The 72,089-nt window shown below is 36.3% G+C and overlaps 4 protein-coding genes and 1 pseudogene across 4 annotated transcripts; 3 read left to right on the top strand and 2 right to left on the bottom strand.

Annotated features, from left to right (window-relative positions):
- Positions 1–1,070: 1,070 nt before the first annotated feature.
- Positions 1,071–1,595, bottom strand: LOC139823906 (uncharacterized). Its single transcript, XM_071796379.1, has one exon. The coding sequence runs from the start codon at positions 1,593–1,595 to the stop codon at positions 1,071–1,073; it is 525 nt and encodes a 174-aa protein (XP_071652480.1).
- A 29,800-nt stretch (positions 1,596–31,395) lies between these two features.
- LOC139823905 (sodium-dependent nutrient amino acid transporter 1-like) lies at positions 31,396–68,627 on the top strand (annotated as a pseudogene).
- LOC139823908 (uncharacterized) lies at positions 37,893–42,402 on the bottom strand. Its single transcript, XM_071796381.1, has 6 exons — positions 41,959–42,402; positions 41,239–41,387; positions 40,992–41,063; positions 38,683–39,537; positions 38,299–38,581; positions 37,893–38,095 (listed from the first exon to the last, which is right to left on the bottom strand). Exons 1-6 carry the CDS (start codon positions 42,230–42,232, stop codon positions 37,908–37,910), a joined length of 1,821 nt encoding a protein of 606 aa, XP_071652482.1. The 5' UTR covers positions 42,233–42,402; the 3' UTR covers positions 37,893–37,907.
- Positions 42,501–46,680, top strand: LOC139823907 (uncharacterized). The gene is made up of 4 exons (XM_071796380.1): positions 42,501–42,836; positions 42,975–43,120; positions 43,243–43,411; positions 44,075–46,680. Exons 2-4 carry the CDS (start codon positions 42,997–42,999, stop codon positions 46,353–46,355), a joined length of 2,574 nt encoding a protein of 857 aa, XP_071652481.1. The 5' UTR covers positions 42,501–42,836; positions 42,975–42,996; the 3' UTR covers positions 46,356–46,680.
- LOC139823911 (uncharacterized) lies at positions 47,008–52,627 on the top strand. Its single transcript, XM_071796386.1, has 2 exons — positions 47,008–47,123; positions 51,716–52,627. The coding sequence occupies exon 2, from the start codon at positions 51,741–51,743 to the stop codon at positions 52,449–52,451; it is 711 nt and encodes a 236-aa protein (XP_071652487.1). The 5' UTR covers positions 47,008–47,123; positions 51,716–51,740; the 3' UTR covers positions 52,452–52,627.
- Positions 68,628–72,089: the final 3,462 nt, after the last annotated feature.

The raw sequence follows: 72,089 nt of genomic DNA, 5'->3' as shown, positions 1-72,089 counted from the left end.
AGAACTTGCCGAAGGAGAAGGAAATATACGCAATATTAAACAATTAAGAGGTATGAAGCATCAACAAATTCAACAACAAGGTAAGCTGCTGAACTGATAAAATTTCTCTTACATTGAGAAATTGTAGTGTATTATATTGCAAAATCGTTAACAAACTAAATCAATTTCTGTTTTAAACCTTTAAGAAAATGAAAAAACTACGCCTAACAGGTGAAGACATCACATAAATACGACAAAATAACAAAGCCAGCCTGCGTTCACAAATTGTGGAAGAATATATACGATTAAGAGGACGATAAGTATAGACATATATCCACGCGGTAAAAATTTTTATATAAAAGCAAAAACACATAAATATATATAATTATGTATAATTATGTATACCAAATGTTCGCGAAATCGCTGATTAATCCCAGCGATGGAAGCGGGATGAGAAGGACGCGCGTGGAAAATGTTAATTAATTATTCTGTAACATAAAATGTAACTCAGAACACAGTCTGAGCCGTCTTTAATACGAGAATAGATATATACAGTCTGACCTGAGAGTGGTGGGCAGTCTTTCGGAGTTCACTAAACATAAGAAGTCTTTGTATAAGAAGTCTTTGTATATCGTTCGTGAGTGGGCGAAGCAGTTATATTAATTGCCCTCCTCGTGATGATTAGCCCGTGAGCCAGTAAGACACGTGGCGGTCGGCACTCGCGCACATGTGAGCCTGAGTCGTCGTGTTGATGTACCCGAGTAGAGCTGGATGAGCGGTCGCTTTACATGTTAATGCAGTATCTCGGCAGCTGTAATCACTGCGGTGGGCACTTCAATGTGTAGTCACAATCAAAAATGCACAGAGCACACGTCGTGCGTCTGATCACTGCGCGGCCATTTGTACGACTCTGAATATTGCGAGGAAGACGTTGGCGATGAGCGCGCCCGTGCGTGCGCCAGCTGTCGCGGTGATCGGGCGTCGATTCCCGATCGATGCTGCCATCTGATCGGACGGCGCAACGTTAACGGAATCTCGAACATTCCGCCCGCCATCAGCAACCTTGTTGATGATTCCTTACTCTTGATCCTTTATTCTGAGATTGGCCGAGTGAGTTTCGTGGTGGCCGTCTTAAGGGTAACCACCCTAGTGAGCCCATCCTTGCCGGGGTGCAGGTCCGTTACTCTGGCGAGTGGCCACTTGCACGGTGGAGAGCGTTCGTCGGTAAGCAGCACGATGGAACCCACCTTGATGCTGTTGTTAGGATGATGCCATTTAGATATCGCCTGCTGGCGTTGCAGATAATGAGCCGACCATTGTGCCCAAACATGTTGAACATGCTGCTGAATGAGCTGCCACCGAGATAGTTGTGAGGTTGCTAGGTCAATCAGAGATGGCTCGAGCATGGTAATGATTGGACCTCCAATGAGGAAACCTGGTGTGAGCGCTGAGACGTCTTCAGGGTCGTCACTCAGCGGTTCTAAGTGTCGCGAGTTGAGAATGTCCTTGATTTGCGTAAGCAACGTTGTGAGTTCTTCCGTCGTGAGTAGAGTCTCCCCGATAGTCCGTCTCAGATGAAACTCAGACTTTACTACCGCCTCCCACTTGCCCCCCATGTGTGGAGCGCCTGGTGGGTTGAACTCCCATCTTGTGCCATTAAGTTGCAAAACTTTAGCAATCCGTGATGCTCTTGAGAGCCCTGGATGAACATTTTTTTTGAGCGCGGCGTCTGCTCCAATGAATGTTGTCCCGCAGTCCGAATACATGGTCTGAGCAATTCCCCTTCTAGCTGAGAATCTTCGGAAGGCTGCTATGAATCCTTCTGATGGGTAGTCACTGACTACTTCGAGGTGAATTGCGGAGGTGGAGAAGCAGACGAACACAGATCCCTTCCTTGTATATTTTCACACCTCGTCCCTTCCATGTTTTGATGGTGAGCGGTCCGGCATGTCGACTCCTGTATGAGCAACGGGCGTGACGGCGTAACCCGAGAGAGAAATAGTTGGCCCATCAGTTGATGAGCACGGATCCCCCCCCTGCCGAGCACACACGACACACCGTGAGGTATGAGACTTCACCGGAGCCCGTCCGCCGATGATCCATTATTGTTGTTTGACATGAGCCAATGTCAGCTGTGTTCCTCCATTCAAGGTGCGCAAATGGGCGTGGGCGATGATTGCGGTTGAGAACCGTGAGTGGCGAGGTAAAATCGCCTGATGTTTGTTGTCTTGATCCAATGTTGGTTGATTGAGACGGCCGCCAACTCGGATGATTCCTTGAGCGTCTATGTATGCAGTCAATCGACTGAATGCGTGAGCAGTTGGTAGTCTCGAGTTGGCCGTGAGTATCTTGATCTCGTACGTGAAGTATGCCGCTTGAGTAGCCTTGATCCAGAAAAATCTGGCCTTCTCCAAAGCAGAGTGCGAGTCCAACGTCCCAGAACCCTCTCAAGAAAGCGATAAATATAGTATATTCTTTTCCTTTCTAATTTTACTTTTTTATTTTACGATGCGTTTCTCTAAGCCGTCACGATCGTTTCAGACGCCACAGCAGAAGAAATAAAAGAACATCGAGAATTTGTTATACAATTATTATTTATTTATTCTAACATTTCTTTTGTTGTGGCGTCTGAAACGATCGTGACGGCTTAGAGAAACGCATCGTAAAATAAAAAAAGTAAAATTAGAAAGGAAAAGAATATACTATAATAATACTATATACTATAATATACTATATAATATACTTTTCTTATTAGAATAAGAAAAGTAAAATTAATTGAAGAACAAAATGCCTGGTCCCATAAACCAATTTAAGAGAGAACAGATAATAGCGTTGAGGGATGGTGGCATGGGTCCGACAGACATATCAGCCCATTTGAATATAAGTGTAAGTATTGCTCGAGCTAAAAATAAATCACCGAAAAAACGTTGTTTAGACACTTTCATGCTTAAAGTCATCGATTCAAAAATTGCACACAAGCGTGCGTGTATCTTTCTTTGTAATTAAAAAATATATAAAATAAAAGAAATGTATATACACACACAGAGTTCGTTCTGAATGCATACATAGCATCTTCAGGAACATGCGCTTTTATTACAGGAACGTTCAGTTCATCGTATTGTGAGAAGATACGACACGTTGGGACATGTCAACCCGTCTCCGATACCTGGACGACCGAGAGGAACAAATGCTGAGGAAGACCAAGAAATATTGAATGTTATTCAACAATCTGGCTTCCATTCGTCGCGACAAATCCGACTAAATGTCGATCTAACATGCTCAGATCGTACTGTGCGGCGCCGTTTGCACAATGCCGGTTATCATCACCGGATTCCCGCACAAAGAGAAGTTTTCTCTCATCGGCACAAGGAGCAACGGCTGGCTTTTGCAAGGGAACACTTGGGATGGGAGGAAGAATGGATGTATACCATCTTTTCAGATGAGAAGGTATTTTCGACTGACGAGTCTGGTAGAGTGACATTGTGGAGAACGAGAGGAACGAGGTATGCGGAGGAAAATGTTCGTTTTCGCGCACGAAGTGGACGCATCACATTAAGTTTTTGGGGATGTATGACTTCGCAAAGCCCTGGGCCGCTTGTTCGCACAACACCACACATGAACGGCGAAGAATACCTCCACATATTATCTGATGTGATGATGCCATACGTCAGGCTTTTCCTGGCAGACCATACGTGAATTTCGTTCAAGACAATTCAGGAGTGCATCGAGCGAGAATTGTCCAGAATTGGCTGGCTGAACAACCCAACCTCAGGACGTTGAACTGGTCAGCCAAATCCCCTGATTTGAATGTTATCGAACATGTTTGGGGCATTATGGTGCAAGAGTGGGACCCTCAAATTCCACGAACACGAGAGGCTCTTGCACAATATGTTGTGGAAAAATGGGAGGGTCTCCGCGCAAGACCATAATTTTTTAACAATTTAGTGCGGTCAATGCCCCGAAGAATGAATTGTGTAATTGACAGTAATGGAAGCGTCACGCGATATTGAGTGACGCCTCCATTACTCTCTATGAATGCATGGTGATGTATAAATGTTGCATGACTGCAAAGTGGACAATTCTCGATGAGTGATTGAATTAATTATATTACAGTAACAGTTATATGATTTGTAAATATAATTGTTATTGCGATATAATTAAAAGTGTATGTGTGTGTGTGAATGAGGAAAGTGAATGCTGAATGAATGTTGCGCATAGTGAACAAAGCGAAAGCCATCCATTGCTCCTTTGAAGGATCCCCGATAGGAAAATTACGCAAATATTGTCATTTAATTGAACAATTATTGCGCTAAGATGGTTCTTCATAACGCTGCTGTCTTGCTAAAATACTATTTATAATAAATTGTGCAAATATTTATCAATATTTGCACAAAGGTCTCAATTTCTACTAGCATTGTTGCAAATTAATATCGAGACATATAATTGCAGCATGGCATTCCCAATTTCATTCAGATTTTGTCATATCATCTTATGAATCTTTTCCTATCGGGGGAAGTCACTTATACTCTTGCGGCGTATAAAGGAACACATCGTGCAATCGGCGTAACAATTATAAGTAGATACCTTATACACTCACATATATCAGAATTTCTTGTGATGAACCAATGTATATCCATCCTGTGTCCCAACGTAATTCATCCTTTGTCAAAGTTATTTATCTGCAAGTAAAGTATTGGATAAATATGTAAATGCACATTATTTGAATGGATAATCGCACAGATACTTTTACTTAATATGTATACTTTCAATAATAAATGATCTTTAAATTGCATACTGGATTCGAAATCGGAAATTGTATCCCACTTCTTTTCTCCAACGTTGAGCGATCGCCGGTTTTTATCTTCAATACTTCGTTGATATTGCATCACCACAACCTATTAGTATAATTTATCCAAGTAACTCTGCAAATATTGGACAAATCTGTTATTGCACATTATTCCAATGGATAATCATATACGTATATTTTTAATGCCCGGTAAAAAAAATTATATATATATATATATATATATATATTTATATAATTATATTTATAATTAAACATATCAAGTATGTCTATACATGTTTTTGTCTCTTCTATAATATATATTACAGAAAAAAAATAAAAAGAAAAATCTAAAAATGATTAAAAAGATTATTTTTGCATTGCATTTTTTATAATATGTGAAGTTTGAGGTAATGAAAAAAAAATTGCCCATATATAATCATATATGTATAAATGTAACAGTTGTTATGTATAATTAACATAAAAAAATGTAAAAAAACATATAAATATATATAATTATATATAATTATACATAATTATATATTGTATATTTATGTGTTTTTGTTTTTATATAAAAAATTTTTACCGCGTGGATATATGTCTATACTTATCGTCCTCTTAATCGTATATATTCTTCCACAATTTGTGAACGCAGGCTGGCTTTGTTATTTTGTCGTATTTATGTGATGTCTTCACCTGTTAGGCGTAGTTTTTTCATTTTCCTAAAGGTTTAAAACAGAAATTGATTTAGTTTGTTAACGATTTTGCAATATAATACATTACAATTTCTCAATGTAAGAGAAATTTTATGAGTTCAGCAGCTTACCTTGTTGTTGAATTTGTTGATGCTTCATACCTCTTAATTGTTTAATATTGCGTATATTTCCTTCTCCTTCGGCAAGTTCTTCGAATCCCTCACTTTTTCTCTCATCTCCAAGTGCATATTTTCAGTTTTATGAAAATTCTTACATTTTTTCACAGCAAGCTCCAACTTTCCCACAGATCCCATTAAGTATACTTCTTTCGCCTCTGTTCAACGCTGCCTCCCCTTTACCTGCAAGCAGACATATGACAATTTAATTGAAATTATTTTAATTTAATTTAATCTCTCAATTCTTAATTATGCTGACAAATTATTCATTAGTGTTGTGTAAAAAATGTTGTTTTAAACATTAATTATCATCATACTTGCGTCCATCGTTGACTAAAAGCTTTCTTCCACGTCTCGAACCACTGTTTCTTCTGTAATATTCATGCATATTATTTCAATTGTAATAAAATATACTGTTTGACATAACAGATAGAACATGACAGGATTACATTACATTTAAGTTAATTAAATTAATGTCAACAAGACTTTTATTAATTTACATTGAAATCTAATGTGACTTTATCATATTCTATCTATTAGTTTAAACAAATTATACTTTAATAAATTTTTTTTTACAGGTGTATTAAAATATCTATTTATACTTTCTTATGGGTATATTATTAATATATCCCTGTTTAAAATAATAGATACAATATGATCAGATTACATTATATTACATTCAATTTCAATGTAAATGAATAAAAACATTATTAATTTACATTGAAATTGAATGTAATATAATGTAATCTGATCATATTGTATCTATTATTTTAAACAGGGATCTTACATTTCTTTTCTAATATTGGTCACTGGTCATTTTACTTACCATTCTCTGCTCATATTTCTCTTCTCTTTTTTCCTCTTTATGACGGGCTTTGTTCCTTACGTCAAATACACGTGCATACTTTAACTGGTATTTTAAACTTTGCCGACACCTTGTATAGACTGTCCGTCTGCTCCGATAATGTGTCACTGCGAAACTTTAGGTTATGGCCGTGAGCAGGGACCATCAACTCTCACATGACAGAGTGCGTTCCAAAACTTATAAAAAAAAGTCGGACAACCTTTTGGCCACACCACTAAAAAAAGAATTTTCTACGATTTTTCCAATTATCCATCCCCCCCTCCTTTTCCTAGTGGCACCAGGGCCCTAGTGAAAATAGAAAGCTTCTCGGAGCGTTAAAGAAGGGTAAATGAAGAGTTTTAATAAATCTCGTTAAATCTCGTTTATTAGTTTAATTAATTTAAATAGAAAATCGGCGTTAACGTTACTGGTGTTTAGGAGTATGAGAGATTCCATTTTTATCATAATAATTAAGTGTCAAAATTTTTGTTCAGAAACGAAATTTTTCGGTCTTAAAATGTATAAAAGACTAAAATATTAATATAAAAGTGATTTGGTCTTTGTAAGTCCAAAGGGTAGGAAATTCAAAATGGCGGACGTGAAACTTTAATAATTTATAACTAGAGAACGGTAAGAGATAAAAAGATGGGGTTTCTTTTGTTGTGTTCGGACAATTAAGGACATTATTTTAGGTTGTTTAAAATTTCTGTGTTTTATGGATTTCCGTAATTTTTAGTTATATCTCGGAATTAAGAAGAGATATGATGTGGGGGTTTTTGTGAGGTTACTTGACATGCTCTGCTGAGTGTCTGCAGTGATTTTATTCATCATTTTTAATAATAATTTTATGGTAAATTGTATTGTTAATTAGTTTATTTTAAGAGATACAATAATGGTTTATAACCAAAAGTTGTTTGACTTTTTGTGATAGTTCCGGTAGTCACACTAACTAGGTCTGTTAATTATATAATTTAATTGTTTATAACAATCATGGTTGAGAAATGCTAGTAAGATAATTATTATTTTAGCGTGATAATATTCTTTAGGCACAAAAGGTTATGTTCTTATAAATAATCTGCTTTTAATTTATTTATTTATATTTTACTTTAATTTTCTGAGTTTATTCTTATGGATTATGCATTTATTTATGTGTTAAATTAAATTTATATTGCATAAAGGGTCTCATAAAGCTTGTAATATTCATTGACGATCAATTTTAGTGATTCTGGGGAGTTTTAACAAGCAATTGTCCAAAAGTTTATAGTGTGATTCATAAAAATGGGGCTTAAACTTGAAAGGGTGCCTTTAGGCAGCCATGTTCTCTAGGCTTGGGCCAGTTACTTTAAGAACGCGTGCTCGCATCAGCTGAGTGATTGTTATGACAGTTAAGTTAAGGTGTGATTATTTATTCTTATATTGTTTTCAGGTGCTGTGCAATATGGATGGTGTTAGGATTTTTACACAGGATGAAACTGATATTTCTCGGATAGTAATATATTTCTCAGAACAAGAACTCGTTACAACGGTATAATTAACGGAAGACAAGTTTGGCGGGAAGCGCCACACCACTCAGAGAGCAAGAACTAAAAATTAACATAGAACGCATTCTCACACCAATAACGTACTACAGTCATAGATTATAAAATATATAACAGAACATTGAATATATGCAACACTTCCCCTTAATCTATGACAATTGACCTTTGTCTACATTCAGCCCTAGAGCTCTTACGCAATTTAAGTGCTTTACATTTGATAGACTCTTGGTCAATACATCTGCTGGCATCCGCTCAGATGGTACATATCGCACTTCAATACGGCCGTTTTCGATACATTCTCTAATGAAGTGGTACTTAACATCTATATGTTTTGTACGGCTATGATGAACCGGATTCCCTGACAACTTAATGGCGCTTTGATTATCATTAAAGATGATAATCCTCTTTCCCTTTTCTTTTTCTAGTAGATCGGAGATAAGGTTTTCTAAATATAACGCTTCTTTACTCGCTTCTGTTAATCCTACATATTCAGCCTCAGTAGAGGACTGGGCAACTAAATTTTGTTTTTTACTTTCCCATGAGATAAGACATTCACCCAATTTAAACACATATCCTGTATAGGATTTTCTATCGATTCTGTCGCCTGTCCAATCAGCATCAACCCAGCCTACGAGATTAAAATCTTTATCCTTACATTTCTTAAACTCCAGACTATAGTGAACAGTTCCTTTTAAATAACGCAGTACTCGTTTCGCACAGTTCCAAAGCTGTTCAGTGGGGCAGTCATTGAAACGACTTAATGCACTAACTACATAAGATATGTCCGGTCTAGTGTTTATCGCGAGATACATCAAACAACCTATTAGATTCTTATAAGGTATATCTTTAGTCTTCTCTTTAGCTTCAGATATAATTTCTAAAAAAGTCGTTTCCGTCGGACTTCGAACAGGATTACATTCTAACATCCCGAATTTCTTAAGTACAAAAACGATATACTGTTCCTGATCAAGATGCAAAGTCCCGGCAACTTTATTTCTACTGATTTTCATTCCCAGGCATTGGCGTGCTTCTCCCAAGTCTTTAATTTTAAATTTAGTACTAAGTTGAGCAACTAAATCTTTCATTCCTTTTTTATCATTATAGAGTATATAAAAATCATCCACATATAGGCATATGATAAGAATAAGGTTACCTATTTTCTTAAAATAAACGCAAATCTCTATTTCTAAACGTTTGAAATCAAGTTCTATCAACGCCTTATTTACCTTTTTATTCCATGATCTAGATGCCTGTTTTAAGCCATAGATGGATTTTTTAAGCAAACACACCCTGTTCAAAAACTCAGCGTTTTCAATTCCTTCTGGGAGTGACATATATACTACTTCCTCAAGCTCACCATGCAAAAAAGCAGTAGTTACATCGAGATGATTAATTTCTAAATCAAATTGTACAGCTAATGTAAATAAAATTCTTATTGTAGATCGCCTGACTACGGGTGAGAAAGTTTCGAAATAGTCAATACCATAGCACTGATTATAGCCTTTGGCTACGAGTCTAGCTTTATAACGCACACTTCCGTCACATGCACGCTTGACTTTAAATATCCATTTGCACCCAATTACTTTTACATTCACTGGTGGCTTTACTAATTCCCAGACCCCATTATCTTGCATCGACGACAGTTCTTCTTTCATGGCCATTTTCCATTGTTCTTTGTCTGTCCTCTGCATTGCTTCCTCTACACTGCATGGATCATCCACGTTGCTTATGGCCGCATACATCACATAATCAGGGTACTGCTTAGCTGTTCGATTTCGCTTTGGGTATCTTCTTTCAGACTCAGGTTCCGGAATAATTTCTTCCTCGCCAGTACTATATGTTTCTTCCTCACTGGTATTATTAGTTTCTATCTGGATGTTGTCTGGTGCCTGGACATCTTCCAACTGTTCTATTAATTGTAGATGTTCCTCTTCATCGTCATTCATTTCCACTCCCACGGAGTTCGAATCGATTACTTTTCTTACAGCTGGTTCTTTCATGTCTTCCATATCAGACTCTTCCTTGATGCTAGTATCAAGATCTCTTTCATTCTTCTTGTAGTTTTCCAGAAAAATCACGTCTCTTGCTCTGATGATTCTTCTTGGCTTCTCCGGATCAATAAACCTATAGCCTTCTTCGCAGTATCCAACAAATATGGCCTTTTTGCTCTTAGAATCCCACTTCGTACGTAGCTGATCGGGAACATGTATATAAGCAGGACAGCCAAAAACCTTTAAGTGACCAAGGTTTATCTTCTTACCGGACCATTTTTCTTCAGGTACCATCTGAGTCACTGCTCTGTGCGGTGCTCTATTTTTAAGGTACACTGCTGTTTCACACGCTTCAGCCCACATCTTCTTTCCTAGACCAGAATCCATGAGCATGCTTCTTGCCATTTCGCAGATTGATCTATTTGTTCGTTCTGCAACCCCGTTTTGTTCAGGGGTATATGGTACCGTCAACTGATGAGCAATACCATTTTTTTGTAGAAAAGATTGAAACTTCTTATTAGTATATTCAGTTCCATTATCCGAACGAATTGCCTTAATTTTCAAGTCAGTTTCATTTTCTACCTTTGCTTTAAATAATTTGAACTTTTCAAATACCTGCTCTTTGGATTCTAAGAAATAGGCAAAAATTTTTCTTGTATAGTCATCTACAAAGATGAGCATATACTTTGCTCCTCCTGCTGATACTTCCGACATAGGGCCGCAGACATCTGTGTGAATGAGTTCCAGCTTTTGCGACGTTCTTTCTTCACCAGCACAGATAAACGGGAATCTATGCTGCTTCCCCTGAATACAGGATACACATGGTTCATACGATTCATTTCCAAAAAAGATACCTTCCACCATGCCATTCTTTAGCAGATCCATCCCTTTCTGACTCAGGTGTCCAAGTCTTCTGTGCCATAGCTCTCTCAAGTTTTCTCCAGCAGAAGACATTAACGCAGCATTCTTGGGTACTGGTTGAGCATGGTCCAGTTTGTATATACCACCTTCTTCTGATCCAGTCAGTACAGCCTCCCCTTTTACGCTGCATTCCGCCTCTACAAAGAACTGACAACCTGCAGAACTAAATAATACACATAAACCATTGTTCACAGCTTTAGAAACAGATAATAAGTTTGCAGCTAGTTTCGGTACATAAGTAACATCTGAAATTACTCTAAGATCCCTAGCATTTACATTTATCACTGCGTTTCCTTTTCCGGCACTTGACAGTTTTTTATCATTGGCACAGGTAACCTCTAAGTCCTTACTTCCAACTTCTTTCATGTCATGCAGCCAGTCTTTTCTTAAAGTCATGTGAGATGACGCACTAGAGTCTATGTACCAAACATTCGGATTGAAGTCTGACGATGAACCTAAAGCTGTCAAGAGAGTCCACTCTTTATTCTTCTTTTCGTCGCTTTCTTTGGCACTGGGCTTCTCTTTGGATTTATTTTGCTGTTTCTTCAATTCAGGACATTCATTCTTGAAGTGTCCTTTGCCACCACACCCATAACACTTGAATCTCTCTTTAGGATTCTTCTTGGTTGCTTTCTTGCCTTTGGTGTAAAGAACAGATTCCCCCGGAGATACTTCTTGCAAACTATTTCTCAAATCTTCTTGTAGCAGCTTTCTCCGCACCATTTCTGTCGTTATTTCTGTTCCAGAATTTTCCAAAGCCATTTTCATCGGCTTATATTCTGCTGGGAGACCACGTAACATTACCACTGCGATTAAATCATCATCCAAGCCTTTGTTAATGTCTGTCAACTTCTGTGCCGTTGACATAATCGCAGTAATATAGCTTTGCATGCTACTATGTTTTTCAAGTTTCTGGTCCAGCAAATAGTCGATCAGGCTTATTCTTCGGTTGACACCTTTGTCTTCAAATACCTTTGCGAGTTCATCCCAGGCATCCTTCGCCTTGCTGGCATTCATAACAAAAGGATAGAGGTTAGTTTCGACACTTAGACAGATTGTGGTTAGAGCTTTGGCATCCTTTTCCGGATCAGGAGTCGCGCCCGCACGATATGCCTCCCCAGTCACATATCCCCAAACCTTCTCCCGCATCAATGTCATCTTCATGGCGAATTTCCAGGTATTATAGTCTTCTGACCCTTTTAATTTATTGATGCTCGGCAAGATTATGCTTCTAGCCGATGCCGACGCTTGAGGCGTTTCGTTAGGCATGTTTCTTTAGTCCACGCGGTCAGATAACCTCACTTTATATATATACCACGGCTTAATCTTATTCAAACTGTTTTCTGTCCAAAAACAACTTCCGCAGTGACCACAGATATTCTAGCGTCTCTGGGCCCATAACCTGTTAGGATTTTGACACAGGATGAAACTGATATTTCTCGGATAGTAATATATTTCTCAGAACAAGAACTCGTTACAACGGTATAATTAACGGAAGACAAGTTTGGCGGGAAGCGCCACACCACTCAGAGAGCAAGAACTAAAAATTAACATAGAACGCATTCTCACACCAATAACGTACTACAGTCATAGATTATAAAATATATAACAGAACATTGAATATATGCAACAGATGGAAATCGAAAAATTTATGCGGCTGGAATATAGCGGTGATTATACCGTCAGACGTGACATCTCCCTCCTTAGGGAAGTTCGGTCCCCGAACTTTTATTAGTAAGTATAATTTATGGTTATGTCGTATAGAGTATGATTATATTTATAGATAATTAATTATTTATGTGATTCTTATTACAGGATTCTAAAGTGTGCCTGGCAGTGTAAGAGCTGTGTTGCTGCAGCTAGATTTACCTAAATCGAGGTATTAGTTCCGTTGACAATGTGTTAAAGCAGTGTTATTATAGTCCATGATATACATATTTTTCATATAAATGATTCCAGTAAAGTATTTAAGTCGCTTTATAATTAGAGTTATTCTAGCAAAATATTCAAGTAGTTTTAGAGTTTCATAGATTTTATTAGTAAGAATGAAAATATTATTATTTTTTTTTTTATTGGGCATATACACGTGTATATTTGTATTTGTATACATATATAGACGCACATATTTGTTTTTAATGTTCATTCCTTATTAAAGTAATTTAAATCGACCGTGACTGGCAATATATAACGTCTTTTCGATATGAACATTGAAAAACTGTGAGCCAACTTGGTTTGTCGGATTCACACAGCACTTTTTCGGATCAATCATCGAGACATTATTAATTTTGACCATGGTTTTGGTCAGTTGATGTAATTTCTAAATTAAATAGTTTTTAAATTTTATTGCGAAAAATATTACCCCAGCCAGGGTTTGAACCTGGAACCTCCCGTATACCGTGCGGGTGTCTTGCCAATTCGACCACTGAGGCTGTAGTAATATTTATCGCAATAACAACTATAAGATGGAGCACCGATTTCTAGGTCGACGGTGTATAATAAACAGAATAATAAATTTCTTTCGCCAGTATATAGAATAACAATTAAAGTAATTTAAATCGACCGTGACTGGCAATATATAACGTTTTTCAATGTTCATATCGAAAAGACGTTATATATTGCCAGTCACGGTCGATTTAAATTACTTTAATTGTTATTCTATATACTGGCGAAAGAAATTTATTATTCTGTTCATTCCTTATGTTACTTATCCAGATATTCGTTAATATATGTTATTCTTATTTTATTACAGGTCTTGTTGTCTATACTGTTACCGTGATTTCGTTGGACGGATATGATAAGGATAAATTAAAAGTAAGTTAATGCTATATTTCTATCATTACTACATTTATTCATATAATTTTAGTCTCTCCCCCTTTTTTTTATTATTTTTGTTTCAATATATTCAAGTATTTGCCGCGTGTTCTTTCCTTAGCTTCGTCTAAATCCAGGCGATAAGCAAAATTACGTAGTCTTTTCACTTCTAGCATAAGGCTTGACGTTGACATTTTGCTTAGCTCTGTAAGGATAATTATTTATTGATTATATAACGGTTTCATCTTATAAGAGTGCAGTAATTAATATATTTCGTTATTGTTATAGGTTATCACCTCCTATCGGAGGTATTAGTGAGCTGAGACTGAATTAATAAGGATAAGTATTTCAATCTTATTTTATATTTTTATGAATATATGTATGTATGGGAATATTAATGTATTTTCTTTTATCTTATTTCAGGTGAGGAATAGGTACGAAATTATCCTGGATGGGTTTGCTTTACGAGTGTGAATATAAATACGTTATAATAGTGATCTTACAATTAGTAAAGCATTTAAGTTACTTGTATTTTAAGATTGATTAAGGTGGTTCGATGGCTACAACAAAATGCAGAGAATTTCATGAAATTTTAATATGTTGTTCTGCAATGCAAAATAGAATTATGTGAATTTTTTGGGAATTTTTCACCGTCCCGTTTTGAAAAAAATCTACTCCAAAAACCTAAAAAGTACAATTTTAGGAGTAGATTTATTTCAAAACGGGACGGTGAAAAATTCCCAAAAAATTCACATAATTCTATTTTGCATTCCAGAACAACATATTAAAATTGCATGAAACTGGCTGCATTTTTAACATAGGTTCTTATGGTTTTTATGGGAAATGACATATTGCATATACCTTCAGAATGAAATAAGTGCAAGAAAAAATGCAAATGATAAAGAAAAAGAAATTTGCACATGTAACTTAATAATTTACAAATAAATGAGCGAAAGAAAGGGGAAGATTACCGCACATTTCGTAGAAAAATTAATTATTAAAGCATAAATTGCTTAATTTTTCGTCTGCATAGACTGTCATGGTCGTGAACGACGTGAACAGCAGCACGCATTATACACGCGGCGACCAATCGGAGCAATCCCCTTCATTCCCACTACTTCAAACGCTAGTGCGCTGTTTCCAGAACCCCCGCGTCCCACTACTCCCTCCGATGAAGCCATCGAACCTCCTTAAATAGATATATAATTATATATATATATATATATATATATATATATATATATATATGTGTGTGTGTGTGTGTCAGCGTACTCTTTCCCCTTTTCAATTCTAAATGCATGTATATAAATCAAAGTTAAAATTATTGATATAGAATTAAGATTACATTCTACTGATTGCTACGATTTATTTTTCAAAGTACTTATTCTAAAGGAATTAGGGTCCTCCACCGTGCTCATTAAATATAATCATATGTTAATTATATGAAATTTATTATTTCATTTCAAACCCTTCACCATGTACATATAATAAGTATTAGTATGGTTAATATTTTCTGATAGGTTAGTATTATAGTAAGGTCGCTCGCTAATGTTTATTACGATCACAAAATAGAGGTTACTCTTTTATTATTCGGAGTAGTCCTAGCACTAATACAAATGTGCTTAATAATAGGACAGTTCCCTCTAAACAGTACACTGTAAAAAAACCGATTGGTAATTTTATAAAACTGAATATATATATAACGCAAAATATTCGATAAGCATATTTAAATGTATAATATGTATGTTATTTGTGTATATAGGATATAATAGCATTATAGCTTCTCACAAACGTATTTTATAAGTATGTATCGTGTATCGTTTAACGCGTTCCACGAGGGATAACCGCCTCGCACAGAATCTGATAAGTCAAATGTTCGGTACGCCCGTGCAAATCTATTATTGTGGTGCGGCACTCATGACAATCTATGGCGCGTTTGGTTTTTATCAATAATTTGTAACACCGGCCGCAATGTAAGGTTGTATGGACAAAAGTGCGCGAAAGGAGATGTAATTGTCGCCATACGGCGTTTGGTCGATTGTAAATACAAAACGTGTGTTCACTCGTTGCATAATCTGCACACAGCGCGAGTTCTGCGGCGACTTGCGCGTACCACGCAGCCTGCGGTATAGGAAGCATAGGGCGCTCACCTATTATATGATGTCTATTTGCAGGTTCAGCGAAGTGGTCGTACGATCCACATGGCTCTCCTAAGGCAAGCGGGCTGTTTATTGATGTGCTCAGGCCGCTCAGAGATTGTGACCCACGGCTGCTGCATGCTTCCGCTCGTGTAGATGATCCTATTGCCACGTACTCGTGGCTCGTCTGCGTTGCTGGAATGTTGGCATAACGGGGCGGAGGTCTGGAGACATCAGGCAGTCTGACGGTGCCTGTTACCTCGCTGCCCAGGCTGTCATCGACGGGAGACTCACGGTTGATCTCGTCGAGCACCTCGTCAATCAAATTCTCCATTCCGGGGGTTAGAACTGCTTCCACGGATGCCACTGACATCCGCGGCACTTCGTAAATAGTGTTCGCCGGTGTCGGCGGATGCTGAGGTCGGGCGAAGACCTCAGGATCAGTTGGGCCGGGCCAGTCACGGTCCATGTTGGGATGGACGTCGACGCCAGGAGATCTGATGTCGCGCTCCGGTGGTCCTCGCTGCGTTGGAATTGGCGATCGTCGATATGACTGCGCTGCGCTTAGGTCCATCGGTAGATTTTCGTCGATTCCAGGCATGGTCAAAATAATCCGGCGGAGTCGTCCCAGTATCCTATGCCAGCGTTTATAATTGTTGCTATGATTATAGCTGCTCCTTCTCATCCTGTGAAGTGAGCACAAACCAAAGACTAAATTTTGGTACGGAGTCGTGTGGTTTGGTCACTTACGAATTATTGTTGTGCTTTCTCAAGTCGTCCGTGCGTCTCTGCTTCTTGTGCTTCTTCTCGTAGATCACTCTGAAGTGTTTCTGTTCTTGAGCCAGACTGTTCGCATTCGGGCTCGGTGTCTCGGCTTTTATTCTCTACTGAGGAGCAAGGGGTAGGTCCCTTGGTTTCTTTGTCACGGTAGCATCGTGCATAAAATAAATTCGCAGTACTGCTAATCCAAGAAGTCCTGCTTATCATCCAGATAATGACTACAAGTATTCCGAGAACACTCATGCCCCATTCTACTGCACTGTAGGTGATGAGTCTTTGTTCTTGCATCTTTCTATCCTTGATCTGGCGAGCCTTTTCAATGATGTCATCAAAAGTCGTTGATACGTGGCTATTATTCATCGTCCATAATTCGCGTGTCGCTTCTGCCAGGTCGATTTGATATTTTTCGCGGATAGGCTCGTACAATTGTAAAATGCTTAGGTTGTTCATTGGAGTATAATGCTGTACGAATTTTATAGAGTGAACAGATGGATGGCTCATCGTAGCAGTCCCTGCTTTAATTTTACATCCTTGGCGTATGGAAATAATGTCAGAATTACTTATTTCTTCTTGTTTGCTTTGTTGGCATTTTATACGGATTATTTCTCGTTTTCTTGCAGTATATATCCAATTTCCGGGCGTAGTTAAGGCTTTCCAGTATGTTTCTCGTAGGTTTTGTAATACTATGTTGCAATATTCCATTTCTATATTCTTATTTAGTAAAAGTTGAATGTTACAACTTGTCGCTTGTCGTATCTTTTTCAAAGGAAATATAGCTGGGCAGATAAATACGGTGCTGGACGATATACATTCTCGCAGTTCCCCTTCTCGGAACTCTCAGAAGCTATCGGTGTCCTCGCTTATTCCAATATGTTCTGCGTCAGATTTAATTATTGCAAATTTTGTTTCATCGAATGCTTGTTTAGCAGGTAATGGTACGGCTCTATACATTTTATATGTTCCAGGAATCAATAATGGAATATGCAGAATATAAATCAATCGATTTCCGGAATAGGCAATTCGTAAGTTGGATATTTTTATAAGTTGATCCATTCCGATTTCGTCAGTACTTACCGGAAATTCTGCATGAGGATTCTGTTCTTTTATTAACTTACAATTTTCTATTAATTGTTGCGGTGAAATTAAACGGGGGTGGATGAATCCCTGTTTTCCGAATAATATTCCATCGATCAGAATATTTAAATCTATTTCATGTTGTAATATTTCCGTATCCAGTTTTGTCATAACTTCCCAAAAATATCGATGCCTTTGATTTAACATCGCTTTAATTTCTATTGCGCTAAGCTGCTTTCTTATCTCCCATGTGGCGTTGTACAGTTCCCCGAAACGCGTTCGCGTTGCTACAGTTTGATTCATGAGTAGCAGAGCGAGATCGTTAGTTTTATTTTCTACGTGCATTATTGCATTACGCATGTCATATTCGTCTTCGATGGTTAAAGTTCCGAATAATATCTTGCTAAGTTGTCCAACAAATTCCAGGGGAGCTCGTTTTGTTCGGAATTCTCCTATGAGTTCACGTATATGATCTTGATAATGCTTTATCTTATTTAATTTGGCAATTGATGAAGTCAGTCGTGGTCGTATTTCACAGTGCAAATTGTGATCGCCACATTGTTGTAATATCGAGTCCATTTGCTGTTCGAGCTTGGCCGTTGCACCTTTAATATCGCGCAAGTCGATGTAGATTATCATCTTCCAGGAATTCTCGGACGTACGCATTTCTCCAACGGCCTCGAAAAATATTCCAGGATTATCTTTTAAACCAGTAGTTGTGTATTCTTTTTTCTTCATCCCTGATCTGCAATCCGAGCAGGTTTAGTTCGGTCTACATGTACGATTTTAATTTTATTTGGTGGAATTAATATTTTAATATTATTATTTTCTAGGATTTTCACAATTTCATACGGCCCTGTATATTCGTCATCGAACTTGTTTTTCTTTTTAGGTTTTAATAAATATATAAAATCTCCTACTTTATACGTTTGTGTTTTTAATTTCTTATCATAATAATGTTTATAACGTGTTTTGGCTAACCTTAAATTTGACACGGCTAGTTTTCTTAGATCAGTTAATTTATCAATAAGTTCGCTCACGTAATCGTCATACGTTTCTACCGAATTTTCTGTCTTTATTTCAGATGGCAATCGTGCGGCTTTGCCGAATACTAATTCATACGGTGTGAATTTTGTTCCCTCATGTACGCTAGTATTATATGAAAACATAGCATGCTCGAGCCAATTATCCCAATCGTGTTCATCAGATATATAATGCTTTAAATATTCGGTTAATACATGGTGGCTTCTTTCTAACGAGCCATTGGATTGAGGATGGAAAGCAGATGTGCAATATTGTTTTATTTTAAAGTATTTTGCAAATTTCTTCATCATTGAACTAGTAAAATTTGAACCTTGATCCGTCAAAATTGCTTTGGGACTTCTAAATTGACAAATAAATCTACGCGTGAATGCTTTTGCGATTTCCTCCGAGTTTGCTTGCACAAGAGGTACGGCAACTGAATATTTCGTTAATTGATCCTGAATCGTTAAAATATATTCATTACCATTATCAGTAATAGGCAAAGGCCCTAATATATCCATAGCAACTTTATCAAATGCGTCTACAGGAGTGTCGGTTATAATTATCGGTTGTTTAGTCTTTACGCGTACTAATTTTTTCTTTTGGCAACTACTACAGGTTTGAATAAATTTTTCAACTTGACTTTTTATATTTTCCCAAAAATATTTATGACGTATCCGCGCCACTGTCTTTGCGATTCCTTTATGTCCTCTGACACTGGATTCGTGGGACTCACGTATGATACGCGGTCTATCCTTGGGCTCGGGTATGCACACTTGGCCCTTACATACAGTAATTTGAATGTCTGTATTTAAAAATGTAAGTCTTATAATGCATCGTATTCTGAACCATGGTATTTTTATATCGCTATTGTTTTCAGATATGCTCGCATGTGAAATATTTAAACGCATCATTTCATTTTTTAATTCTCTAAATCCCTGCGCTACATATTTTTCTTGAATCTGATCGCTTAATTCTTCTTTAATTATTATTCCAAAAATTTTTGAAGTGAAACTTCTTTAGGCACGGTAGTAAATTCGATTCGCGACACGAAAAAGTGTAACGGAAGTGAAACTTCTTTGGTACGGTAGTAAGTTCGAATGTGCGACACAAAAAGTGTAACGAAAATTTGACCAATAGGCGTACGGCGTTGGCGAGACGGTTCTTCTTCTGGCACGGTAGTAAGTTCGATTATGCGACACGGAAAGTGTAACGAAAATTCGACCAATAGGCGTACGAAATGAAACTTCTTTGGTACGGTAGTAAGTTCGATTGTGCGACACGGAAAGTGTAACGAAAATTCGACCAATAGGCGTACGAAATGAAACTTCTTTGGTACGGTAGTAAGTTCGATTGTGCGACACGGAAAATGTAACGAAAATTCGACCAATAGGCGTACGAAATAAAACTTCTTTGGTACGGTAGTAAGTTCGATTGTGCGACACGGAAAGTGTAACGAAAATTCGACCAATAGGCGTACGAAATGAAACTTCTTTGGTACGGTAGTAAGTTCGATTGTGCGACACGGAAAATGTAACGAAAATTCGACCAATAGGCGTACGGCGTTGGCGAGACGGTTCTTCTTCTGGCACGGTAGTAAGTTCGATTATGCGACACGAAAAGTGTAACGAAAATTCGACCAATAGGCGTACGAAATTAAACTTCTTTGGTATGGTAGTAAGTTCGATTGTGCGACACGGGAAGTGTAACGAAAATTCGACCAATTGGCGTACGAAATGAAACTTCTTTGGTACGGTAGTAAGTTCGATTGTGCGACACGGAAAATGTAACGAAAATTCGACCAATAGGCGTACGGCGTTGGCGAGACGGTTCTTCTTCTGGCACGGTAGTAAGTTCGATTATGCGACACGAAAAGTGTAACGAAAATTCGACCAATAGGCGTACGAAATTAAACTTCTTTGGTATGGTAGTAAGTTCGATTGTGCGACACGAAAAGTGTAACGAAAATTTGACCAATAGGCGTACGGCGTTGGCGAGACGGTTCTTCTTCTGGCACGGTAGTAAGTTCAATTATGCGACACGAAAAGTGTAACGAAAATTTTCGACCAATTGGCGTACGAAATGAAACTTCTTTAATTGGTGCGGTAGTAAGTTCGATTGTGCGACACGAAAAAACGTCACGAAATAGTGTCACGAAAATTCGACCAACAGGCGTACAAAGTGAAACTCCTTTTGGATCGGTAAGTAAATTCGATTTTGCGACTCGAAAACGCGTCACGAAAATTCGATCAGGCGTACGGCACTGGCGAGACGGATATAGTGAAAACTGCGTGTAACACTATATTTTCGAGTTGCGGGCGGCTTGGAGTGACTAATTCCGTTGCATTGTTTTTGTATTAATTTCAGAAAAGTTATGGCAAAGCCTTGCCTTCAGAAGTTTCACTTCTAACGCGCGTGGCGACCACACGCATGATTTTTTTTGTTGTTCTTTTCTGATATTAACACATGTCCTATTATTCCTTTAAAATTCTTCGGTTTCTGGCATATTTTCTTATCAATTAATTCTTTTCCTATTTCATCTATCGGATCTCCTTTCGTATTTATAAAGTATATTATATTATCATTCCTCATCCATATGTGATCTCGGGAGTCTATAATGTTGACAGAAGTAACTTCCATTTCTCTTATTCTTGGTCTGTGTAATTCCTTCGGTGGTGTTCGTTCCTTCAAGTTAGATTTTTTATTTGTTTTCTTGCTAAATTTTTTGTTTGGAAATTTTTTATTTACTGGTTTTTTATTTGGAGTAGTACCTTTTGTTTTCGCAGATTTTTTATTACTTATTTGTAAAGGTTTAGGAACTGCATCATACGAAGGAGGTGAAAATATTCTATTCATATTACTTTCGTCTGTCGAATCATCGCTCGGCGTTTTTTGTTCACGATATCCTAATGATTTTTTATTTATTTCATAATCCATTTCACTATCAATATCTACTTCCATTGCTTCTAATTCTTGTTTATTTAATGGTATATTTTCTTCTATTACTTCAATAGCGTCAATGTCATCTGGCAATTTTTGTAATTTTTTATCAATTTTTACTTTGATTTTGGTATTATTTGTATATGCGAAGGTGGTGCATGAACGTCAGCCTGTACTTCAATATTAGTGTGTGTTTGATGGCTGTCGCTAGATTGTGGTGTTATTTCCATAGCCTCATCTTCAGATTCCTCTTGTTGTTTATGCATTTCCTTTTCATCATAAAATTTTTTATCATCGATTCGTTTTTTCGGGACACCCGTTGTGTGGCTTTCGCTCGGTCTCTTGCGTGAAGCGCATGCGTCGTCAGGAGCGGTTGCTTCCTGCAGCGGCTCATAGACGGCGTCGTCATCGCTAAGACGCTCTTGCGGGCCGCGCCCTTCAGCTTCATCCACATGCAATGTTGCGTCTTTACTGTCATTACGGGATTCGTCAATTTCCTTTGGACTAGAATCTTTACGGTGTTTCTTTGTTCTCTTATGCTTTCGCTTTTTGCGTCTTATGTGGGTAGAAGAGCTACTCTCATGTTTCCTCTTTTCACCTTTTTGACATATTTCTGGATCATCGATATCGTAGTCGGTTTCATAATAATATGAAACTGTTCCACTGTCGCTGCTTTTACTGTCTAAAGCTTTTAAAAATTTACTTTTAGGTGACATTTCTTCTTCACTATCTGAATCTGAATCTATATAAGGAGATGGTTCATCAGGTCTGTTCTTTTTATGCGGCGCTGGATTTCCTGATCCTTCACTTTCCATTGCTCTTTTAAAACTCGGGTGGAATGTTTTTTGTTTTTTATGTTCCTGCCCTACTGAGGCTTCACTTGAAGATGATAATGCTCGTTTTGCATGCAAAGGATATACATGTTTAATTTCTTCGATAGGATTTCTGGACAAAGCGTCAGCATTTTTATTTATTTTTCCTGGTTTGTATTTTATTTGATAATCGTATTCCGCTAATTTTAATCTCCACCTCATTAATCGTGACGTAGGATCAGATACTGAACTTAACCATTCTAATGGTTTATGATCCATTACTAATATAAATTTACGTCCATAAACATAAGGTCGAAAATGTTTCACAGCGTAAATTAAAGCTAATAATTCTCTTTCTGTAGGCGAATATCTTGTTTCTGCATCATTTAAAACTCTTGATGCGTAAGCTATGGGTAGATCGCTTCCTATTTTGCCTTGACTTAATATTGCACCAATGGCGTATCCTGATGCGTCGGTAGTTATAATAAATGGTTCGTTAAAATTAGGATATTGCAAAATTGGTTCTGAGCACAAAGCGTGTCTCAATTTATCAAATGCTTCTTGCTGTTCTTGTTTCCATTTAAATGCAATAAATTGTTTCGTTAAATCCGAAAGAGGTTTAGCGATTTTAGAAAAGTTTTTTATGAATCTTCGGTAATATCCTGCAAGACCGAGAAATTGCTTAATATTCTTTCGTGTTTTTGGCATCGGGAATTCCTTCACAGCACTTACCTTCTTGGGATCGGGTCGTACACCATTTTCAGTTATCACGTGTCCAAGATAAGCAACTTCCTTCTTTAAAAATTCACATTTATCAGGTTGTAAGGATAAATTTGCTTCTTCTAGTCGTTTCATTAATCGTTGGAATTTAATCTCGTGTTCCTGAAGCGATTTAGCATATATTACAATATCATCGAGATATACAAATAATTCAATTCCTTGTAAGCCTGTTAATACCTGATCCATTAATCTCTGAAAAGTAGCAGGAGCGTTTTTTAGTCCAAACGGCATGCGGTTATATTCAAAATGTCTTATAGCTTGTCAGTCTTGTCCATTAATATCTGGTGAAATCCAGAAGCTAGATCAAATACTGAAAAATATTTTGCGCTACCAAGCTGATCGAGTATATCGACAATATTTGGTAGTGGATATGCATCACCGATTATTTTCTCATTAAGCGCTCGAAAATCTATTACGAGACGCCATTTTTTATTGCCCTTAGAATCATCCTTTTTTGGTACAATCCACAAAGGAGAATTATAAGGCGAGCTCGACGGCTCTATCACACCTTTTTCCAACATTTCGTCAACCTGTCGTTGTATTTCTTCTTTATGTACTTGAGGATATCGATATTGCTTGACGTTGATTGGTCTATCGTCAGTGGTGAATATTCGGTGCTTTGATACGCTAGTTGCGCCTAGCGATTCTCTTGGCAAATGAAATCGTCCCGCATAATTTGTTACTAGCCTAGTGACACTACTTTTTTCTTCCGTATTTAAATGATCGAGACGTAGTAGCTGTATTATTTGATTAACTCGTGTTTTATTGTCCTTCGAGTCTTCTTCTGCGTCATTTGCATCCATTTCTTCGTTATTTAGCTCTTTGAATGGATATATTTTTACAGTCGGTATCGCTAATTCGCCTAATTCTACGTCTTCGTCCGATGAGTTAATAACATATAGATGTGCTATCCCATCACGATTCAAGACAACGGCGTTACCTAAGTACACCTGCGATCCGGCATCTAATTTTGGAATATATCCGTATTTTATTTCAGGATTTGCTATACGAACAAATATTTGTTTTCGCGTTCTAGCGGGAATAGTAACGATTTTGTCGTTATGGAAATAGTACGATACTCCGTTCACAACTAGACAAGCCCTCGGGTAGTCTATAGTTGCCTTTTGATTTTTGAAGAATTCCGTGCCTAGTATTCCGTCTGACTTAATTGGAAAATTATTAGGAACTACATGAAACCATGCATCAGCATCGAGAATGCGTAATTTAGCTACGCCTATCGTGCGTGTTCGTCCTTTAGTTATTCCACTAAGCTCGAATACTATTTTCTTATCAATGGGCACATTCTCATGGAGCGAATTCTCCTTTATCAAATTTATATCGGATCCCGTATCTATCATAAAGCTAGCGCGTTCGTCGAGAAGATTTTTACTTGGCAGAACGACAGAAGGTGGCTTCCCGATTTTATTACAGATTTTTACACTTGCGTTTCCTCTTGAGGTTCCTCCGGGTTGACCAGGCGCACTCGCGGGCGTTCGTTCAGCGCTGCGCCTACTTGCTGAGCCCGATCTCGGTTTCCCGAATTCTCTTGGGCTTTGTCGCGTCGTACGTTTTCAGAAGTTTTATTTTCTCTATTGAAATATTGATTTCCTTGATTCCGCAGATTATTATTATATTGTCTCTTTCGACATTGTTCGAGACTGTGGCCAGGAATCTTGCAGTATCGGCAAATTAGACCAGCGTTTCGCGGATTAGCTAAATTTGGACGATTAAAACGGTTATTATTATTAAAATTCATATTTCGCGTGGCATTATTTATCAAAGGATTTCGAACATTATTTAATAAGGGATTTCGGTTCAGAATTCGCGGTTGTAAGGCTTTACATTCCGCTCGTACATGTCCAGAATTTTTACAATACGAACATACTTTTGGTTGCCATTGCACATGAGATATTTGTGCAAGAGGATTAATAGTGCTGCATGAATAAGTATCATGACCATATCCAAGACAATTATTGCATCGAATTGATTGTATGAGTCCTTCCGTTATTCTTATACGTTGCGCGTGTTCCTGATACTCCGTTTCAGCTTTTATTGCGGATTCTATCGCGGTATTTAAAGTGATTGCGTCTCGTGGATACATTCTTGTATAAATGTCTGTTTTTAAACCAGTTAGAAAATTTCTTACAGCATTGCTTTCAGCAGAATTTAAAAATTGTATTGCCTGATTCGGATTTTCAGTTTGATAACAAGATTTTAATTGTTGCAGGATCATTGATACTCGGCTACCGTAATCGACTACTGATTCGTCGGGATGTTGAGTTACTTTAGCAAGTTCCCCGTGCAATTGTGACGAAGAATAAACTGGTGCAAATCTAGTTCTTAAGACTGCTAACAAAGATTCTATATCATTATATTCTCCACTTAATGCCACCCTCAATGCAGGTCCGACTAATTTATTTTTTATCATTTGAACAAGTCCATATTCAGCGGTAGGAGAAATCATATTTTTAGCGTGCATGCAACTATTAGCAAACTGTAGGACGGGCATATTTTTTCCATCAAACGGGAGAATTGTCTCGGCTGCATCTCGCAAACTTATATACGGCGCATTAGCTCTACGATTCGCGTCGGTTGCGTTAATATTCATGTCGCCTATCTGTCTAGTTAAATCATTTATTCCGTCTGTAGCCATTTTTATTTATTATAATTACTTATTCGTTAAAAGGAAATGTAAAAGTTCGTAATATTGGCAAGTTCGCACTTACATGTATCGTATGATAATGAAAAGAAGAATGATAGTTATGCGCGACTCCATGAAGCCTTGTCCACACGCTCGCAGCCTTATCCCTGCAGCTCCTCTCCGGAAAAGATCCTTTTCTCATTAAAGTAGAGACAGGATGTTGTAGAATGAATACAGCAATCGGCTTCTTTTTCCGCTACTGGCTCACTCAGCTTCCAGAGAATTGAAGTGTTGTCCCAAGGGATGCTTTCCAGATGTCCAATCTTTTCAGCCTTCCAGTCGGGATCGCCTTTTTGGCAATCCCACCGCTGCCACCAAAAATTTTCAACTTGTGACGTCCTGAGTGATACGAGGTGGCTCGATCCAGCAGAACGTCTCCGTTGATGGGTTCTTTTTCTTGCAGTTAAGGGGGTAAAACCCCAGGATAATTAGCTGTTGGTTGGCGATGTAGATTATAGCTCCTTGGATCCGTCGAAGGTAGGTAATTCAATAATCTTTATCTTTCTTTTGATATAAAAGAGTATGATATTTATTGTAGAACTTTTACGATACAAGTGGTTTATGTGGGAGGATGGAACAAGTATAAGATATGTGACCTTTTCTGGCTCGTTCCACACTCTCCGTCGAGAGGGTGAAAGATTCCGCTTTTATACAATTTTGGAAACGGTAGTGGGAGGTGACCGCACCTCGTTACAATGAGTCATAAGGCGTTGTCTAGCGGATATGAGTCTACTTCTAGTGGTGTGGCTCGTTTGCCAGCAATGAGTCATAGGGTAGTGTCTTGAAATTCATTACCTTATATGGTCATGCGTTGCGCCCTACTTCGACATGTCCATATATGGTCTAGGCGAGGACTAGATTCACTCGAATGAGTCATACAGGTGACTCGTCTGAATTCTATTTCCATTCTTTATTCTAACAGCGATTTGTATTGAGAGCGATACCTTCTTTCATTATAAAATTTCAATATGACTTTTATCATAAAGGAAGATAAGAAATCTTCAATATTTTAATTTTAAAATGTGCAAATATATGTTAATAGTATATTGTGTTACAAGTGCTGTAAGATGGAAATTGGACGTGCGGAGTGGACGCACGAGCCGGAGGCGAGTGCGATCACCCGCACGTCCAATTTTCAACTTAACACACGTGTTACACACCCTATTTTATGTGGCAAGTGCCTGGAAAGTGGTCTATCACGCACGCGTAGCGTGCGTAATAAGGCACTTTCCATGCACGTGTTGCATAAATATTATTTAAGTTTCTTCAGACATACTTTACATAGGGTAGAATAATTCAATAATACAATTAAAGTTATTATTAGCATGTCTAAAGTATAAAAGATATTGCTCTCTTCGTCTAACAGTTCCTATAGTATATCTGACTCTCTCTCTTTCTCTTTTTCAGATTGTACAATACTCGCATCTCGCTCGGTTTCGCGTTCCTTATGCTACGCATATACAATTCTATTTTTTCTCAGGTTCGTGAGTGGCGCTTCAGCGTTTGACGCTCGAGATTTATATTAATTTTAGTAAGTATATATATTTTGTTAATAATAATAATATTGATAAAAGTGATTTTAGCAGTGGTAATAATGATTCTAATATCAAGTTAATAATGTATCATGCAGGTAGGAGTGGTTAGCGTTCTCGTTAGTGCAGGAAATCAATGAAATTAAATTTTTTATATATAATAGGATTTTTATTATTTTTATGTCTCATGAATGGTTGGGAATAAGATAGGAGTGTATAGGAAATATATTGTAGGACTTTCACTAAAGTATAATATAGCATTGGAAATTTTTCATCATTAATATATGTGTTTGTTGATAACAAATTATTAATTAAATAAATTGGTACCTTTTAAATTGCGTATTAATATTGTTATGTTCTCTTTATTTAAGAGGTTTTGAATTTCTAATATCATCTTGTTTATAAGCATTCTTTATTTTATTGTTATAAATATTTCGTAAATAAACAATTACAGAAATAAAAGTTATTATCATTTTTTGTAGGTATACTGATGCAGAGGTTACGTGCGCGGTCAAAATTCGTACGGGTTTTTGCAAGCAGTTTGACGGTGCAATGTCTCAATTTTCGCTTCTTACGTGCTTCGTTTACGTTTCATTTTCGTCAGGGCCTTAGTGAAAATAGAAAGCTTCTGCGTTAAAGAAGGGTAAATGAAGAGTTTTAATAAATCTCGTTAAATTTCGTTTATTAGTTTAATTAATTTAAATAGAAAATCGGCGTTAACGTTACTGGTGTTTAGGAGTATGAGAGATTCCATTTTTATCATAATAATTAAGTGTCAAAATTTTTGTTCAGAAATGAAATTTTTCGGTCTTAAAATGTATAAAAGACTAAAATATTAATGTAAAAGTGATTTGGTCTTTGTAAGTCCAAATGGTAGGAAATTTAAAATGGCGGACGTGAAACTTTAATAATTTATAACTCGAGAACGGTAAGAGATAAAAAGATGGGGTTTCTTTTGTTGTGTTCAGATAATTAAGGGCATTATTTTAGGTTGTTTAAAATTTTTGTGTTTTTTGGATTTCCGTAATTTTTAATTATATCTCGGAATTAAGAAGAGATATGATGTGGGGGTTTTTGTGAAGTTACTTGACATGCTCTGCTGAGTGTCTGCAGTGATTTTATTTATCATTTTTAATAATAATTTTATGGTAAATTGTATTGTTAATTAGTTTATTTTGAGAGATACAATAATGGTTTATAACCAAAAGTTGTTTGACTTTTTGTGATAGTTCCGGTAGTCACACTAACTAGGTCTGTTAATATTATAATTTAATTGCTTATAACAATCATATTTGAGAAATACTAGTAAGATAATTATTATTTTAGCGTGATAATATTCTTTAGGCACAAAAGGTTATGTTCTTATAAATAATCTGCTTTTAATTTATTTATTTATATTTTACTTTAATTTTCTGAGTTTATTCTTATGGAACATGTATTTATTCGTGTGTTGAATTGAATTTATATTGCATAAAGGATCTCATAAAGCTTGTAATATTCATTTACGATCAATTTTAGTGATTTTGGGGAGTTTCAACAAGCAATTGTCCAAAAGTTTATAGTGTGATTCATGAAAATGGGGCTTAAGCTTGAAAGGGTACCTTAAGGCAGCCATGTTCTCTAGGCTTGTGTCTACTACTTTAAGAACGCGTGCTTGCATCAGCTGAGTGATTGTTATGACAGTTAAGTTAAGGTGTGATTATTTATTCTTATATTGTTTTCAGGTGCTGTGCAATATGGATGGAAATCGAAAAATTTATGCGGCTGGAATATAGCGGTGATTATACCGTCAGACGTGACACATGGCAGATTTCACGCGAGACGAGTGGAAAAAATTTAACAACGCAACGCACTGTTACGTGTGCGAAAAACCGTTCGAGCCAGACGACGTGCGAGTACGCGACCATTGTTACCTGACCGGTCAATACAGAGATCCCGCGCATTCTAATTGTAACTTAAATTATAAAAATTCGCATTGCATTCCCATAGTTTTTTATAATTTATCGGGCTACGACGCACATTTTATTATAACGGAAATAGCAACAACGTACGAAAGACATGTAGACTTACTCCCAATTACAAAAGAAAAATACATTTCGTTTACAAAAAATGTTAATAGCATCGAAGATAAAGATAAGAAAACTTGCGTCAAATTGTGATTTATTGATTCATACAAGTTTCTCACCGTTAGTCTCGACAAATTGGCATCTTATCTCAGCAAGGATAAACTGCGAATATTGCAACGCGAATTTGGTAAATTATCCTGAAAAAATTTTGATTTGCTGACACAAAAAGGCGTATTTTCGTACAAGTACATTGACCGCGTCGAATAGTTGGAGGACTCGTGTTTACCACCGCGCGACTTGTTTTACAGTTCATTGACAAGTGACACCGTATTCGAGAGTGATTACGCGCATGCCGTCAACGTTTGGCAGCGGTTTTCCATCCGAATGCTCGGTGACTACAGCGATTTATATCTCAAAACCGATGTCTTGCTGTTGGCCGATATTTTTAAAAATTTTTGCGATAGCTGCGTCGCGAGTTATGAACTCGATCCGGCATATTATTACACTCTACCGAATTTTATGTGGGATGCTATGTTGAAGCATACACATATCAATTTCGAACTGCTCACCGACATTGACATGGTCATATTTATCGAACGCGGTATACGCGGCGGTTTGAGTCAATGTTCAAACAGATACGCGCTGGCCAACAACAAATACATGCAGTCGTACGATCCATCGAAACTGTCGTCGTACCAATTTACCCGGCAGGGATCCCTAGATGTATATACACAAGAATATATAATAATTAAATTTGCATAAATGAAAAATCTGTGCTTTAAATTTTGATGATAGATTTGATGATGGATGGATTAGCTCTATCCCTGATTCTTTAATCTACATGGCAAAAGTCATAATAAATGGATTTCTATATCGAATTTTAACGCAACTTACAGATCGTCGGAACCGCCGATTTTTTAAGATAGAACTCCATTTATAATTTCAAGGTGTTAGCATTTTAACGTGCGTATCTTGATTTCCGAAATATTTTTTATATATCAGCATATATAAAATATAAATAAAATTCCACTCTGCGGGCCCTGCGCGGCCACCCGGCTGCCAGAGCATCGATTTTACAATCGAGAAATAATCTCAGCGTCGCGTATTAAGGGGAGATATACACCTAGGTGGCCGGAAAAAAGGTCATTTTTGTGAATTTTTTTAAGGAAAACTATTTGAAATTTCGGATTGGGAGTTTTTCTATCTAAAAGTATACACATTCAGGAATATGTCTAATTTTTTTTTATTTAAAAAAATCAAAAATTGACGAGGTTGTGGTATAATCTTTGGAGCGCCGTAAAAAAATCCGGGTAAACGGTACCCACTGGCGTTTCTTCAAAAATCATTTGAAACAAAAAAACCAAAAAGATTATTAAATTAGATGTCTTCTGCGGTCAACGGAATGTTCATATTTTCTAAATTTTGTTGTCGGCGCCGTATTCGACCTTCTTTAGTCTGTTCTTGCGCTTGCAGCTCGGCTTTCGCTATGCGAGTTTCGTCTTCTTGCGCAGCGTACAAGTGCGCGCCCGATCCGACCGATATTCCTAACACGTTCATGATTTCTAACAATGACGTGACACCATTGTTGAACGTGCATGTTGCAAGAAATGCAGCAATGTTAACGATTTTGGCCCCGCTGTGCATCGTTTTTGGAGCTATCTTCCAAATAAGTTGGTTGAAGCTCTCATTGCTGTTTTGTGTGTATCCGCCAACACAGCGTTTCAACAATTTGTCATTGCTGATGTTTTCGTAAATTCTAAACAGGTTTAGACACGCTCTCTTCGAAGGGTCGCTTGGCTCGGCTCGGCCACAAAACAGGCGGCACGGCGCGCTCTCGGAGACGGTTCACTCTCTCGGCTGTAACTTCGTTATTTATCGAGATATTGACTTGCAATTTTAATCAGATATTCTTGAGACCTCAAGCTTCAAGAAAATGCAAAAAAATCGATTTTTTCGACCATGCTAGATGTATATCTCCCCTTAAATGCGCGCACTTACAATCTCGTTGTTCGATTCCCTGGAAATTATGATAATTATAGTTCAATTAATCTCGCCATTCGTTATTTCTGCAGATGGAACTATCGTAGATCTTGATTCGGCCCGACGTGCAAATTCCCAGGCAATGAATCATTATCATCGGCGAAAATTAAGGCAGCACGGCGAAATCTTACTTTACAGCAAGGCAGATTCTTCTTCTATTTGTTTTCTCTTTAAATAAATTACGGAATTGAGGAGAGAATACGCGCGTTTTGAAACAGTTACGCTTTTGAGATACACCCCTCGCATTCCCGTCACCGTTCACTTAATAACTCCTTGTCGCGCCTGTCATTATCTCACAGCGACCGCTCTAAATTTTCATGACATAAAATTTACACGTCAGTTCTTTTCCGTCTGCTCACGCTTCGGCGGAGTGCGTTTTTCATCCTCGAAGCCTGCACCGGGCGTTTCATCCGCGCAGTCAGCGAGTGATTAATCAAACTGATAACGCTTGGTTCTTACAGAGCGGACCTACGTTTAGTCGCACTACCTCCTGACAAGACGTGTACCGCGTGAGAAGAAGAAAACGGCATGTGGATCGTACGTAGGTACGTAAAACGAGTTGATGGAAATTTTGAGTGACTGTGGAAAACGGATCATCGCGGGATTAAATGGGGCGAAAGGTATGCGAGAGGAGATTAGAGAAGAATAAACGTATGTAAGGATAAGGAAAAGAATAATGAAAGCGGCACGAATCTAATTTCTTTATAAAGTTTTTTCCTAATATTGAACGTTAAGTTAATGTTGATTTTCCTCGTAACAATCATCGACTGTGAGAATTCTTGAAATAAACGCTGAATAATATGCTCATTAGCGCGTTAGTCAACTCTTAATAACCTTTTAATTTGAAGCATTAATAGCGTTTCCACAGAGTGATGTTTTCGTGAATCGTCCGCGGATGAATAAGAGCTTTCGCCAGCTTTTATATTCTTCGCTAGAAAAGAGAACGGGGACTATACAGCTACTGCAACGATTGTTTCAGGCGTACGCGGTCTCGAACGGCGTGACAAATCGCGCTTTTATCACAGACGAAGCATCGAAGTTAATGGGCCCACTCATGAAACTAGCGCGGTAATTATCCTTCATGCGAAAAATCAGCAATTCAACTTGTAAGAAGTAAACGCGAGAACAAACGAGAAAAAGTTTTAATTTCCAGATAATCTCAAACAATACGAGAGCATTGCTCCCAATTAAATCTTTGTTTCTGATTAGCGATATGCACGACGATTCGACGAAAAGTGAGATTTGCACAGCCCAACTGCTGTGGGATAATTGTACGGAAAGATAAAGAAAATATTCGTATCTCTCAGGACAATTGTTTTTATTTGCATTGAATGATTGATTCTTTTTGAAATTGTCCCGATAGAGGATCGGCTGTGCAAACACTTTTTTTCCTGCTCACTGCATCCGTGCTCTTCGTGCAGCGGAAGCCAGTGGAGCGCCAGCAATGGGGAAATGACAGAAAATTTCTACTATCCTGCATCGCCATGTCGGTCGGCCTCGGTAATATATGGCGATTCCCGTTCACGGCGTACGAGAACGGCGGCGGTGCCTTCCTGATACCGTACATCATCGTCCTGATCGTCATGGGGAAGCCGTTCTACCTGCTGGAGATGATCCTAGGGCAATTCTCCGGTCAGCCGTGAAGATTTGGGACCTTGCACCGGCATTCAGAGGTGCGCGCGTACTCGCTATCCACGCTTATCCCGGCGCGTGTCCCTCGCTTAGTTCTCAATTTGACGCACACAAACATTGGAAATCTGGGCCCCGGTCAAATTTCTCCAAGCTTTGTGATTTTTTAGCTTATGACTTCCCTATCAAAAGTCCTTATGGACCCGAACCTCCAGGAAGTCATGGAAGAGAGTTATGGGGTATGGAAGTCGACGGAATATAAGTAGTCGAGTATACACGTTTTTACCCTTGAAATGTCTCGAATTCGGAGGGGATCAATTATGATAACTAATGGGACAAAACTTCTTGAACTTGGAGAGGACTATCTGATAGTCTGGCCCAATCTTGGCTATAAAGTCTAACTAGGGTCCGGTAGGGCCCAGCCAGGTTTTTATGATGGAAACCTGGATTCATCGCAGATTTACATTCTGTGACTAGGAATATATTCATATATAATACTAACATTTCATAACTGACCCGACCAATTAAAGCAAGATTCGGTGTGGACCCGACCGGTTAAGGTAAGATCCGGTGTGGACCCGACCAATTAAGGCAAGATCCGGTGTGGACCCGACCAATTAAGGCAAGATCCGGTGTAGACCCGACCAGTTAAGGCAAGATCCGGTGTGGACCCGACCGGTTAAGGTAAGATCCGTTGTGGACCCGACCAAAAGGCAAGATCCGGTGTAGACCCGACCGGTTAAGGTAAGATCCGTTGTGGACTCGACCAATTAAGGCAAGATCCGGTGTGGACCCGACCAATTAAGGCAAGATCCGGTGTGGACCTGACCAATTAAGGCAAGATCTGGTGTAGACCCGACCAGTTAAGGCAAGATCCGGTGTGGACCCGACCAGTTAAGGCAAGATCTGGTGTGGACCCGACCGGTTAAGGTAAGATCCGTTGTGGACCCGACCAATTAAGGCAAGATCCGGTGTGGACCCGACCAATTAAGGCAAGATCCGGTGTGGACCCGACCAGTTAGAGCAAGTTCCGGTGTGGACCCGACCGGTTAAGGTAAGATCCGATGTAAACTTTCCTACATATATCAATATGTATCTATCTCAATTACGAACATTTCTCCCACCAGCATCCGCGATGTTATCAAGGAGGCCAGTGCTTGGGTATTTAACATTTGGTTGATGACGCGCATATCCCAAGAACCATAACACACTTGCTATATGTGCGCATGTCCCGAGAGTCCTAGCTCCTGTCTTACATGTACAGTAATAACCGAGTATAGGCTCGTTATTATCATGTTGTCGGCATCGTTCTGTAAACTGTATCCACAATTGATATCGTGTCGCGTTGCGAAATCTTGAATAGACTCTAAGGCGAACAAGACCAGCTTCTTGTTGATGTACATCTACCGGTAATATTTCGCTATTATCTCTCGAAAGTTTGTCCTGTATATAAGAAGGAGCGAGTTCTATTTGGTATATACCCATAGTTAAGTCTCTCAGATAATTTAGTGTAAGGGGTGGAAAATCTAAAACTTGATTGTGATCGAGTGTATTCCAGATAGCAATACGTCTTCCTAGATTTTCTTAAAGAACTTTGTTTTGTAGGTTATTAGCAGTGCGTGCTCTCTGAAGCATTTCCCTAGCTAAATCAGCTGTAGCACCTTCCATTAAAATATGCTCACGATATCTATTAATAAGTGCCCCGGCTATCAGATAATATTCACGAAGGTGTATAACGTGATGATACGCTACGATTCCCTTGAAGAATTTAAAAATCATTTTTATGTGCCCATTACGAGCTTCCACAATCCATCGACTTTTAGTTATCAATCTGGAGTCGTTCGCATCTTCTGTACTGAGTTGAGTTTGATTTTCTTGAAGTAACGGTGGCATATGAGTTTCTATTCCCAGATTTTGTAGGAGAGGCAGAACATCTCTGTATCCACGATCAACTATAATGATAGCGTTTTCTCCCAACTATTCTCGTAAAGCACCCGCATCATTTTGAAACTCTCTCTCTAGCATTGCGGCATCATTGTTCCTCGCATCAGAGAAATAAGGACCGTGGATATCCAGGATATAACCATCGGGAGCCACTATCAGAGCTGGCTTAACCAGATGCCTTCCTTTGTGTAGGCAGTATGACTGCCTCAGAGCTTGAAAATTGCTTGACTTTTCAATGTAACTGTAAGTGCCATCGATACATGCAATAACCTTTCTTATGTTTTCTTCTTCATTGTATAAAGTGTTAGCAAATTCCGTGACATGTTGCTGGATGTACTGCTCGCGGGTTATTGCATTTAATCTTATGTTTTGCGGTACAAAACGGATCATCAATGATTTCCTGACAGTACTAATCGCCATGCTCACGGCTTGTCTACTGTTATAATTAAATATCGGTTTTAGAAAGTCATCAGACAGTCCTTGCTTGAGCTTGCACAAGAACATTAATAAATCTTTTTTATAGACATACCTGTTACGATTGTTTTCTAATACAGGATCACAAAATGTTAGCATTTCATTAAATTGATCTTTGGTGATAGCAGTAATCGACCTAAACTCATCATCGGAGAATGAATTTTCATTTTCAAAATCTGGTCGATCATTTTTAGCCATTATCCTCAACATGTTCAAAAACTCCAGGAGTTCTCTACCAACGAATCTATACAACCTATCCAAGTACGGGAGTCCAGGTAGTAAAGCCCGTAGAATGCAACCTTCATTATCAAGGTGCTGAGGACAACAGCGAGCATTTTCAGTAATGTAAACATTTGCATTTACGTATGCATTCGCTCTACAGTTCAGAGATAATCTTTCAGTATGTCCATTTCCATGACAAATGAAACAAGCGTGATTATGAACTTGTCTCAAGACATTCAGTCTTGTGTATGATTCATCATTCTTGAATCGCATTTTATCATTGACGGAGCCACGACAAGTCACGACAAACAAATGCGAGAATTCTCATCAATATCAGCAGGAGGCCTTCCTAAATTCCTCCGGAAACGATTAATGATTTCACGTCGATTTTCAGGATTATCTACAGGTATTCGTCTCAACACTCTAGGTCTTTGCACAATACCGCAAATGAAACAGTGTAGTCTGTTTTCAGCCATTGTAGACACAATTTATCTTATTTCAATCAATTTTCATTCATCCCTTGAAAATAAATAGCTATGCATAAATCATTACAAATACTGTGAAGAAAATATTCTGTTGAGGACTGAAGAAGCTAAATAAAAGGTAAATGAAGAATCAAGAAGTTTGTTTTATGGGGGGACCACTTGGTCTGTTATAGCTTTGACAGGACAATACCATGAATCAGTAAATGAAGCAATATCTGAAGTAAATCTCAGATAGGTTTTAACGATTTACTTGCATTTTAAGATTCGCTCCAATAATAGTCTTGATAAATAATAATGAAAATTATGGAAACAAATGAGGGAAGAGATACTCAAGTAAGTTGATAGATAAAATAGTTCTAAAAAAAATTGTTTGTGAATAATTGGGAAACGAAAATCTCTTACTTTAATAAAAATCCTACTAAGAATTTAGGATTGCAAGTGATCAGAGATCTACAATCTGACTCCCAGCGGTCATTGGGTTCCAAGAGACAAAATGTCTGACAAAATGTCAGACTATCTAAGACAAAATGTTAATATTGCGAGTCTTAATATTGCGCAGTATCTGAATATATTCCTAGTCACAGAATGTAATTCTGCGATGAATCCAGGTTTCCATCATAAAAACCTGGCTGGGCCCTACCGGACCCTAGTTAGACTTTATAGCCAAGATTGGGCCAGACTATCAGATAGTCCTCTCCAAGTTCAAGAAGTTTTGTCCCATTAGTTATCATAATTGATCCCCTCCGAATTCGAGACATTTCAAGGGTAAAAACGTGTATACTCGACTACTTATATTCCGTCGACTTCCATACCCCATAACTCTCTTCCATGACTTCCTGGAGGTTCGGGCCCATAAGGACTTTTGATCGGGAGGTCATAAGCTAAAAAATCTCAAAGTTTGGAGAAATTTGACCGGGGCCCAGATTTCCAATGATTGTGTGCGTGGTCCTTTGAGAATTTATTTTGTTACATTATTCGCAAATATATCCAAAATTTTTAAGAATGTAACATTACAGTACAAGAATAAAATTAAATTCGTAGGCGTTGGTATCGCACAATGTATAACGCTGCTGGCACTGACATCCTATTACTCCCTAGCGAAAAAGTATATTCCAAGGTATACAGAAATTTGTGTATCTTGGATATTCAGTTTATGTAGTATTTTGGCTTTATCCGTATACAGAGATTCAATATAGGCATATTCAGTCGTGTGTATTCCGCATACAGAAATTTGTGTATCTTGTATATTCAGTCTGTGTAGTATTTTGGCTTTATCCGTATACAGAATATAGTATATTCAATATAGTATATTCAGTTGTGTGTATACGGAATACAATATAGGTATATTCAGTCGTGTGTATACGGATTACACACGAAACTAAAAGAAATAAAATACATAAGAAAACTTTCACTGAAAATCGTATTTACTCGTATAATAGAGAGTATAGTATTAAGTATAATTATATTATAAAATATCTGTTATAAAACCATCTGTTATAAAATTTGAAGCTGTATATAAGTTTTCACCATCAAGGTTTTAATTGATTATTCATTTGCAGTGCATCTCTTGCCAGCCTTTCTTGTCTTGCTTTTTCACTTTTCTTAAGGTTGAAGGCCTTTCTTCCGATATGATAATTGATTTTTGTTGGTGTTATTCGTTCACTCTTTGGATCCGCTGATTCTTTGTTCAAAATATAATACCTCCGCATTTGAGCTCCTAAAAACAAATTCAGCATTTATTTACAATAATAAAAATTATCCAAATACACACACACACACACACACACGCACGCTGGCACGCACGCATACACACACACACACACACACACACACACACACACGCACACACACACACACACACACACACACACACACACACACACACACACACACAAGTATACGATATACTGAAGAACTAACCATAAATAGCAGCAAGAAGATCTTTTTCTAAAAATTTATTTGGCGGCGCAGTTCTCCCACCATCCAGGAACTTTTTCTTTTGCACATTGCAGCTACTAATAACATGAGTCAGCAATTTTTCTGTGCCAAACATATGCTGTGCAAGGGCATAAATGTATGTTTTGTCACCAGTTTCATTGTTGTTTGATGGATCCATATACATAATTTCAGCAATAGCTTTTATCTTCTCCCAGCCTACCACAGGCACCCATATCGCTGGATTTTCATGTATCAGTATTTTATCCTAAAATAAATTAAGAAGTCATATTTTAATGCTAAATTTATGTAATAATTGAAAATATCATATACTTGATAGATAACATTTCAAATAAGAATTAAGAATACCTCTTTAATATTCTCGAGTGACATTGCTGATGCTGCTGGTTCTTGTGTTTCAGTAGTATCCATAGGTTCGAGTTTTACAGGTCCATTGTCAGCTACAAATGAATCTTCAATATGAAATCTTGAGGTGTTTAATGATAATGACTCAGATGTGGCACGTTCTACGCTGACTGGTAAAAGGCATGCTGAAGGTTTTGATTCTGATAAAGTATTGGTTGTTGAAGTTCTTGATGATACAGGAGTGGATGCTGCACATTTTGATACCGATGTTGGAGATTTGCTACTTGATGGAGAATTAAGTTTTGCAATTTCACTAATTCTTTCTTCATTGCCTTTAAAATTTTCATCAAGTAATTTATTTTTATCAGATATTATTGAAGAGGATTTTTCAATAAATCTGCTTGAAGAAACTGATAATGAAGTTTTCGATGATGATAATGATGACGTATATGAACTTGATGCAATAGTACAAGGTGGAGACTGTGTAAGTTGTTCAACATGTGATTTGGCGCTGTTTGCTGAAGATGATGAAAAATACTCTTTCTGGTATAATATATTAAGAGTTCTTATCTCTTCCAGCTCCTTTTCTAACTTTTTTATTTTCGTTTCCAGTGATTTAATTTTTTTAGCTTTGTCCTGCATAGCCTCCACATGCAACTTCTTAAGCATAACATCATCATCTGAATCATCTGATGATTCTTCTTCCTCTTCATCATAATTTTCATCATAATCTTCATCATAATCTTCATCATTTTTAGTTGCAGTATATTTATCTCGCTTGCTCCATGAAAGTTTCTTCCTTTTGGTAACAAATTTTTCTGCGAGCACAGTATGTGCAGATTCTTTCTTAGTCTTTCCCTACAAGTTCAAAATAATTGTAAAATTTAAGTTACAGTTTCTTTAATTAATAATTTAAAATAAAATATATCAATACATAAAATATATCAGCAAAAAATAAAATTATATATTAAGAGACAACGGCAGTGTCTCGCGCTGTCTGAGTCTCGATTTCACACTTTATTTTTAATAACTAAAAATATAGTTTTATATAATTATTATAAGTTTTTTTATTATAATAAATAATTTATAAACTATTATAATATTTATAATAGTAAATTTATACTATTATTACTATTATAAATATTACTATTAGATATAAATAAGTTTTAAAACTATAATTATTTGTATACTTTAAAAAAATTTAATTGTCTATTTCTAGATAAATCAAATTGTTTTTGTTTTATTTATGGAAAGAATGCATAAGTTTAATGAACGATATTATACAAAATTAAAATAGAAGTAGTAGGCTCTGAAATTGGAAATCCTCAAATGAGAAAAAAGTGGGCTAATTATAATAGAGACAGGCACGGTAAACGTTGCGCAAATGTTTCTTTTTTTATTCAAATTGTTTATTTTCGTACGTTTCGGACCATCCTCAATTCCTCAACAACTATCCATACAAATTAATAAATTATGTGAAGAACAGATGTTCTAATTGGATTCGCTAAAAATATACATAAATATAGAATAACAAATACGTACGCAATAATCGTTCAAATTGAAAATGTACCTCTCTGTGGTCCCAGAAAATTCTCTCGGCGAGCAAGTATAATGAGCCACCCTCCGGTTCCAGCTGTAAGGATAATCAACACACAAATACCGTATATTTTTCTTACGGATTGGAACCGGAGGGAGGTTTATTATTCTTGTTTGCCGATAAAATTTTCTGAGACCATCAGAGAGATTAATTTTCAATTGGAATGATTATTGCGTATGTATTTGTTATTCTATATTTATTTGCATTTTTTGCGAATCTAATTAGAACATGTACGGTTTACATAAATTATTAAATTGTATGCATAATTGTGTGCTGAGGATTGTCCAAAACCAGGACTGAAACGTACGGAAATAAATAATTTGAATAAAAAAAGAAACATTTGTGCAATTAATTCTTAAGAATTATACAAAATGTTTGATAAAATTTAATTGTTTTTCTTTATATTAATTTATGCTTTGATATACGTCTTACTTATTTTCATATAATTGTCATATATTTTTGAACAATATAATTTTCTATTCATACTGGCACAATTTTTCAATCACATTATTTTTGTAGAAATATTTTTACAAATATTTTAGAAAGTACTATATATATATAATATATACCGGGCCTACACATCTGTAGTTATAACTGTCTAATGGACGTATAAAAACTTAGTAAAACAATTCTTCTTTGTTTAACTTTTAAATATATTGTAATAAAGCATCATTCGTTAATATAAACTTTTTTCATGCGTATTTCAGAAACGTACCTTCTTTCCGGTCTTAGTGACCATTTTGCTATCATTTTTTGAGGTTTTAGTGAAATCGTTTTTTGATGATTTCTGCAACAAAATAGAATGTAGAAATTAAATTTAGATTAGAATAAAGAGTAAAGTAAAAGTAACTTACAATTGTATGTATAATAGACATGTTAGAAAATTGCTCTTTATATATTTTAAGAGAGCACGAATATTCTTGTTGCAAAAAGAAGTTTAAAGAGAATACAAGAAGACATACCTTTCGCTTATTTGACGAGATATTTCTTTTACTTGACTGCTGCAATAAGCCATCAGTAGCTCGTGACTCTACCGCTAAGAGCGAAGGAGTCTTAAATCTCTTGTTCCTTCCTGATTCATCTAGTTGCTTTTCTAATTCTAATTCACTTTCTGTAAAACAGAGGAAATTTATTTACTAGTGAATTGGTGAAGAACATTAAGCATTTATCAATCTCGTGTCATGAGAAGAAACAAAATATGTAATCAAGGACAAAAATAATTATATACAATCAATTAACCTTTCGATTACCAAGGGGAGCGGGCCGTTTGCCCTATAAATGATTTGTTTAGAATAATTCTACTAGATTGTTATTATATAATTATAGTTTTAAAAATATTCTGTATTAATATAAATAAAAATAATTGACATTGTATTATATTTTTGCATTAAAATATGTTTACTTACTATATTTTAATATAATTTTGAACGTCATAAACATGCCATTACAAAGGAAATTTTTTGGGGTCAATCGCTTGCCCCTTTTGGTAACTTATGTGTACGCAGTGCACAAAATTAGCACGGTAATTGAAAGGTTAAAAATAATGTTACTCGATCGTTTTTCTGAAATTAACTAAAGTTAATTTCAGAACTTTAGGAAATTAAATTTACTAAAGTTCCAAAATTTTACTATAAAATAAAAATCATTCAGGGGAATGTATGTAAGAATATGTATTATCATACCAGCGACTCTGAGAACGTTGGCCTCGTAGTACCCTGGTTTTTTGTTTATAGTAGCTGAAGCAGTATAATGGGGAATTTCTGATACTTTTTTCGCCATCGAACTGGGAGAATCTTCTTCATTAGGGCTCCAGAACACCTTCAATATTACCTCAGGTCCTTTGTTCTTAACGCCGTCCGGATTCTTCTCAAATCCGTACACAAATGATAATGGGCAAATCTCTTTTTCCCTATCCTTAAGATAGCGCACATACACCACACACTTTTCATTGTCCATTATAGATTAATTCTGAGTACGATTCACGAACGAAATTGGAAAAGAGTGTTTCAGAATTAAACGTGTAAAAGCTGCCTGTAGTGCCTGTTGAGACTTGAGATCACGGACATTCACGATAATCAACAATAGCAATTGCATAAATAACAAATGCAACGCAACGACGCGACGCGGTCCCGCCAAAATGGCAATGGGGGGGATGGAGCCACGTGACCGTGACGGTCGGGACGGTCCGTGTGAGCTCCGAGTTGCTCCGAGTGTTCCGAGCGTACACGGACGTACGCTGGATGAGCTGCGTCGCCCGCGTTTCATTTTTGGTTATAGTACTGGTTGCACTCATCTTCTTCTACTTTTTCCTTCCGTTTTTTATAATGAATAGAACTGGATTCCGCGCCAAAACACTGGGTTTGATACGGCCAACGGCAAAATCGATTAATTTAACCGTATCATCGTTTTTCACTGTATCGCTTTTCACATGCTAATTTTCAAACATCATCAATAACTTAAAGATTTCAGGATATAAATATTGTGAATAAATATTTCACAAATTAATTTTTATTCCCTTATTTTATTGCAGCTTCTAATATTTTTAAAATCCAGTCGATCGGTGAGTTAACCAAAAATAAATAAATAAATAAGTATATATAATATATATAATAGATACATATATGTATATATATTGATATATGTACCGTTCTTTCTTTTTTATAAGTGCTTTCTTTTTTTCTTAATTTCTTAATTATAGAAATCTAAAAAGCAGAATAAATATGTTTGCACCTCGAAAGCGTTATAAGCAATATTTAGAACCGGGAAGTATTGGCAAAATTCCACCATCCACATTGAGACGCTGGCGTAAACAAGGAAAATCAAATATATTTGACCTAAACAAAGGTAAAAAGTAAAGTAAATTTTTCAGAAAACTGTAAAGAGAAATATGTAATTGACTTTCAAAGTATATAGGTAAGCAGAAAATTAATTCATATTTTTTAAATTGTTTCTTTGGGTCCATTTAGTCATGCCTGCAGCTTCAGCTTTTTCTGAACAATCAAGCATTATAAATCATTCACCACCACAAAATGAGCACGATGATATATTTGCTGCTGATTTTGAAATGGATTTGGATTTGGAGAATCAAGAACAGCTGAATCTTGATCCACAAGACAATAATGAAGAGATTGAAAAGTTTGTCGGATTTAGCAGAAAATAATTTGGGGAACTATTATGGATTTTTTTATGATTGCTATTGGAAACTCGAGTTTTTGATTGCAATAATGGGCTGTTGTACATTTCGGAATTAGTTTATTGTTGCTATGCAATAATATATGATTCAAATTGGAATCGTGACTTTTTCTTTACTATTGCTAGGTTGTGGGAAATCTTTCTAATTATTTCGGATACTTACCTACTATATCTAATTATCTATAAAATACATCTGACGAAAAATGGAATTATTGTAATTAAAAATTATTTTATAATAGCTCGATCGATTCCCTGTTTAAACGATAAATCGATTTTAAAACAAATGTATAGTACATAAAAAATTTAAATACATAGTAATCAGAAGACATAGTCGGAATGACAGTAGAAATCTTGCGTTTTCTATCGGAATCGTAACTAGTTCCAATAATAGCTCCTCAAGGCATGTATTATAAAACTTTTCGGAATGAATTTCGATCGGAATTATTTCATTTTTCCACTGAAAAAATATTTCTTGCACAAAAAATTAAATAAATAAGTAAACAATTTTGATGGAAATCCATTCCGAAAAGTTTCGCAATACATGCCGTCGTATCATTTTAATTCCTCCAACATAATTAACTCTTCCCGTTTCTTAAACTGTTGCAGTATTTTGTCTCCTGATATATCAGATGACAGCTGTTCTAGTGATGATGAAAGAAGTACTTTTCATTTTAATTCTGTGCCCCTAAGCTCGGAAAATTTAAACAAATCACTGTGCCCTTCTCTATCAATTACAAAATTCGAAACAATGCTTATGATATTTCATATGACTTTGAGGCATGGTATGACTAGTGCACTGATTGAAGACATTTTAAAATTGGTCAACAAAATAGTAGGTGATGACAACGCTCTGCCATCTAAATACTTCTTTCAAAAACTCTTTTCTCAAGGAACAACTATGGAAACTCAATTTTACTGCCCTACTTGTTGCATTTATCTGGGTCCTAAACACAACTTCAACGACTGTGAAGTAGCTTGTCCATCATGTGATTATCGGAGTCCCGCAAGTTCAATGAAAAGCGACACTTTTTTCATGTCATTTAGCATAAAAGATGGAATAAAAGATCTCCTTCAGAGGCCAGATGTCAACATAAATTTAGATAATCATATTAATGTAGACAATGTAATACGTGATATATATGATGGTACAATTTATCAGTCTTTAAAAAAAGAAAATATACGCAAAAATGCTTTGACGATTACTTTTAATACTGATGGAGCAAGTCTCTTTCAATCTACTGGAGGTTCTTTGTGGCCAATATTTTATACAGTAAATGAAATTGTTCCAAGTCAACGTTTTAACCCAGAAAATGTACTTTTAGCAGGGTTGTGGTTTGGAAATAAGTCTCCCATTATGGATGTATTTTTTAAACCATTTGTAACTGAATTAGTAGATCTAGCTAAGTGTGGAATTTTATGGGACTGCCCTGGTCGAGGAATTGTTGAAAGCACTGTATATGCTATTTGTTGTGTCACAGACTCAGTAGCAAAGCCTAAAGTTCAAAACATTGTACAGTTTAACGGAGCATTTGGCTGTGGATATTGTTATCATCCCAATGTTCCTACAGTTATAAATAATGAAACTGGTCGTACAGCTCTGAAGTATGTGCCCAATAAAATATATGCATATAGATCAGATAAAAAAATTCGAAAGGATATGAGGAGAGAAAATATTGACTTAGGAGTAAAAGGCAAATCTTGCATATATAATTTACCAGAATTTAATATGTGTTTTGGGTTTGCAATTGATTATTTACACCAATCTTTAGAAGGCGTAATGAACAAATTGCTATCTCTATGGTTTGATTCAAGTAATCATCAACATAATTTTTATATTGGGACATTTATTGGACAAGTAGATAAAAGACTGTGTTCAATAACTCCTCCAAGTTATGCATCAAGAAAGCCTAGGTCACTTACAGATAGAGCACGATTTAAAGGAAATGAATTTAGAAGTTTTCTGCTATATTATGGGCTTCCATGTCTTCTTCACATATTACCAGAAGTTTATTACAACCATTTTAAAAAATTAGTCACTGCCGTATATATTTATCTCCAAGAAAAAATAACCTTTTATGAGGCAGATTTTGCTGACAATTTACTTCATGAATTTACTATTGAATATAGCAGACTGTACTCTGAAGCTAATGTTGTGTATAATATCCATTTATGTATGCATTTAGGAAAAATTGTCTCTATGCTTGGTCCACTCTGGGCTTATTCCACGTTTGTTTTCGAATCAGGCAATGGATTTCTTAAAAGATTGATTAAAGGCACAACTGGTATTGTAAGTCAAATGGGGCGCAAATATGTTATGTCCAAGAATGCCTCCAAATTAGTACGTAGTAAACAGTATAATGTTCGCAACGATATTTTAGAGTTTTGCTCAGACATATTTATGTATAAGCAAATGAAAAATTACACTGTCTGTAATGAATATACTCTTCTTGGCAGAAAGTATACTTCAGAACTTACTGCAAATGAAAGGGATCTTTGCAATATTTTATTAATAAAATCCGTTTCAGTAGACTGCTACAATAGAGTTGTTAAATCTGGAGTCATTTATCAGGGAAAAAGGCACTCCAAACAGCAGCAATTTAATGACTCTTGTGTTCGACTAGATTGTGATGGTGCTTATGCATATATTGATTTAATATTTCTAGCTTATCAAGAGCAGTCATTAGACGTGTTCTGCTTCATTCGCCCAATACAATTGGCTCAAAACAGAAATCCTTATATGCCTCCACATATTAAGCAATGCAGTCTAGATCCATTTGGACCTCTCCAAATATGTAAGATGGGCAATATATCGTCTAAATGCATTTTAATCTGTTGTGATGGAAAGAAATATGTTACTGAACGACCTAATACTTACGAGAAGGATTAAAAAATGTTTTTTATTCCATAATCTTTTTATATGTATATATTTTGACTTTCAGTTATTTGTGTTTTAAATTATTTTTTCGATGTATGATCTCAGAAAAGTTAAGTGAAATTTTAGAGTAAAAATTTACTGTTATTTTATTTATTTCCAAAATGTAATTAAATGCGCATGGTGAAGAATATATTGTGATAAACATTTAAAGCGAAATGGTATTCAATTGTATTTTCCTTTCGTGCACCTTTCAGTGACGGTGCTTTATAACTCACCTTAAATTCTACTTAAATTATGGCAAATGTAAATGCTTTCTGAATAAAGGTCGTGGGAACTACATGCAACCTCTATACATTCCTACATATTATTTCGTGTGCATATATGTATAGTTTTCTCTTCTGTTATGTATGTGCGTTTTTTAGAATACAATTTGGTATACTCTGAGACGTTTTTTATAACTGTAAAATGCAAAGTAAAATATATTTCTATGACTTGAGACACTGTTTGTATTTCTGTGCACCATGACCATGTTTTAATCAAAAACTGCTCTAAAAGCAAAAAAAAAAGATTAATTTCTACAATGCAACCTATGTGTTTTTCACAATTTTTTATCTCAAATAAGAGTTGCAGTACAAGGGAGAGGCGTTCGGTCTGTCGAGAAGAGTAGACGTGGAAAATCAGGTGGAATTTGGAGAGCTAGAAGGAGCGGTATAGTGGAGAGAAAGAGGAGAGCTGTAGGAAATAGGAAAGAGCGGAAGCAGGGCAATAAGCAGAGATACGGTGAGTCAAAGTAGGAATCAGGAAGGTAATAATTAATAGAACTTAAAAAGTCAACAGGTGAAAAGGTTAGGGCGGCAGGAGAAGGTACGTAAGCGGAAGAGGCGGACAGGACGCCACCTGTTGGAGAAGGAAGGAGGTAAATTACCAACAGGGAAGGAGCGGATAGAGATAAGTGAAAAGGGCGGAAAGAGTAAACGTAGAGGGAGCCGCGGCGAGTATACAGTAAGTAAAGGTGGCGAATGGAGGCAGAAAAGGAAGGAATAGTAGAAAGTAGACAAAGAGGTGACAAGGAAAAGAAAGGAGAAGAGGAAGGAAAGAAAACGAAGGGAAGACCAACAAAAGCGGAAGGACTGGCCAAACTAAGAGGAAGAGCAGACAGCTTAGGAACAGGGTCAATCAAGGATTACATACAGAAGAGGAAAAGAGAAGGAGCAGAGGAAGAAATAGCCAAAGCAGAGAAAGAAATATTGGAGAAATTTAACGAAGCAAGGAAGGTTGACAGATCACCTCCAAATAAAATAAAGAAAGGAGAGGAAGAGGAGGAAAGCATGGCAGCAGAGGGGATTAAAGAAATTCTAAGGAAACTAGAGGAGCAGGAAGTAGAAAGAAGAAAAGATAAAGAAGAAATAAAAAAAGAAATAAGAGAGCTGAAAGAAGAATTTAAAAGGAGAGAGGAAATTTGGGAACAGCAAAAAAAGTCGATGGAGGAAAGAATAAAAAAGGTAGAGGAGAAAATAGAAAAAACAGAACTGAACATAGAAGACAAGAGCGAAGGAAGATACTTGATGGAAAAAATGAAAGAGATGGAAAGAAATATGGAAATGGCGGAGAGAAGAAGGAGGAGAAATAACATAGTTGTGAAAGGAACAACGATAGGAAGCGAGGCAGGAAAGAAAGAGAAAGTAGAGAAGATGATAAGCGAAATAAAAGAGATGAAAATAACCATCGAACAAGTACATGAAATAGGAAAAGGAAGAAATAAAATGATAGTGATGAAATGTAAGAGCTGGGAGGACAAAAGAGAAATAATGACAAAAAGAAAGGAACTGGGTAAAAAATATGAATGCTATCTGGACGACGATCTAACTAGATTGGAAGGGCAGATACAAAAAGAGATAAGAAGAGTAGCAAAAGAAGAAAGAGAGGCAGGAAAGAAAACCACGATCGGATACCAGAAGATGTGGGTAGATAATAAAGAGATGAAATGGAACGAAAGTAAGGGGAAATTGGAGGAAGAGAGTGGGTTTCGAAAGTAGTAAAAGAAAGAAGAGAGAGAACGAGGGAAGAGACACAAGAAGCAGAGGGAGAGGAGAGGGAATATGGAGAGGGAACAAGGAAAAGAGCAGGAAATATGAAGAAAAAGAGAGTACAATAAGCATAGGCTTCTGGAACATAGCTGGATTAAAGAGAAAAAACGAAGAATTTTGGAAAGAGATGGAAAGCTGGGATATAATAGCGATGTTAGAAACGTGGGTAGAGCAAAAAGATTGGCGCAAAATCAAAGGAATGTTATCAGATAAATACGTATGGAAATGCCAACCTGCGACAAAAGAAAAAAAGAAAGGAAGAGCGAGAGGAGGAATAATAACTGGTGTTAGGAAGGAAATAGTGGCGGATGGATCAGAAGAGAGAGAAGAGGAAGGAATTGTAGAAAGAATAGCAAAGACGAAGGAGGGAACGTGGAAGATTATAGCGGTATATGTGAACAACGATATTGAGAAGAAAATAAGGCATATAAAGGAATTCACAAACGAGGGAGGATTAGGGGAGCAAATAATAATAGGAGGTGACTTTAACGCAAGAACTGGGGAAGAAGGTGGGCTAACAGAGATAATGGGGGAAAAGAGAAAATCGAAAGACAAAGAAATTAACACAGAAGGAAGGAAACTGTTGGGGTTTATTGAGGAAGGAGGATTAGGAATATTGTACGGAACAAAAGGAGACAACGATGGAGAGTTCACATTTACAGGAGGAAGGGGAGAGTCGGTAATCGACTATATAATCGGAAACCAGGAGGTATGGGAAAAAACAGTGGAAGTGAAGATTGGAGAGACGGTAGACTCGGATCATCAACCCGTAACAATAAAGATAAAAAGAAAAAGTGAGGGAGGAGAAGAGGAGAAAAGAGTGAGAAAAATAATGAATTGGTCGAGAGAAGGAAAAGAAAGGTACAAAGAGAGAATGAAAGAAGAGAAGATTGAAGGTACGAGCATAGAGGAAATACTGGAGGAAATAAAGAAAGCGACAAAGCGAGCCGCAGAGTGGAAAGAAATAAGAGAAAACGGGAAAGCAAAGAGAAAAAATGGATGGTGGGATAAAGAATGTGCAAAACTAAGGGAAGAAGCACGTGAGAACCTAGCGAGATGGAGAAGAGGAGAGACAGATAAAAAGAAGTACATAGCAAAGAAAAAGGAATATGAGGAGAAAGTAAAAGAAAAGAAGGAATCAGAAAAAGAGAGAGTAATGAAGGAAGCGAGAGAAGCAAATAATGAAACGGAAGTATGGAAATTTATAAACAGACAAAGGAAAAGCAAGAAAGAGGTATGCGAAGAGATAACGGAGGAGCAGTGGAATAAACACTTCATCGAGCTACTGGATGGAGTTATGACGAAGCCGCGTGAAAAGGATAGGAGGAGAGAGGAAAGAATAGGGAATAAAGAAGAGCAGGAAGGAATAAGAAGAGAAGAAGTGGAAGAAGTAATCAAAGAAATGAAAGAAAAGAAAGCTGCAGGCACGGATGGACTAGCAAACGAGGTTTGGATCTATGGAGGCGAGAGACTGAGAGAAAAAATATGGGAGGTATGTGACAAAGCATGGAGAACGGGGGAGATAGCAGAAGATTGGAAAGAAGGAATAATAGTGCCAATAGTAAAAAAGGGAGAAGGAAAGGAAGCACAGGACTACAGAGGGGTGACGCTAATGAATACGAGTTACAAAATATATGCAGCAATTTTGGCGCAGAGGCTAGAGGGAGAGGTAGAAGAGAAGGGGATGCTACCAGAAACACAGACAGGATTCAGAAAAAAGAAAGGAACAATGGAGAATATATACGCGCTGAACTATGTGATTGGGAAAGCTATAAGCAAGAGAAAAGGGAAACTAGTAGCAGCATTTATAGACCTGAAAGCCGCATTCGATTCAGTAGACAGAGAAAAAATATGGGAAGTCATGAAGAAAGAAGGAATCAGTGAGAAATTGAGAACGAGGATAGAAGACCTATATGAGGAGACAAGATGTGTGGTAAGAGTAAAAGGGGAAAAAGGAAAGTGCTTCTGGACGGTCAAAGGAGTTAGGCAAGGATGCCCGCTGAGCGCTATGCTCTTCATACTTCTGCTGGCAGACATGGAAGAGACAATGAGGAAAGGACAAGATGGAGGAGTAGTCGTAGGAAAAATAAAATTCTGGACGTTAGCGTACGCGGATGACATAGTTGCTGTAGCAGAGGATGAAGAGGAAATGAAGAGAATGCTGAAAAGACTAGAAAGATACTTTGACAGAAAGAAGCTGAGAGTTAATGTAGGGAAAACAAAAGTAATGAGATTTAGGAAGGGAGGAGGTAAAATGAAGAAAGTAAAGTGGAGTTGGAAGGAAGAAGAAATAGAAGAGGTGAAGGAATTCTGCTATCTAGGCTACACATTCCAAAAGAACGGAGAACAAGATGCACATATAAATGAGAGAGTAAGAAAAGCGACCATAGCAATGAGACAGGTATGGGGAATAGGAAAAAGGTTATTTGGAGGAGACTGGATAAGAAGGATCAAGTTATATGATTCGCTGGTTGCAAGCATAGCCTTATATGGAGCAGAAGTATGGGGATGGAAAGAAAGAGAGAAAATAGAAAGAATGCACGAAAGGTATATAAGGTGGACGTTAGGCCTGGACTGGAGTACGCCCGGATATATGATAAGAGAGGAAACTAAAAGAGACAAAGAAAGAATAAGCGCTGGTAGAAGGGCGATGAAGTATGAAGAAAAACTGGAGAGAGGAGAAGGAAACGAGATTGCAAGAGAGTGCTGGAGGGAAATAAGAGAAAAGGATAGGAAAGAAAAGTCAAAATGGGAAGAAGAAAGAAAGAGCTTTTACGAGAGAAGAGGTTATGCAGTCAAGGAAATAGAGAGAAAAAGAGGGGAGGGATGGAGTAGCATTGAGGAATTAACGGAAAGAGACAGGGACATTCAGATTCAAGAGAAGGACGAAAGGATAAGAGAATCAAGATACAACAAATGGTACAAGGAGGTAGTAGAAAGCAGGAGGCCTGAATACCTGGAGAGAAAAGGAAAAGAGCAATCTATGATTAGGATAGCGAGATTCAGATTAGGTAACGAGATGAGAAGCGGAAGATACTGGGATACAATAGAAAAAACAAGCTGCAGGATATGTGGCGCGGAGGCAGAATCATGGGAGCATGTGTTAGAATGGTGCTCAAGAGACGAAGAAGGAGAAGAAAAAGAAGGAATTAGCGAAAGAATCAAAAGAATACTAGACAGCAAGGGTGAAGGAGAGAAGTGGATGGCGGAATTAGAAAGGAAAAGAAGGCAAGCGAGTCAATGACAGCTAAGCAGAGAGATTAAATAAATGTCTTTTGATTTCAGATAAGCAGGAGGTGAAGGAGCAAAGATGGAGCGAAAGCTAATCTGCAAAGGAACGATGGCAATCGACAAAGAGGCGATAGAGATGGTTGCAGAAGAACGAATGGTGAACGTGATGAAGGAGTACAAGAAAGAGATAAGGGAAATGAAAGAGGAAATAGAGAAGCTAAAAAGGAAAGTATACAGACTCGAGCAATGTTCAGGTAAAAGGAAGAGAAGCGAAAGTGAGGAGGAAAATAGTAAGGTATGTAAAACAAAATGGTGGTACGAAGAAGAAGAAGAGAAAGACGATGAAAAAAGAAAGAAGAATGTAATAATTAGGGTCGAGAAGAAGAGATGGGGAGGAGGCAGCTCGAATATGAATAAGGTGAAGCAATTTTTTACAGATGGGCTTAAGGTGAGGGTAGAGGTAAAGGAGGTGAACCAGATAGGACATAGAGGGGATTGGATAACATTCCTCGTAAAGATGGGAAGCGAAAGAGATAGCAGGAAAGTACTGGAAGCGAGAAGGAAGGAAGGAAGTAGAATGAAGGTAAAGATAGATGCAGATAAGTCGGTGGAAGATAGGATCAAAGAAGGAAAAGAGAGGGAAAAGAGAAAGGAAAGGAAAGAGGAAGAAAATGGGGGGACCAGGAAATCGGCGGAGGACGAGATCGTGGAGAAGATGGAAGACCAGCTGCTGATGAGCACGGACGAGGACGAGGCGGAGCAAAGGAAGAAGAGAGAGGGAAGGTCCTAGAAGGGGTGGGATGGGTAATAGAATATGTAAGGTCGTAAAAAGGCCAGGTGATAAGTTGGGTTAAGAGATTTATGTAAAGGGTTGGGTACGTCCCTATAAAACGCCGTGTGAAAGTGTTATATATGTTTATATGAATAATATGTAAGGGTTTGGGAACGTTTGCCCAATAAAACGCCTTTTCAACCCCGGAAGGGGAGAAAATAAAGGATTGAATTGAATTGAGTTGCAGTACAAATTTAAACTAAATTTTATCTATAAATTTACTTTTGTGAAACATTAAAAATAGCTGCATGCAACCTTTGCTATTATAGAGAACCAATGGAATAAGATATATGTATTATACTCTTTTTATTCTAGTTAAACATTTGTTAAGAAAGGTACACTAATTTATAAAGTTTACTAAATTTTAAATACTCTTCGTTAAAAATCACCCTTCCTTAGATTTTTAATGAAAATAAAAAATATAAGTATGAACAATTTTGGTAGCAATATTTACAAAAACTTACATTGCAAATAATATAATAATCACTAACATGAATTTCAGCATATTTCTAAAAAATAATATGATACTGATCCTTTACTCGCTATTATTTAATTGTATATACTGAGAGAGTATAAACAACTGCAATTATCTGTATACTGGGTATAAACAACTTCCTGGGTATAAACAACATTTGTATATACTGGAGAGTATAAACAATTCTTAGACCATCTTGGATATTGAACTCTGTATACAGATGTCCGGATATGCAAGTCGAATATACGGTATACATGCACGTGAAGATACTAAATTGAGTATACGGAAGATTAATATGTGTATACACAAACCTTCTATATACTTACGACTGGGGTCTCTCTATACTTAAGGGGTATATTGGTCGTGAATATCCGAATACACAGGCCACGGAATAGGATATACGTATTTGATATACGGATACAGAAACTCTGTATACGCATATATAAATTGTGTATACCTTCTGTATACCTTGTATATACTTTTTCGCTAGGGCTGCTCGCTGATGGCGTTGACCTTGTTCTACCTCGTCGCCAGCTTCCAGACGGAATTACCATGGGGAAGATGCTGGGAGGAATGGGGCGAGTTCTGTGTAGACACTTTACCCGGCAACCACAGCGTTAGAATCGAGAACATTAGCTACTCCAGCTCTGCTGAGCTGTATTTCTAGTAAATTACTCAGAAACAATAGTCCATTTATGTAAGATGTCCCGAAATTCATCAAATAACTTTCCACAAATAAAACTTTAGAGAATTAATTAAATAACAAAACCAGACTCACTTTGAAGATAGTTTACCTTAATCAAATTTTAAATCTAAACTGAAATTAGTCATAAAGATATATAATGCAAATAATTAAAAAGTTGCAATGAATGATGACTCCCTCGATATTTTCTAAGGAAAAGTCCACTCCGAATTAGTCAAAGAATTTTTTATTAAAAGTACATTTGATGATTTCAGGACATCTCAAATACATTTGCCTGATAAGGAACGAAGATAATAATAAGATAACGAAGTGGTTGCGTTTGTCCAGCAAAGAGGTACTGCGGAAGAAAGACAACATCGACGACGGCATCGGTGTACCGGACTGGCGTCTGTCGATCACGCTCTTCATCAGCTGGCTTCTTCTCGTTGACCGTTTGTTTCGGCGCCGTCGTCATGTTCGCCTTGCACAACAAGTTCCACCATGACGTGTATCGGTTAGTTAAAAACATGTTGTTTGCCATTACTATCTTATAAGTATTTGTTGTGATAGAATCTAGAATTTATAGAATCTAGAATTTGCAACCTTATTTGTTCTCATTGATTAGAATTTGATATGAATCATTTGGCTATATCCGTAATGTTATTCATGAGTATTTAGCTTACCCATAAATTTACATCACATTCTTTATTCTGGATCTACTTCAGTATTTTGCGATGACGCTCTATTGACATTTCCTTTTAACTGAAAAGATTCTTTGCTAATCGTTATCATCGCGTTTTCCACTGATACAAAAAAAATATAGCTGAGTAAATATTTATAAGCGATATATTAATTAAACACGAGGCGCGTGTCTGACTGTTGCCTGATAATTTTAAATGGATTTCACGTTCATCAGGGACGCAATGATCGTGACTACTCTGGACACCTTTACCAGTCTGCTGGCCGGTTGCACGATCTTCGCCATTCTGGGCAATCTCAGTCGCGATTTGGGGATCGAGGATGTCGGCGCAGTGGTTCGAGATGGCACCGGATTAGCGTTTATTTCCTACCCGGAGACGATCGCCAAGTTTACGATCGCATCGCAGTTTTTCGGCGTCGTGTTCTTCGCAATGTTATTCGTCCTGGGTATCGGTAGCGAGGTGGGCCTCACCTCCGCCATAATTTCCATCGTGCACGATCAGTTCCCGAAGGTCAAGTACTGGCACGTAAGAAGTCGGTACTTGCTTCTGCGAGTTCTTGATCGGTCTCATATATGTCAACCCGGTATGCTAATTACATGCGATATACGATCCTTTTCATAAACCGGCGCCGTTATCTTAATTGTATGGTTGTTCGCAGGGCGGTCAGTTCATGATAACCTTCGTCGATTATTACGTGACCTCATTTATCGCTTTTCTACCGGCTGCTTTCGAAATGATCGCCGTCGCTTGGTCGTACGCAAAGTTTTTCTTCCGTCCGTATTACCTTTAAATCTACGCTGCCAATTATCCGATCTTACCGGACGAGATGTAAACAAGTAATTTTAGGACTGTGTAACTTCCTGAACGACGTTGAATTTATGCTGAAGAAACGACTGTCGGTGTTTTGGCGAATCTGCTGGGGCGTCCTTACTCCTGGAATTATCCTTGTAATCTTCATTTATACATTCGCCAATCTCGAACTGCTGAAATACAACAAGAATTTCTATCCTTATTCGGTTTACGGTAAGTTATTTAAATTGGATAAAATGTCTGTGTTTAGAAAATAATTCAATCTTTTCTTTTTATAAAAATTCAACTATTACTTTAAAAAATTCATATGTCTTTATTATAACATCATTTGTATATTATAAAAGATACATTTATCTCTTTAATTACTCAAGAAAAATTTATCTTAAAGAATAATACATACCGTCATAATAATAACAATTTTACCAATTACATATTTATATATTTTTTTCCAACAGTTGTAGGTTAGATCCTCTTCTCTGTCGCTGTTCTCCAAATACCTTTATGGATCGCCATTGCGATATTCAAGAAGAAACATCTTCCTTTCCAAAAATTAAACAAGAGTTAATACTCTTGTAAAATTATATATTTACTACACTTTAATACTATCCATCTACTACAATAGCGTTTATCTCTTTTAGATGATCAGAGAAGTCTTCCGGTCGTCAAAATCATGGAGTCCGAACAACGCAGAAGATCGTAGAAGATGGCTGGCCTTCCGAGAGCAGTGTAACACAGAAGAGAAATAATATCGGGAATGTAAATTGTGGCAGTTCACTTCAAGGTCTGTTTCGGGGTTTTTCGATTATTCAACGATGAGGTCTACAACAAAGTAGACTTCGTAGTAGAACCGCACGCTCACATTTACTGTTTTGCAATCAACGAAACTTAGTGTTACAATTATTTAGTGGCATATATGTCATTACGATGTCACGGAACTACGTAATGATGATAATAAGTTTTCGTCCTCTGTGTTTCGTGCAAAACGCAACTCACTCGTCTTTGCTACGTAACTGTACAACGTTTCTAAGCTCCGTAGAAAATGGAAACGTGTGAATTTGACAATGTCGCCGTGACCCGGCGAGTATAGCGTACCGTAATTACCAGTGTAACGTTAAAGCACTGAGCAACATTGTTCTTTAAAAGAAACATTTTAAGAAGAAAGATTAAAGTATATTGTGGAATATATTTTACAAGCTTGGTCTTCTGCGAGAAAAATGCGGAGTATAATCGCGACAGCATTGTTTCTTAATATAAATAATTATCGATTATTGACAAATTATATTTGTACCGCGGTTTAAACTGATAAGAAAAGGCGAAAAGTGCCTATAAATTTGTATTTTAACTTTGCGCAGATGATTTGCACAGACAATTCGCATAGACAATTTTAGATGTTTTATTATGCAAGAATATGAGCGAGAGATAAGTGCTGCGTCTATCTTCTTCCCCTTCTCTCGACGCTAAAAGCAGGGAGATCAAACTCCGCGAGTTTTATGGCGACCGAGCTTTAGTTACTGGGTGCATGTTCCAGGCGGCAGCACAATCTGCTTTCTCCTTACCTCTCTTCCCGCTTGCTCACCAAACCACCAAATCCACAAATCGCGCGAAATGTCGTTATGGTTATGCAGCGGTTATGCAGTATATGGTGTTACTGGTTTCGCTAATTTTACGCTATTATAAATTTACGGTGTTTCTTATAGTGTTTTTAACTAGTGATAATTAATTAGTGCGAACACTCCTGTGATTCTGTGTGAAATTTATGTAATATATTTATTGACGTTTGTGTGTGTGGTGTGACAACTTCTGGATAAGTGAAAAGAAAACATTTTTGTCTATTTATTTATTACATATTGTTTATATATATTATATACTTTCTTCCTTATTTTATAACTAAATTATCTGGATAAGTGAAAAGAAAAAATTTTTGTCTATTTATTTATTACATATTGTTTATATATATTATATACTTTCTTCCTTATTTTATAACTAAATTATCTTTCAGACCATGGTTTATAAATGTTGCGTGCCTAAGTACACGTCAAATAAACAAATTCCCTTGCACGTATTTCCGAAGGATGAACAAACAAGAAGAAGTTGGTTAATAGCAATCCAAAGAATTGATTTAATTGGTAAGTTTATTAACAGAATTAACAGAATTGTCAAAAAAGTTAAATATATATATGTCCTACTGTTTCTCATTTTCTTTGATAGACTGGCAAACAGACAAAGAGACAGATAAACACACATACACACACATACACATACACACGCACGCACGCACACACACACACACACACACACACACACACACACACACACACACACACACACACACACACACACACACACACACACACACACACACACACACACACACACACACACACACACACACACACATGCACGAGAAAGAGAGAGAGAAAATATATATACTTAACACATTTCGTACTTGCTTTAGATTTTGTGTTCATTTATCTTCAATTACATTATTTTTAGATAAAAAAGTCTTAAAAATGAAACATTTTTTCCCGATATTTAATAAAAAAATAATTATAGTAAGTCTATCCAATTAGTGCCAATCTTTAAACAAATATACGTTCGTTAAGTATTGTGATTTTCACCAGTGAGATGGCTTACGGATGTATGTCCATTTGAAAAACTATACCAATTAGATGGATTTTATTTAATAATTTCTTAATTAAGCATAGAAAAAATTGATCAGAACTTTTAAATTTCTTCTTTATTCTAAAATAACATTTTTAATTACCGTAATTACTGAGTGGATTACAGGATTACGTAAACATTGTGTTCCTGTCTAAGAGAACATAAAATCCGAGCTTTATCTCCACGATCAGTTCTCTATGATAAAAGATATACATTGTAGTACATAAATTAATGTATAAAATCTGTACTTCTGTTACAGATGCACCAACACAAAGATTGGATAAATTAAGAATTTGCACCCTACATTTTTCTGACGATCTAATTTGTGATTACACAAAACGGCGAATTTTAAAAGAAATTGCAGTTCCTAATATTAATATACCCAATATTAATATAGCAGTCATTAATACACCAGATATTAATGTACTAGAAATACATAAACAGCCATGTTGCAATTATGAAGAAAATCCAAATGTACAGATCGCGAAAAATGTTGGATGTGAATCTAATTTAATACCAATTTTTGAAGAAACAGAAGAAATACAAGAAGAGGAAATAAATTACAACACAATTGAAGAAACAAGAGAAATACGAGGAGAGAAAAGAAACTACAGCGCAATGAAATCGTATGAAAATATAATGAAAAAGAAACTTAGAAAAATGCAAAAACAATTATACAAGAAGAGAAAGTACATCCAGCTGCAACGTGAAAAAATGAAGGAATTGTGCAACAAAAATAAATGGGAGGACCTAATGAAGGATGTAACAAGTACACAAAGAATTTTTATGGAAATAATATTAAACAATTTGCATTGTAAACCAGAGGTATGTCATTTATACAGGATGTTAAGTAAAGATCGTCTCCTAGGCATATAGCATTATTTTTCACGAACATTAAAAGTCAAACAGTCCTGAACCGTTTTTTTCTATATCGCTTAATAAAATAGTAATTATTGAAAAAATAATCCAATCAATGTCGTCCTTTAGCCGGGAGTACATCAATGAACCACGCGCCTGATAGTATGAGCGATGATCGCGTGAGCGATTTGTTGCTAAGTTCGCCACTATTAAAAGCGGTTCATTGACGTACTGGTTAAAGGACAACGTTAATTGGATTGTTTTTATATAATAATTTCTGCTTTATTAGACGTATAATGGTTCAGAAATTTTCGACACAATTTTTCGTGAGGAGTAACGCTTTGTACTTAATGGACGGTCTTTTCTTAACATTCTATATTTTTGTCATCATTTTCAGATACGTGCGCACGCGCACACATACATATACTTTTAGGTGTAATCATATATAAGTTTAAAAAAGTTATGCTACTTGTTACATGTAAATAATTAGGTTTTTTATTTTTGTCACTTTTTAGTATTATTTATTAATTTATTTCTTATTTTTATTTTGTTTATTTATTACTTTTAAATTGATATAAAGGCCAATATTGAATTTCAAGGGGGGTCAAACTCAGGAAAAAGAGTATATCACAGGAAATACAAAGAAAAATAGCAGTTATATAATCACATATAACATTAATATATGTGATATGACAGTACAAGTAAGTTGACAGTACATATGATGTACAATGAAATGGGATGTGATTGCTGCCAAGATTTTTTTGCAAGTTTTTATATTTTATACAGGATTTTATATTGCATGTACATATGTATAATACATATGCATATTACATATGTATATGAATCTTTCTTTACTCTACTATTCTATTACTGGTGTGATTATATAATCGAAAAAAACAAAAAGACATTGCTTGTAACTAATAATGACTAAAACAAAGTAGTGCATTTTCTTTATAAAAATATCCTCTTGAATAGTTTGGATGGTTTTTCTGAATCTACAAATTTCTAAACTTACATATAATACATCCGCGCCTCTTCACTGGCAATAATGCATGTGCACGCTAAATTACGTACATACACTCGTGCTTAATATTTTGTATTTTTAGCTTGTGCTTATATAATTAAGGCTATTGTATATAGTCTAAAATTTTAATAATTTAATCGTATTTATATAATACGCGTAAGGACAGAAATTAAAACAGACACAAAAATATGACGGATTAAATTTTAATTTCTAAAGATTTGATTTAAGTGTGAATTTAAAAATACTAGTTTCTAATCATTTTTATTTTATCTTGCACTTGCATGTAATAATTTGAATATTTAGCAATTAATAATGTTGAATATTTTTTAGGGACAACGATATAATGCTAAACACAAAGCGTTTGCATTAACGTTATACAAGACAATGGGGAAGCATGCTTATACCTCTTTAAGAACAATTTTTAAACAAATTCCATCTATTCAAACTTTGCAGTCGGTGTTACATAAAATACCTTTGATTCCTGGATTGAACCCTTTCATCCTGAGACATTTGAAGAGTTTAGCTCCAAAAATGTCAAGGAAGGAGAAAGTGTGCATTCTTATGTGGGACGAGGTATCTATCCAACCCAAACTTACTTATGATCGCCGAAAGGATATCATATGTGGTTTTGAGGATTGGGGTAACAATCGTACGCAAAAATTTGCGGATCATTCTTTAGTTTTTATGCTACGAGGATTATATTCAGGTTGGAAAATGCCGGTTTCATTTAATTTTTGTGATAAGCAGACAAATACCGCACAATTAGTTAGATGTATCAAAGAACACATATTAAAATTAAAACAAGCAGGCTTCTTCATTGTTGCTAGTGTCTGTGACCAAGGATCTTCCAATACAGCAGCGATAAAAGAATTAATATCTATTAGCAATAAAAAGCGAAAATTGGAAAATAGATCAGAGCGTAAGTATAATACACACACATACATGCACGTAGTCATATGGATAAACAGTAATTATGTTAGCAAAATTAAAATGCATTTCTATAAATGTTTACTCTGTTACTAGGTGAAACTTTTGAAATAGGGGATAATGAAATTATACCGTTATTCGACCCACCGCATCTCATCAAAGGCATTAGAAATAATTTGTCAACGAAAGACCTGGCTATGAAAGTTACAAATAATAATGCGAGAGAAATAGCATCGTGGGATATAATAAAAACTGCATGGATTATGGATAAAGCGTTACATGTAACCCGTCCACATTTAAGGAAAATCACACCAAAACACATTATTGAAAATAAAATTTAAAAAAATGCGTGTAAAACACGCAGTACAAGTTCTAAGCGGTACAATGGCCAGCGTCATCGAAACGTTTGTAAGATCGAAATGTAAGTATTTTTATAATAAATACATATTTAAATTATCAAGAAGGTACAAAATACATATCCAAGGAAAACAGAAAAGTCAAAATATGTTAATTTGCTATAATGAGAAGTAAGACCATTACACGAGCATTAATAGATGTTACGGAAATTCATATCGAATTTTTATATGTATTATTGTAACACATATATATTCCAACTATTCACTGTGCTCCGATCACAGCCGGACTTAAACCACAGTTATCATTAGAACGTTAAAAAACCCTTCCATCCCCCCACAATTAAATCGACACGATTTAATTATTAAAAAACTGTAAAGAATTTATTGCGAAAAATATCACCTCAGCCAGGGTTCGAACCTGGAACCTCCCTCATTCCGTGTAGGGCGTCGTACCAATTCGACCACCGAGGCACGTTCTAATGATAACTGTGGTTTAAGTCCGGCTGTGATCGGAGCACAGTGAATAGTTGGAATATATATGTGTTACAATAATACATATAAAAATTCGATATAAATTTCCGTAACATTTATTAATGCTCGTGTAATGGTCTTACTTCTCATTATAGCCTTTGCTTCAAACGAGCGAAAAATAACTTTCTTATGTTAATTTGATCTTATATTGATCAAATCGTGATAAAAAAATTTGATCAATATGAGGTCAAATTGACATTGTTTTGACTTTTCTGTTCTCCTTGAGAATATAACATGAATCTACACAGTATATTTCATTCTAAAGATGTTGCAAGGATGTGATGACGTATATAGATGTCGTTACATCCATATAATGTTCCTAAAGAGTTCTACAATGAGTTGCAAATGCCTTGTCGCCAGTCGCAAACGTCAGTCGTGATACGGTGATGTGATTCGTTAATTATGTTATTAGCAATTAGCGATAAGACATTTGCAACTTATTGTAGAACCCTCCTTACATGAAGTATGCTGTGTGTACAGTATACAAATATACAGCTTTTTCTTGTTGCATGGGAAAAATGCATAGTAGATTAAAAAATGTATTTTTATAATAATATACATATATTTATAAATATATTTATTTTGTCACAAATAACGTAATAACAATTATATGCAAATTATATGTAAATACATGTGTTTGTATATGTGCAGTAACTGTGAATATAGATAATGAAGATATTAACATAAAAAAAGAAGAAGGATTAGCAACGTTGGAAGCCCTCGATTTCTTCAATAATCTTTTTGATTCTGTGAATGGAGATGCCAAAAATGACAACAGCAATGAACTGCGACGTCCAGTAACCGAAAACATTAAACATCACGAGTTCTGGGTGAGTGCGAAAAATAAATTACATAATATGGTATATGTAGAAAAAGTGTCACATAAAATTATTACATCAGTACCGTCTTTAAAAAACTGGTTATTTACGGTTAATGGTTTTGAAAAACTTTGGAAAGTACTTCATGATCAATATAATTTTCATAAATTAAATACGCGTTATTGTAATCAAGATCCGTTGGAAAATTTTTTTGGACAAATTAGAAGCCATGCTATTACGTAATGTTAATCCGACACCTAAACAATTTCAAGAGTCATTTCTCACTTTATTAGTTAATAACATGAAATCAGTTTCCTTAACACGTGGTAATTGCGAAGTATCTGATAGTGGAATATTATCTACATTAGAAAAATATTTACAAGAAAAACATAATATTTGTAATACATTTGAAAATGAAGAATCAGAATTAATTTCAAATATAAATGTATGCGATGATTCTATTATTGCATCGTCATTAGATAATCGGGAAGAAATTATACGATTAATTTTGAAAGAAGTTAACTTTTGTACCGAATGTGAATATGATTTAAGAACTAGTGAATTTCCAGTTTATATAAGACAAGTAATATGTTTAGTTAATAAGTTATTAAGAACGAGAAGTCATCAACGAAATATTTTGCAAATTATATTAAATTATTTGGAAACATGTACTTTAAATACAGATTGGCACGTATGTATTGAACATTATAATGATATATCAAAAATTGCAATGCGTATAATTACATTGAAAACTATTGTATTGTGGTGTGATAAGAAGAATAGATTATTAAATAATTTTGATATCGAAATTGTACAACGCGATGTTCTAAATGATATATTGGAAAGTAGGCGAATGCGTACAAATAATAAAAATAATACAAATAATAAAAATAATAAAAATAATAAAAATATAAAAAAAATTCATTTTAAAAATGTTAAAAATTTGTGAAACAAAAACAATGTATTACTTAATAATTATTATTGTATAGTGTGAGCGAGTATGAGTAGTTTAATTTAACATAGGTAGGTCCTTCTATTCCGATCAATTATCTACCTGAAGAAGTCATGTTTTCCCTACAGGAAGGCATGCCTTCAGGTTGTGGGTGGCTAGGGGTGGAGATAAGATCGGAAGAAAGATGTGACGTTTTAGCGAAAGCAAAATGGTAGCATCTGAGAAGAAATGTAGTGGAATGAATGAAGCATATAGAGTGTTTAATATTTATGTGTGTATATGCATGTATTCATTTTGTATTTTATTGTATTTGCGTTTTATATCTATTATTCATAGTGTTTATTTCATTGTATATTTCAATTGTAATGTATGAATCTGTGTGTGCTTGTGTATAAGTGATGTGTGGGACACATATGTGTATTGCACCACCTTTTTTAACCACACCGGATATTTAATATTTCTTGATATTTTGATATCCGACAGTCCGCAGTCTGTTTAAAGTGGGACGGAAAAATGTAATGCATTGCATGTATGTATTTATGGAAAAAAATATGTTTAAAATATCAATATATATAGGTAAAATAATAATGAAATAATATTAGTTATTAATTACATTTGCATTAAATTTTATATATATTATAAAAATGTATATGAAATATGTATATGTTTTATATATGAAATTTTAAATAAAATATATTAATGTACGTATATTTAATATTTAATATAATACAATTTATTTTAGTGAAAATTTAAAGTAACATACATGTATTATTAATATTAATAATTTATATTACTTGTTTTAAATAATTTTAGTATTATACATATTTAATATTTATGTATATTACTTTAAATTATTTTTTATTTCAACAATTTAATAATATTATATATAATTAATTACAACTTAAGGTAATACTTACTTGCTATAAGGTATATGCACGCGTATATACAGTTTAAAGTACCGCCAATTCCCCCACTACTTATTTTAGTTTATATCTCTGGGTGCATGTCATAGACGGCGCTGAAAGTGTCCCCCACTTTTCCAAGAGGGGAGTTTGGACCAGTTTGGACCCCCTGGCTGAGAGAACCTACCGGTTCTCCTTTCACTTGGAAACGTCCTGCATCATTGCGCACGCGAAACATAACGTACGGTGACATCACGCAATTGTGACGTACGGGATTATTGCGAATATATAAAATACAAAAAAATGCCTTCGCCGTAGCGCAATCTCGGAATCTTAAAATTTTATCCCTTCCTAAATTGTTTCACGTGCAGCTTCTTCTGCGTCGACCAACCAACCGGGAATTCTTATGTCCCCTACCTTCCGTCGCTTCATTTTTCTTCCACAAGTTTTATCCCTTCCTATTTGATTGCACCGGATTGTACCTGCCTGCCACGTTTCTAGTCATTTGTGGGGTGGAAATTTTCGTCTCCCTTCCTTGCCACTTTCTCTTCCCTACCGGGCAAGTCTTATCCCATTTTTATCGTCCGTGGAGGGAATTCTCTTGCCTCCTTCGTCTCGTTTATCCTGTTTCCTCATCTTACTGGAACGCAAATCCATTAGTCCGCTTATCTTACTTCTGACCGCTCCAAGAACCGTTCACGATTCAAAGTTCGTGTAATTATCCCTTCGCATGACGACACATGATTCACTGTCGCTCCTACCTAGCTACCACCTGACCGTACACCTAAACGATCGGCTCGGCGTATTCCGCTCGCGAGGCGCAGTATTCTGTCACCTACCACCGCGAGGATATGTAGTAATGGTTATCGTTTTATCAAATGAGTTTCCGAGATAGTCGTGCGGGAGAAAGAGCACACCTCGACGCCCGATCCGACGACCGTCGGTAGCGTTAACGTTCGAGGTATCCCTTCGGAACCCGGTAACAATCGCGTCCTAGTTTCCTGCCTTGAGCGGAGACCGTTCCCAATTCTCATTCGTGTCTCTCAACGTGGCCGTCGTTCGCTATGTATGAGACAGTAAGTGCGAACGATTTGTTCGAAACGCCAAATGGCGATTTAAGCATCGAGGGGTCGATTAAAAAATAGGCGAAGTGTCGAGTTTGCGAGTTTACTTTGGTAAAAGTGTATAATATAAATGTTAATGTAATAGCGATATAATCAAACTGTAATGACAGCGTGAGAATAATAGTTATCCGCCGCGAGGTGAATAAAAGAGCGCGCGTGGAATCGGTGTCTCTAACTTCTTCGCAGGTCATCCGTCAAAGTCTGGAGCATGTCGCCGGGTTTCGTCGGTAATTTCTCGATCCGGTAACTGTCTCGCGAGAGACAGGCGAACTACTGGCGGAGAACACATTGGCAATTATTATTTTGTCGTCAAAAGAAACGTTTGGCAGTTCAATTAAACGCCGTAGATTTTATATATGTGTGTATTGTATACGTACACATGTGTGAACCGGATGCTTATCATCATGCAAATTAAAATAAAAATAATTCTGGGTCTTTGAATTTTATGTAAAATACACAAGTTCCTGCAAGTTACAAATGAATTCTTATAAAAATCACCAATGTGAGGATGTAATTTCGATAAATTCTTATTATTATTGATTAACTTTAACCGGTTTTTCTCGATTGAGTAACTTCCTACGTCTTGACGCGTGTTGTTGTGTTGCGTTAAAGGTCGACAACGATAAATTTACGCACATCTCCTCGTTTAAAGATCCTTCTTGCATTGACAGGAGTCGGATAGGCGCAATTTTGCTCAACCATCGCGCTGGCGACCTACTACAGCTTGCTGATGGCATTGACACTTTATTATCTGATCGCATGCCTCTCCGCCGAATTGCCTTGGGCTACTTGTCTGCAGGAATGGGGTGACACGTGTGTTGATTTGAGCACCAAAAGAAATCACAGTGCAAAGAGTACAGCAAAGGGAAACATTAACGTTTGTAGGAGATTTGGGGCCGTAGGGCCAGTATTGATGAGGGATCGGAGAAATTAGCGTAGAGTGGAGCAGTCGTGGGGTAGCAGCCTAAGTGCTAGGCTTGTGAGCGAAGGATCCCGAGTTCAAGTCCCGGTAGCTCCGTTAATTTTTCTCTGCGCTTACAGTTCAGAAGTGGGATTGTGCTCGCGTTACCTCGTTGGAGGAGAACTTGCCCGATACACCGGATACCTGTGGGTGGTGTGATTGGGAAGTTGTGGAGTATAGCTCCGGGTTATTCTTGCAGGCTTCGGCAGTCGGAGGATATGGCACATTCGGGGCGAATGTGATGTCAGGGCTGGCCGAGCTGTAGGAGATTTGGGGCCGTAGGGCCAGTATTGATGAGGGATCGGAGAAATTAGCGTAGAGTGGAGCAGTCGTGGGGTAGCAGCCTAAGTGCTAGGCTTGTGAGCGAAGGATCCCGAGTTCAAGTCCCGGTAGCTCCGTTAATTTTTCTCTGCGCTTACACGTTCTTGATAATTTCTTAAACGGCAGCAATATAAACTTCATAGCTCAGCCGAACTGTACTTTTCGTAAGTATAATCTTATCGCATTCCCAAGATTTTTGGGCCAAGAAGATGATGGTACCTGCACAAAATGCATTCTACAACTCGTGCTCGTAATTTTCATGACAGTAATATTTCTCAAATAAACGAGTCTCATATCGGAAATGACCTCAATCGGACCTAATATTAGAAATTAGAAATTTGCAATAAACGATGATCCCATTTGATATCTTGGCTAAGGAAGAGCAGAGTAAATTGATTGGAATATCTTTCGTTAAAATCAGGATCGCAAATCATGAGACATTCGGTATAACAGCAATTATACATTGGAATAAATCTAAAGTACTTATCGCTTAAGATCAAACGATTTGCAGACGAGTGGTGTTGCACGAGACGGGATCGGGTGGCCGGACTGGAAGCTAACGCTATGCCTTCTTGGCAGCTGGGCGGCGATCTGCGCGGTACTCTTCCAAGGTGTAAAGAGCTCCGGAAGATTCTCTTATTTCCTGGTCATTTTTCCATACGTCGTACTGATCTCGCTACTGGTCCGCGCGGTTACTTTGGACGGCTCAATGGACGGGATCTTGTACTTTCTCACTCCGAAATGGTCGAAATTCCTGGAGCCGACCGTCTGTGGTATGCCGCCGTGACCCAATGCCTCTTCTCACTTTCTGTCTGCTTCGGCAGCATTATCACGTACTCCTCGCATAATGGCTTTAAACACAATATTTACAGGTAAGAAATGTATGTTACTTATAAAAATTGTGCATACGTTTATATGTGTATGATTAAATATTTTAAAAGTTTCTCAGAACTGTTCAACACAATAAAAAGAAAGAGAAAAAGTAAAGAGATATATAAAAAAAGCAAGTTTTTGCAATTTATACATATATACTCAATATTAATAATATTTGTACAAGATAATGTTTTTAGTTTTTTTTTCCAAATTTTTTTAAATATTTAATCATAATTTTACAAATTGTTTGGTTTCTGTTTCGCTTATGGTATTCGTGACTTATAGTAATCGTATACGAACTTTGAGACGTCATGATAATTACATCGTTGGACACGGCTACGAGCATGTTGGCCGGCTGCACGATATTCGGGATTCTCGGCAATTTGACATACGAGTTAGGTGTGGAAGATATATCCAAAGTGGTCAGAGGCGGAGCTGGCTTGGCATTCGTGTCTTATCCCGACGCGATAGCAAAACTTAACTTTCTACCGCAGGTACTGCTATTTTATCACGTATAGATATTATCTAATACCGTCATTAGTTGAAATGCCATCCACGTTTCTCATCTCTTACTGTACGTTTACCTTGTCATTAAAATATTATTTAATACTGTTGAGTAAAATGTCTAATGTTTCTTTGCAGTTATTTGCTGTCCTCTTTTTCGTTATGATGTTCGTCCTTGGTGTCGGTAGCAGCGCGGTGGGAATGACCACAGGCATCATCACGGTAATAAACGAGCAGTTTCCCCGACTGAAAACTTGGCAGATCGTAGTTCCGACCTGTTTGCTGGGTTTGTCAATCGGCACGGTCTACGTAACACCGGTTAGCATAAAATTATTATGCTGTCCCATAAAAAGGAATTAATAATCTCAATATAGTCACAAGTAAAACGAAAATTTTGCAGGGCAATTTATTTTAACTTTAGTAGACTATTACGGCACGTCATTTGTCGTTTTCATCTTGGCGTCGTTTGAGATGACTGGAGTGATATGGTTTTACGGTCAAAATTATTTTAATTATATTACATTTTCTTTAGTTTTCTTCATGCTTTTCATTATCATTATTAGTAGGTATATTATGGGCATTCTAGGCCAGTTTGTGGTGGGGGGTATGACGTCACCGGCGTGGTGGGGGATGGCGGCATGTTTGCATCATTAATTAAATAATTATATTAATTAAATTAAGTTATAAAAATTATATTAATTTATAGGTTATAAATAATTAAATTAATTGAGTTAGGTTATGATTCATTATAACCTAATTCATTATCATAAAGAAATCTTTAATATTTGAATTTTAAAATGTGCAAATATATGTTGAATATTATTTAAGTTTCTTCAGACATACTTTACATACAGTAGAATAATTCAATAGTACAATTAAAGTCATTATTAGTATGTCTAAAGTATAAAAGATATTGCTCTCTTTATCTAACAGTTATTATGATATATCTGACTCTCCTTTCACTTCCTCAGGTTGTACAATACTCGCATCTCGCTTGGATTTGCGTTTCTTATGCTACGCATAATACAATTTTATCTTTCTCAGGTTCGTGAGTAACGCTTAGGCGCTCGACGCTCGAAATTTATCTTAATTTTAGTAAGTATATATATGTATATATGTATTTTGTTAATAATAATAATATTGATAAAAGTGATTTTAGCAGTGGTAATAATGATTCTAATATCATGTTAATAATGTATCGTGCAGGTAGGAATGGTTAGCATTCTCATTAGTACAGGAAATCAAAGAAATTAAATTGTTTATATATAATAAGATTTTTATTATTTTTATATCTCATAAATGGTTGGGAATTTGATAAGAGTGTATAGGAAACATTATAGGACTTTCACTAAAGTATAATATAGCATTGGAAATTTTCATCATTAATATATGTGTTTGTTAATAACAAATTATTAATTAAATAAATTGGTACTTTTTAATTTGCGTATTAATATTGTTATGTTCTCTTTATTTAAGAGGTTTCGAATTTCTAATATCATCTTGTTTATGAGTACTCTTTATTTGATTGTTATAAATATTTCGTAAATAAACAATTGCATAAATAAAAGTTATTATCATTTTTCATAGGTGTACTGATGCAGAATTTATATGTGCGGTCGAAATTTATATGTATCAGAACGAGCTTCTGTTACTATTGTGACGTCCTGAGTGATGCGAGGTGGCTCGATCCGGCAGAACGTCTCCGTTGATGGGTTCTTTTTCTTGCAGTTAAGGAGGTAAAACCCCAGGATAATTAGCTGCTGGTCGGCGATGTAGATTATGGCTCCTTGGGTCCGTCGAAGGTAGGTATTCAATAATCTTTATCTTTCTTTTGATATAAAAGAGTATTATATTTATTGTAGAACTTTTACGATACAAGTGGCTTATGTGGGAGGATGGAACAAGTATAAGATATGTGACTTTTCCTGGCTCGTTCCATACTCTCCGTCGAGAGGGTGAAATGTTCCGCTTTTATACAATTTTGGAAACGGTAGTGGGAGGTGACCGCACCTCGTTACAATGAGTCATAAGGCGTTGTCTAGTGGATATGAGTCTACTTCTAGTGGTGTGGCTCGCTTGCCAGCAATGAGTCATAGGGTGGTGTCTTGAAATTCCTTATATATGGTCATGCGTTGCGCTCTGCTTAGACATGTCCATATATGGTCTACGCGAGGACTAGATTCACTCGAATGAGTCATACAGGTGACTCGTCTGAATTCTATTTCTATTCTCTATTCTAACAGCGATTTGTATTGAGAGCGATACCTTCTTTCATTATAAAATTTCAATATGACTTTTATCATAAAGGAAAATAAGAAATCTTTAATATTTTAATTTTAAAATGTGCAAATATATGTTGAATATTATTTAAGTTTCTTCAGACATACTTTACATAGGGTAGAATAATTCAATAATACAATTAATTAAAGTTATTATTAGCATGTCTCAAGTATAAAAGATATTGCTCTCTTTATCTAACAGTTACTATGATATATCTGACTCTCTCTTTCTGTCTTTCAGATCGTACAATACTCGCATCTCGCTCGGATTCGTGTTCCTTATGCTACGCATAATACAATTTTGTCTTTCTCAGGTTCATGGGTAACGCTTCGGCGTTTGACGCTCGAGATTTATATTAATTTTAGTAAGTATATATATATATATTTTGTTAATAATAATAATATTGATAAAAGTGATTTTAGCAGTGGTAATAATGATTCTAATATCATGTTAATAATGTATCGTGCAGGTGGAAATGGTTAGCATTCTCATAGTACAGGAAATCAATGAAATTAAATTGTTTATATATAATAAGATTTTTATTATTTTTATATCTCACGAACGGTTGGGAATTTGGTAGGAGTATATAGGAAACATATTGTAGGACTTTCACTAAAGTATAATATAGCATTGGAAAATTTTATTGTTATTATATGTATTTGTTAATAACAAATTATTAATTAAATAAATTGGTACTCTTTAATTTGCATATTAATATTGTTATGTTTTCTTTATTTAAGAGGTTTTGAATTTCTAATATCATCTCGTTTATGAGCACTCTTTATTTTATTGTTATAAATATTTTGTAAATAAACAATTGCAGAAATAAAAATTATTATTTTTCGTAGGTGTACTGATACGAGGTTTATTTGTGCGGTCGAAATTTATATGTATCAGAACAAGCTTTTGTTACTATATATTTCAGAGTGTTGTTGCACAAACAGAGGCATGTATTTTTACGATTAATTAGGTATAGGAGTTTAGTGAAAATTATGCTTTATATATTATTTTTAGGGGAAAAGGTTCAAGTTGTCAGGGTATATAAAAAGGGATTTTTAATCATTGTCGTTTACTGGATATTAAAATCTGAATTCCGATGTCCTTTAAATTAACGAAATACGAATATGCAATACTATGTTATTGGTAACTTTTGGGGACATATATTTTATACCGGGTGGTTTTTCCTTCGGATTTTCGTGTAGCTTTCATTAATGGAGTAATAAAATTTTGACTTGTATAAAAGTTGTTATATACGATCTGAGGTATAAGTTAAAAATATTTATTGACATGGTCAGTAATTTGTTTATGATTGTTTATAAAGGTAAGTTGCAATTTTGAATAATTATATAGTAAACGTTTTTCCATTGATCGGTTCTAGTGATTATTCCTTATACACGTTTATATTGTTTTCATTTCAAATTATTCATTTTCTATTTTTTATTTTAATTTATTAAAAGTATATATGGCTATCCTTGTCTTACTTTTTATGAACTGGTATTAAACTCACTGATCTATATATAACTGGATAGTGAATAGGCCGAATTTTGTGAAGCAATATGAACGGCCGCCATGTTGGCCGCAGCGGGCACTTCGGGCGTCATCGGGAGCCGTCGTGAGCGTTCGTGAATCGCCAAGTTTGAAGTTGCACACAGGAGTGAAAATCGCTTAGTTGTGTTTTTACAGTTAATTTAGGGTGCGTTCCGTTTCACGCATGATGCGCATAATGCATCACTTATCTTTGTTTAATATTTAGTGAACAACAAGGATAAATTATGCATTATGCGCATCATGCATGAAACGGAACGCACTCTTATACATACAATTGTGTAAAATATA

This window comes from Temnothorax longispinosus, unplaced genomic scaffold (assembly GCF_030848805.1).
Source record: "Temnothorax longispinosus isolate EJ_2023e unplaced genomic scaffold, Tlon_JGU_v1 HiC_scaffold_21, whole genome shotgun sequence".
Taxonomy (NCBI): Eukaryota; Metazoa; Arthropoda; class Insecta; order Hymenoptera; family Formicidae; genus Temnothorax; species Temnothorax longispinosus.
Note: the sequence above shows the minus strand (reverse complement) of the source record. Positions and strands in the feature narration are given on the sequence as shown.

Coding starts and splice junctions, on each gene's coding strand:
- LOC139823906 (XM_071796379.1), bottom strand. CDS start 1,595: ATGGGGGGCAAGTGGGAGGCGGTAGTAAAGTCTGAGTTTCATCTGAGA.
- LOC139823908 (XM_071796381.1), bottom strand. CDS start 42,232: ATGGACAATGAAAAGTGTGTGGTGTATGTGCGCTATCTTAAGGATAGG. Junction 39,538..40,991: donor TCACTAAGACCGGAAAGAAG/GTACGTTTCTGA, acceptor TTGAACTTGTAG/GGAAAGACTAAGAAAGAATC. Junction 38,582..38,682: donor CACTCGAGAATATTAAAGAG/GTATTCTTAATT, acceptor AATTTATTTTAG/GATAAAATACTGATACATGA.
- LOC139823907 (XM_071796380.1), top strand. CDS start 42,997: ATGTTTGCACCTCGAAAGCGTTATAAGCAATATTTAGAACCGGGAAGT. Junction 43,121..43,242: donor TATATTTGACCTAAACAAAG/GTAAAAAGTAAA, acceptor GGGTCCATTTAG/TCATGCCTGCAGCTTCAGCT. Junction 43,412..44,074: donor AATAATGAAGAGATTGAAAA/GTTTGTCGGATT, acceptor AAACTGTTGCAG/TATTTTGTCTCCTGATATAT.
- LOC139823911 (XM_071796386.1), top strand. CDS start 51,741: ATGGAGCGAAAGCTAATCTGCAAAGGAACGATGGCAATCGACAAAGAG.